Source organism: Nerophis ophidion, linkage group LG04 (genome assembly GCF_033978795.1).
Source record: "Nerophis ophidion isolate RoL-2023_Sa linkage group LG04, RoL_Noph_v1.0, whole genome shotgun sequence".
Taxonomy (NCBI): Eukaryota; Metazoa; Chordata; class Actinopteri; order Syngnathiformes; family Syngnathidae; genus Nerophis; species Nerophis ophidion.
This window is the reverse complement of record NC_084614.1, coordinates 52,430,917-52,491,864: the sequence shown is the minus strand read 5'-3', so window position 1 is coordinate 52,491,864 and position 60,948 is coordinate 52,430,917. Positions and strand designations below refer to the sequence as shown.

Sequence of the window (60,948 nt, the reverse complement as noted above, 5' to 3'; positions counted from 1 at the left end):
GTACATGCAGGTTTTGGAGCTACATATGTTGTCATCCAAGCAACGTTATCATGGACGCCCTTGCTTATTTCAGCAAGACAATACCAAGTCACTTGTTACAACAGCGTGGCTTCATAGTAAAAGAGTGTGGGTACTAGACTGGCCTGCCTGCAGTCCAGACCTATCTCCCATTGAAAATGTGTGGCGCATTATGAAACCTAAACGGAGTCCCCCGTACTGTTGAACAACTTAAGTTGTACATAAAACAAGAATGGGAAAGAATTCCAACTGAAAAGCTTCAAAAATGTGTCTCCTTAGTTCCCAAAGGTTTATTGAGTGTTGTTAAAAGAAAAGGTGATGTAACACAGTGGTGAACATGCCCTTTCCCAACTACTTTGGCACGTGTTGCAGCCATGAAATTCTAAGTTAATTATTAATTGCAAAAAAAAAATCAAGTTTATGAGTTTGAACATCAAATATCTTGTCTTCGTAGTGCATTCAATTGAATATTGGTTGAAAAGGATTTGCAAATCATTGTATTCTGTTTATATTTACATCTAACACAATTTCCCAACTCATATGGAAACAGGGTTTGTAAACCAAATGTCAAATATAATTTCAATCTTTTAATCATAAACTTAGATTACAGTAATAATGTAGATGTAAATCTAAATGTTGAATCTAAATCCACATGTTAAATCAAAACCTGAATGTGAGTGCTAAATGTTGAATTTAGACCTAAATGTTAAATATAGATATAAATGTTAAATGTAAATCTAAATGTTCAATCTAAACTAAAAGTTAAATCTTAATCTCAATCTTTAATACAAATTTGAGCACGAAATCTCTCGCCAAGTGTAAAGATGAATATTTATAGAAATGTCAAGTTTTCTCATCCACAAAGCCGTTCACACATCTCTGCCTCTCAGTGCACGGCACTCAAACATCTTTTTTACTGCGGAAGAAGGAAACATTACAGATAATTAATGACAAATGAACATCCATATTGTTAAAAATGATAGCTCCAAACGTTTGAGTATGCATGTTGTGTTGCATAAAGAGAAATTTGAAATCAAGACTTTCAAACAGCTGACCGCTTCACTTCCGAATTTGACAATGAATTGAAGTAATTTCAACACCGAGACAGTATGCATAAATACACCGACAGTATTTAAATTTGTATGTGTCGTTCATCATTACGCTGCGCTGTTACGTCATGATTGTGTCACATGTGAACATTACATTGCTGTAAAAAATGCAGTGGCGGGCTGTGCATTTCCCACCTAGGCCTTCAGTGATGTCCAACTTCAATGATTACCTCTCAAAATACCATAATTTAAAGTTAATTGAAGTTAAAGTATCAATGATTGTCACACACACACTAGGTGTGGTGAAATGTGTCCTCTGCATTTGACCCATCCCCTTGATCACCCCCTGCTAGGTGAGGGGAGCAGGGGGCAGCAGCTGTGCCGCGACCATTGCTGGAGAAATACTATACAGAAACACGTTTACACACTACAACAGTGTACAAAACGGGTTATTTTCTGGCGCATTTAAAAATCAATAAACATGCTTCAGCAATTACAACATATCTTATGTGGTACTGTAAAAACTAAAATTGCAAAAAACATATTAAACGTGAAAAAATAAAGAAATACAATATTGGTGGGGTTTTCCTCATTTCATCGCCAACCTCGTCTCACAAGATATAGTTTGTCTTAAGTATCCTTCCCGAAAATGGCCTTGCAAATATATATATGCCACATAATCAACATGTTGCTCTCCTTCTTTGTGAGCACCGGCGAGTTTTCTTTGGCTTTCTATGGCTCATATGGCTCCTGTGCCACTTCTTATTTTCGGCCTGTACAGTGGGGCAAAAAAGATTGTGCAAGTTCTCCCACTTAAAATGATGACAGAAGTCTGTAATTTTCATCATAGGTACACTTCAACTGTGAGAAACAGAATGTGAAAAAAAAAATCTGGGACTTCACATAGTGGGAATTTTAAATAATTTATTTGAAAATTATGGTGGAAAATAAAATAAGTATTTGGTCACTTCAAACAAGGAAGATCTCCGGCTCTCACAAACCTGTAACTTCTTTTTTAAGAAGCTCTTCTGTCCTCCACTCGTTACCTGTATTAATGGAACCTGTCATAGTCATCATTGTCACCGACGTCCCACTGGGTCATTATTGTCACCGATGTCCCACTGGGTGTGAGTTTTCCTTGCCCTTATGTGGGCCTACCGAGGATGTCGTAGTGGTTTGTGCAGCCCTTTGAGACACTAGTGATTTAGGGCTATATAAGTAAACATTGATTGATCGATTGATTGATTGACTGTTTGAACTCGATATCTGTATAAAAGACACCTGTCCACAGCCTCAATCAGTCAGACTCCAAACTCCACTATGGCCAAGACCAAAGAGCTGTCGAAGGACACCAGGAAAAGAATTGTAGACCTGCATCGGACTGGGAAGAGTGAATCTACAATAGGCAGGCAGCTTGGTGGGAAAAAATCTACTGTAGGAGCAATTATCAGAAAATGGAAGACATACAAGACCACTGATAATCTTCCTCGATCTGGGGCTCCACGCAAGATCTCATCCCGTGGGGTCAAAATGATTATGAGAACGGTTAACAAAAATCCCAGAACCACACAGGGGGACCTGGTGAATGACCTGCAGAGAGCTGGGACCAAAGTAACAAAGTTTACCATCAGTAAAACACTACGCCGACAGGGATTCAAATCCTGCAGTGCCAGACATGTCCCCCTACTTAAGCCAGTGCATGTCCAGGCCCGTCTGAAGTTTGCCAGAGAGCACATGGATGATACAGCAGGGGATTGGGAGAATGTCATGTGGTCAGATGAAACCAAAATAGAACTTTTCGGTATAAACTCAACTCGTTGTGTTTGGAGGAAGAAGAATACTGAGTTGCATCCCAAAAACACCATACCTACTGTGAAGCATGGGGGTGGAAACATCATGCTTTGGGGCTGTTTTTCTGCTAAGGGGACAGGACGACTGATCCGTGTTAAGGAAAGAATGAATGGGGCCTTGTATCGTGAGATTTTGAGCCAAAACCTCCTTCCATCAGTGAGAGCTTTGAAGATGAAACGTGGCTGGGTCTTCCAGCATGACAATGATCCCAAACACACCGCCCGGGCAACAAAGGAGTGGCTCCGTAAGAAGCATTTGAAAGTCCTGGAGTGGCCTAGCCAGTCTCCAGACCTCAACCCCATAGAAAATCTGTGGAGGGAGTTGAAAGTCCGTGTTGCTCGGCGAGAGCCCCAAAACATCACTGCTCTCGAGAAGTTCTGCATAGAAGAACGGGCCAAAATACCAGCTACTGTGTGTGTAAACCTGGTAAAGACCTATAGTAATCGTTTGACCTCTGTTATTGCCAACAAAGGTTATATCACAAAGTATTGAGTTGAATTTTTGTTATTGACCAAATACTTATTTTCCCCCATAATTTACAAATAAATTATTTAAAATTCTTACAATGTGAATTCCTGAATTATTTTTTCACGTTCTGTCTCTCACAGTTGAAGTGTACCTATGATGAAAATTACAGACCTCTGTCATGATTTTAAGTGGGAGAACTTGCACAATCGGTGGCTGACTACATACTTTTTTGCCCCACTGTACCTATTCAGATCACAACTTGTGATCTGATTGGCTATCTCAACTGTCTATCAACTCTATGTGTCCATTCACTTACAGTGCACAGACGACTGCATTGTTGATTGTGAAGATCCCAGGGCAGAATTATGTCGTACATCATGGCAACATAAGCAAGCTAAATTCTGATTGGATACAAACTCTAACATGAAACGACAGCACTGGAAAGAGCATAATGTGACATGAAGAGTCACGTGATCGATCATGAGCGGTTTTGGTCACGTGACTGATACGCAAACTGTGTCGCACTGACGTCTGCGCGCCTATCTGTGTTTATAAGGAAGCGCATCTGTCAACGAGATGCTGCTGACAACAGAATCACCACACTTCTGTCGTTGGTCATTTGTCATTTATCGTCATCGGAGATCATTTCCACCGTGATCATATATCGGGGAAAAAATGTATTTGTGTTAATTTCCTTGTCGTTTTATCCTGTTCTCTAAAAGTTTCTAGCATTGTCACACCCACAAAACATCCTATTGGTTACATTAAAAAGCGATAAACAATCTCTTCGATAGCTCAGTTAGTAGAGTGGAGGACTGTAGTTGTTCATGCTGAGTTCCTTAGGGCAGTGGTTCCCAAATGGGGGTACACGTACCGCTGGGGGTATTTGAAGCTGTGCCAAGGGGTACGTGAGATTTTTTTTTTAAATATTCTAAAAACAGCAACATTTCAAAAATCCTTTAAAAATATATTTATTGAATAATACTTCAACAAAGTATGAATGTAAGCTCATAAACTGCGAAAAAAGAAATGCAACAATGCAATATTCAGTGTTGACAGCTAGATTTTTTGTGGACATGTTCCATAAATATTAATGTTAAAGATTTATGTGAAGAAATGTTTAGAATTAAGTTCATGAATCCAGAAGGATCTCTATTACAATCCCCAAAGAGGGCACTTTAAGTTGATGATTACTTCTATGTGTAGAAATCTTTATTTATAATTGAATCACTTGTTTATTTTTCAACAAGTTTTTAGTTATTTTTATACCTTTTTCTCCAAATAGTTCAAGAAAGACCTCTACAAATGAGCAATATTTTTGCACTGTTGTACAATTTAATAAATCAGAAACTGATGACATAGTGCTGTATTTTACTTTTTTATCTCTTTTTTTCAACCAAAAATGCTTTGCTCTGATAAGGGGGTACTTGAATTAAAAACATGTTCACAGGGGGTACATCACTGAAAAAAGGTTGATAACCACTGCCTTAGGGCACTTGTTCAAATCCAGCTCGAACCCAATACCTTTTTTACCATGAATTGATTAACGTGGACCCCGATTTAAACACGCTAAAAAACTTATTCGGGTGTTACCATTTAGTGGTAAATTGTACGGAATATGTACTGTACTGTGCAATATACTAAGAAACGTTTCAATCAATCAATCAATCAACAATGCGTATTCAGAGCGCATGTAAAAAATAAAAAAAATAAAAAAATTCCCAGTCCACAAGTATCCTCATTCACAACACGTTCTCTTAAATTTCCATGTTATGATACATGTGCATACCATTTAGTGGTCAATTGTGCGGCATATGTACTGAACTGTGCAATCTACTAATAAAAGTTTCAATCATTCAATCATCTTCACATTATTTATTGACTGTGTCTAAAAAAGATAAAAATATATTTTTTTATTTAAATGAAAATATGAAATAATCCTAAATGAAATACAATGACTTGGTTTATATTATTGTATATACTAGGTCATAAAATCAGTGTCAGTTGACTTGGTCCATAGGTTGCCTGTAGGGATTTTTAATGTCCAGCAGATATCAGTATTTAGTGACACAGTATTGACACAGTATCAATACAGTTTTGCAATGTGTCGAAACGATACATGAAGCCTCATCAACCCATCACTAACGCCGACAGTTGACTTTCGAATATTTAGGAGCGAGAAAATTTCACGACTGGATATGTTGCACAGGCGGCATCCTCTGACAGTTCCACGCAGGAAATCACTGAGCGGCTGTGTGCGGCCCATTCTTTCACAAATATTTGTAGAAAGTCTTCATGCCTATAAGTGCTTGATTTTATACACCTGTGGCTGGTCCAAGTGATTAGGACACCTGATTCTGATCATTTGGATGAGCGGCCCAATTCTTTTGGCAATATAGTGTATATACATAGATAGATAGATATACTAATCCCCAGGTACATTTTTTTCTCTAAACGTGGCCCCCTGAGTCAAAATTATTGCCCAGCCCTTAGACTTAGACTTATACTTAGAAAATCTTTATTGTCCCCGAGGGGCAATTTGGTTTGCAGCAGTAGTCATTAAAAACAAGGTTCAACAGTAAAAATTAGGTACAGCAATAAAAACAAGGTACAAGAGTAAAAACGATGTACAACAGTAAAAAAACGAGGTACAACAGTAAAAACAAGGTACAACAGTAAAAACAAGGTACAAATACATAATATACATACAACATACAAACATCATAAAGCTAAAAACTAAAAACATTTGTAATACAATAAAAACTAATCCCACGTCGCATCCCACTAAAGTGACTACATAGCAGCTAAGCTTGTTTAAGGAGCTCATTTATAAAAACAACAGCTGAGGGAACAAAGGATCTTATGTATCGGTTGTTTTTGGCCTCTACATTACTAGGGACCTACCTACGTCCTGAGGGCAAGAGTCTAAACTCTAAGAAGAGAGGGTGCTGAGGGTTGGCCAGAATGGCCTTTGCCTTCTGGATGACTCTGACCTGATAAATCTGGCTCAGGGGTTTCAAGGTAGTGCCTATGGTCTTTTGGCACACCTTGATTATACCACCTAGTCTGTTTTTTTTTTGGCCACACTGAGGTTACCAAACCAGGAAGTGATAGAATATGTTAAAATAGACTCAATACAAGATGAATAGAACATCCTCATTAGTGTCCTATCAACCTGAAAACCCCTCAGTTTCCTCGAGAAAAAGAGCCTCTGATTGGCCTTCTTACAAATACGGACAGTGTAGGCATCAAAGGTCAATTTATTGTCTATAATTGTGCCTAGATACCTGTATTCACTGACTATCTCAACAGCAGAGCCATTAATGAGAATGGGTGCTTTGGGAAGGGGATCACAACGAAAGTCAATGTACATCTCCTTCGTTTTATTGCCCTGTAGCAGGGTTTTTCCTCGGTCCACACTCCATATCAGAAGGTGGCCGTAATGCCCACCACAAGGTTACTCGCCAACCGCCATAAAACCAAGGAAGGAGAAGAAGAAAAACACAGAGGACTGCAGTAAGTGATGGGATCAGCAGTTCTTTTGACTACTGAATCACTAGAATCAGTTCCTTAAATTGATTTGTTCAAAAGATTCGTTCACCAAAACACTTCTGCAGCAGCAGTTCTGTGTGCAGGTCGGCAAATCATGAGTCAGTCAGTAACAGCTTCCCCAGCGGCAGATCTCGGTGTGTGTCAGTTTGCGAACGACACATGACCTCAGCACCCAATGAACGACGCGCACAGTGACTGATCGACAGCCTCAATGTGACGTCCTCCTCCGCGACACAGTCAGTTCTCTGTGTCAGTAGGTTTGCGAATCTGGAGTCCTGATTCTGAATGAGTGAGTGAGTGTAGCACGAACGCGATTCACGCCCTCAGCGACAACCAGTCAGTTCTTGTAGGTTCGTGAAGCGAGCCTGAATCACTCAGCTACAGTTCTGTGGGCCAAAGGACAACAGACGTGAATCGCTCTCTGCAAAAACAAATATTAAATTAAGAAACCCTTAACAAATGCCAACATAAAAACTAAATGTTCTGTAGCAAAGAAAATGTAAACTTAAATATGCAAACAAAAAGAAAATAAATACTTTCAAAATAAAACAAATAAAATAAGAGCCAGAAATGCCAACATAAAAGCTAAATGTTCTGTAGCCTACGTTTAAAAATATAACAAAGAAAATATAAACTTAAATGTGCAAACAAAAAGAAAAAAAATAGGCTACCTTAAATAAAACAAAACAAATATTAAACCAAGTGCCAGAAATACCAACATAAAAACTAAAATTTCTGTAGCTTACATTTAAAAATATAAAAATGGAAATATCAACTTAAAGGCCTACTGAAATGAGATTTTCTTATTTAAATGGGGATAGCAGGTCCATTCTATGTGTCATACTTGATCATTTCGCGATATTGCCATATTTTGCTGAAAGGATTTAGTAGAGAACATCCACGATAAAGTTCGCAACTTTCGGTGCTAAGACAAAAGCCCTGCCTCTACCGGAAGTCGCAGACGATGACGTCACATATTGATGGCTCCACATATATTCACATTGATTTTAATGGGAGCCTCCAACAAAAACAGCTATTTGGACCGAGAAAATGACAATTTCCCCATTAATTTGAGCGAGGATGAAAGATTCGTGTTTGAGGATATTGAAAGCGACGGACTAGAAAAAAAAAAAAAAAAAAAAAAAAAGTTAAAAAAAAAACGCGATTGCAATCCCGTTGCATTGAGACAGATTCATATGTTTTTAGAGACATTTACTAGGATAATTCTGGGAATTTCCTTATCTTTCAATTGTGTAGTAAGTGTTTTCGTGAGTTTAACAGTACCTGATAGTTGGAACGGTACGTCCACGGCCGGGTGTAGACGCGCAGTGTCTCGGGGAAGTTGACGGCAGCTGCACAAGCTCAGCTGATATCCGGTAAGAGGCGACTTTTTAACCACAATTTTCTCACCGAAACCTGCTGGTTGACATGTAGTCGGGATCCATGTCCGCTGTGATCCATACTAAAGTTTCACCTCCGTGAATTTTAAACAGGGAATCACAGTGTGTTTGTGTGGCTAAAGGCTAAAGCTTCCCAACTCCGTCTTTCTACTTTGACTTCTCCAATATTAATTGAACAAATTGCAAAAGATTCAGCAACACAGATGTCAAAAATACTGTGTAATTATGCCGTTAAAGCAGACGACTTTTAGCTGTGTGTGTAGGCAGCGCTCATATTCATAACAGCCCGTGACGACACGTGTACACGTCATCATTACGCGACGTTTTCAAGAAAAAAGTACCGGGAAATTTAAAATTGTAATTTAGTAAACTAAAAAGGCCGTATTGGCATGTGTTGCAATGTTAATATTTCATCATTGATATATAAACTATCAGACTGTGTGGTGGGTAGTAGTGGGTTTCAGTAGGCCTTTAAATATGCAATAAAAATGATATGTGTAGTCCAGTGCCGGCCCAAGCCTCCATGGGGCCTTAAGCAAAATTTGATTTTGGGGCCCTCTATTTCCGCCAATAATATTGATTGTTGATCATTCACACACCCACTATAAACTCATTGCGGCTCTGGCAGTGTTGTTTACATTATCCTATTGTCAGCCTGGCAAGTCTTTACAAATGACATGTCATTTATAAAGATATGGGGGTGGCCCAGTTAAGAATATAAATAATACCAATAAATGAACGAATGATGTCCAGAGTGCCACATATGGTTCCTAATCTTAAAATGTAGAAAACATTCAGCTACAAGAGTGGCCTGGGGTTGAACAGTCCAAGTGATAAAGCTTTGTATTTTCAGTAAAAGTGTCATCTTGTCTCATCAGTCTTGTACATATTAGTCTTTGATTACTAGTTTATATTTTTAGTTAATTGTTCATATTTCATGTTTACTTTGTACAGAGAGAGCGCAGTCTACTGAAGTTAAATTCCATGTGTGTTAAACATAACTGGACAATAAAGCTGATTCTGATTCACTTTATTATTTTCGGTAACACAAAGCTGAAACAGCAATGTGCAAAAATAATTCATAGTGCAAGAAAAACAATAAAGTGCAACAATAAAATCACTTAATATATATAAAAAGGAATGTGAAGTGAATTATATTTATATAGCGCTTTTCTCAAGTGACTCAAAGCACTTTTACATAGTGAAACCCAATATCTAAGTTACATTTTAAAACCAGTGTGGGTGGCACTTGGAGCAGGTGGATAAAGTGTCTTGCCCAAGGACACAACGGCAGTGACTAGGATGTTACAAGCTGGGATCGAACCTGCAACCCTCAAGTTGCTGGCACGGCCGCTCTACCAACCGAGCTATACCGCAATTGTATAAAAACCAACATGATTAAATTACATATCAAGCAAATACTTAAACAATATTAATGAACAGAGTTACCAGAAACAAGGTAACATAACGGTTTATAAACAAATTTAAAGTTACTACATATTAAAACTATGTAAATGTACAAAACGATGTGCAAACATTTTTGGGGAAAAAATCTTAATAAACTACCTTAATTCACACATTTGACCATCACATCACAGTTTTATTCCTCTGTTCTTCCCCGCCCACACCACTCCACCCACTCCTTAAAACCTGTGCTTCCTGGCTTTTCTGGAAGCAAAGTCATTTATGACATCACTGTAAGAAATCTGGCCTTTAAATAGACTCCCTTTTTAGACCAGTTGATCTGCCGTTTCTTTTCTTTTTCTCCTATGTCCCACTCTCCCTTGTGGAGGGGGTCCGGTCCGATCCGGTGGCCATGGATGATGTACTGGCTGTCCAGAGTCGGGACCCAGGATGAACCGCTCGTCCAGAATCGGGACCCAGGATGGACCGCTTGCCTGAGTATCGGCTTGGGACATCCCTGCGCTGCTGATCCGTCTCCGCTTGGGATGGTTTCCTGCTGGCTCCGCTGTGAACGGGACTCTCGCTGCTGTGTTGGATCCTCTTTGGACTGGACTCTCGCGGCTTTGTTGGATCCATTATGGATTGAACTTTCACAGTATCATGTTAGACCCGCTCGACATCCATTGCTTTCGTCCTCTCCAAGGTTCTCATAGTCATCATTGTCACCGACGTCCCACTGGGTCATCATTGTCACCAAGATCCCACTGGGTGTGAGTTTTCCTTGCCCTTATGTGGGCCTACCGAGGATGTCGTAGTGGATTGTGTTGTGGTTTGTGCAGCCCTTTGAGACACTAGTGATTTAGGGCTATATAAGTAAACATTGATTTATTGATTGATTGATGAAGAATCACCAGGTGTAGATCAGCATTGGCACTCTGTTGACCTAAAATTGTGTTTTTGTTCAATAATATATCTTTGATCATTTAGAAATCATCGGTTAGACTCGTACATGCAAAAAAAAAATGTTTATGGTTAATTGCTTTTGGGGGCCCCCTGGTGGCCGCGGGGCCCTAAGCAAGCGTTTAGTTCGCTTAGGGCCGGCTCTGGTGTAGTCCCTCCACCTACCCCCATTAGAGTAGCTGGCTGCGTCGTTCGCCGACGTCGAGGAGTCAGTGAGTCACTGAATGCGCCAGTTCCACTCATACCGGCATGGTCGCGGCGGAGCTCAACTGAACTGAGAAAGGAACGAATCAGTTCATGAGGTGATTCGGTTCTGTACGTTCACTCAAAAGATTCGTTCGTTCGAACGAATCGTTCGCGAACGACACAACACTAGACTGCAGCAAAAACCGACGAAGAAGAATGAGGCGGCTGACGAACGGAAATTAGAGAAGACGGCAGACTGAGCAGTAAAGGAGAACATAACGTTTTTTATCTGGACGTATTACTGTTCACGAAGATAGATTATATTGTTAAAGTATGACAGAGCCTCAATCAGCGCTGCTACTCAGGAGACAGCTCGCAGGTAACTAACATTCAGCGTTAGCTAGCTGGAAATGTGTAGCTGTTACTCCAACGGTGGTTGAAAAAAAAATGCTCCTCAGCACCTTTTTTCTACATTAATGCCAATGTCCCATTTTTAATAAAATACTTCAGTACTAGTACTGCACCCTGACATAAAAGCGTCTTATTTGTATGGCAAGTGAAGTTGTCACAAGTCCTGGGAAGCTAGCATGTTTATTAGCACTAGCATGGCTTGTGTTTACATTTATTGTAGGCACAACACCAATGTGAGGATTTTGCAAATTTGTATAATGTGCAATCTTTTTGCAAATTGCTTCCAGCTATATATTTGAATAATGTTTGGTGCACATTTTGCAAATCAATGGGCGCAAAAACGTGTTTTTGAAGTCCAAATAATTTATGAAATACTAATGTAAATCTATTCATTTGTAGTCGGGACAATATAACTGAGTATTGCCCTTAAATCAGTCCAACATTAACCATAACCTTAACCACTATACAGTCTAAATCCACGACTAAACTACTGACTAAACTACTACCACAACTTGGTTTACTATTCATAAAATATAATAATGTAGGGTTACTGACTAAATCATCCACAAAATATCATCTTGCGATATGCAAATTGCTTGCGCACAATGGAAATGACGTATAATTTGCAAAGTGCGCAAGATTGGTGAAATGACTACAACACATTCACTTCATCCGATATATGCTGCGGGGAAATGAATGATCATTCACAGCGAGTGCAGCTGCTGTTCCTATATGGGACTCTGTGTTGGCGACTTGTCCAGGGTGTATACCGCCTTCCGCCCGAATGCAGCTGAGATAGGCTCCAGCACCCTCCGCGACCCTTGAAGGGACAAGCGGTAAAAAAAAAATGGATGGATGGACTTCTTCCCGTAAGGGAAGACCAGTGTTGGCCGACCAAGCTGTACAGCAGGGATCTCAAACATGCGGCCCGCGAGACGTTATTATGCGGCCCGTGCTTTGATATGACAATTTAATGTTGGTGCGGCACGCAAGTTTAATATAAACAGCGCTTGACAGCGTCATACTTGCCAACGTCCCCAATTTTCCCAGCAGACCCCTAAATATCAGGGCACCTATTCTCTCGAAGCCCCTGTCAATTTTTACCAGATCAACAATATTTAGAGAGTGCCATAATGGCACTGCCTTTAGCGCCCCCTACATCCTGAACTGCAAGCTTCTGGCCATGTGAGTCGCACATTGGTTATTGCAACATATATTTGATCAACAACTACACAAGTCACACTAAGGGTGGCCTTAAAAAAAACTTTTAACAATGTTACAAATATGTGCCACACTGTGAACCCACACCAAACAAGAATGACAAACTCTTTTGGGGAGATTTTCTGCACCTTAACACAACATAAACACACCAGAACAATTACCCAGTATCCCATGCAGCCCTAACTCTTCCGGGTTACAATCTACACACCCCTGCTACCACCAACCCCGCATTCCTCCACCCTCCCTACTTGCGTTGGTTGAGGTGTTGTATATTGTAGCCCTGCAAGGTGTCCTGGGTATTTGTTCTCTTGTGTTTAAGTTGTGTTAGGGTGCGGAAATTCTCCCAAAAAGGTTTTGTCATTCTTGTTTGGTGTGGGCTCTAAGTGTGGCGCATATTTGTAACGGTGTTAAGTTTTTTTTACGGCCACCCTTAGTGTGAGGTGTATGGCTGTTGAACAAGTACAACAAAACACACAACATGACACAGAGCCGGCACATTGGTTATGTGATGTGAAAACGTGCGCGATGACATGTAGTGAAACAGTAGTCCTCTTTAGAGGGTGTGCGGACCCCTGGAGTTACTTGAAGGTATGCCAAGGGACATGCGAGATTTATTAAAAACATTCTGTAGAACAGCAGCAATTGATAAATCCTGTATATACAGTATATGTTTATTGAATAATTATTCAACGAAGTATGAAAGTAAGTTCATAAACTGTGAAAAGAAATGCAACAATGCAATATTCAGTGTTGACAGCTAGACTTTTTGTGGACATGTTCCATAAATATTGATGTTAAAGATTTCTTATTTTTGTGAAGAAATGTTTAGAATGAAGTTGATGAAGCCAGATGGATCTCTATTACAATCCCCAAAGAGGGCACTTTAAGTTGATGATTACTTCTATGTGTAGAAATCTTTATTTATAATTGAATCACTTATTTATTTTTCAACAAGTTTTTTAGTTATTTTTATATCTTTTTTTCCAAATAGTTCAAGAAAGACCACTACAAATGAGCAATATTTTGCACTGTTATACAATTTAGTAAATCAGAAAGTGATGACATAGTGCTGTATATTACTTATTTATCTCTTTTTTTCAACCAAAAATTCTTTGCTCTGATTAGGGGTACTTGAATTAAAAAATGTTCACAGGGGGTACATAACTGAAAAAAGGTTGAGAACCACTGTTGTAGAAAATGTTAAAGGCAGTGCAGTCACGGCAGCCCTTAATAATGTCAGCCGGGTGAAAATTGGGACAAATTCGGGAGAATGGTTGCACCGGTAGATTGTTGGGAGGTGCACTGAAATTCAGGAGTCTCCTGGAAAAATCGTGAGGATTGGCAAGTATGTTGCTAGGGCAGGAAAGCCGGCGTGGCGCAGTGGAATAGTGGCCGTGCGCAACCCGAGGGTCCATGGTTCAATCCCCACCTAGTACCAACCTCGTCACCTCCCTTTGTGTCCTGAGCAAGACACTTCACCCTTGCTCCTGATGGGTGCTGGTTAGCGCCTTGCATGGCAGTTCCCTCCATCAGTGTGTGAATGTGTGTGTGAATGGGTAAATGTGGAAGTAGTGTCAAAGTGCTTTGAGTACATTTAAGGAAGAAAAGCGCTATATAAGTACAACCAAAGAAGGTGAATTCATTAAAAAGCGCATGTTGGATTTTTTAAGAAATATTTTTTTGCGGCCCAGCCTCACCCAGTTTCTGCATCAAGTGGCCCCCAGGTAAATTGAGTTTGAGACCCCAGCTGCACAGCAAGCAGCGCCGCAAACTATCTGGGCACAAAAGAGGCTTAAATCTTTCTGCAAAAAGCAGATACAAGAAAAAAAAAAATCAGACGATGCAATGGAAAAAATCCCTATACTTTATAATAAAAACATTTGTTGAGTGACATCAGGGCAGCACGGTTGAAGAGGGGTTAGTTCGTCTGCCTCACAATACGAATGTCCTGAGTAGTCCTGGGTTCAATCCCGGGCTCGGGATCTTTCTGTGTGGAGTTTGCATGTCCTCCCCGTGTCTGCATTGGTTCCCTCCGTGTACTCCGGCTTCATCCCACTTCCAAAGACATGCACCTGGGGATAGGGTGATTGGCAACACTAAATTGGCCCTAGTGTGTGAATGTGAGTGTGAATGTTGTCTGTTTATCTGTGTTGGCCCTGCTATGGTGGAAACTTGGTCAGGCTGTACACCGCCTTCCGCCCGATTGTAGCTAAGATAGGCACCAGCGCCCCGCGCGACTCCATGGGGCAGTAGTTCTCGACCTTTTTTCAGTGATTTACCCACTATGAAAATGTTTTTAATTCAAGTACCCCCTAATCAGAGCAAAGCATTTTTGGTTGAAAAAAGAGATAACGAAGTAAAATACAGCACTATGTCAGCAGTTTCCATCCATTCATCCATTTTCTACCGCTTATTCCCTTTTGGGGTCGTGGGGGGCGCTGGTGCCTATCTCTGCTACAATCGGGCGGAGGCGGGCTTTCTGATTTATTAAATTGTATAACAGTGCAAAATATTGCTCATTGGTAGTGGTCTTTCTTGAACTATTTGGAAAAAAAGATATAAAAATAACTAAAAAACTTGTTGAAAAATAAACAAGTGATTCAATTATAAATAAAGATTTCTACACATAGAAGTAATCATCAACTTAAAGTGCCCTCTTTGGGGATTGTAATAGAGATCCATCTAGATCCATGAACTTAATTCTAAACATTTCTTCACAAAAAAAGAAATCTTTAACATCAATATTTATGAAACATGACCACAAAAAATCTAGCTGTCAACACTGAATATTTCATTGTTGCATTTCTTTTCACAGTTTATGAACTTACATTCATATTTTGTTGAAGTATTATTCAATAAATATATTTATAAAGGATTTTTGAATTGTTGCTATTTTTAGAATATTTAAAAAAAATCTCATGTACCCCTTGGCATACTTTCAAGTACCTCCAGGGGTACGCGTACCCCCATTTGAAAACCATAGCCATAGGGAATAAAGCGGTAGAAAATGGATGGGTGGCTGGATGAGTGACATTAAGGGTTATACGTCGTTCACGTTCCCAGACATCAAACGATTGTAGTCCAGATGCCTTTGTCCACGACCAAACAAATGGAAACTTGGAAAAGCATGGAGGTCTACAACTTATTTCTGTGTGGCTGGGTCAAGGCCATTGTTATCAAGACTGTCCTGGATAAATATGCATCGTTTTTCCTCGTGTAAGGTTGCATTTCATAGTTTCGCATCTACAGCCGTGTTTGCCTTGTTGTTGCGCCTGCCGTTTACAAGTATGTGTGTTTTTCATTGTCTTTGTATTTCTAGAGTTAAATAAAAACCCAGTAGAAGGATTCTCAGCGGGTCTGATTGAGGATAATGATCTTTACAGATGGGAAGTACTGATCATCGGTCCACCAGACACACTTTAGTAAGTAACCAATATTGGATTGTTTTCTTCTTTGATTGCTCTCAATGTTTTTTGAAAGTGTTCGTAGTTTTGACAATGTTACAGTAATTTTTCTATTTGGCCCTTTTTAATGTTCACAGTGAAGGTGGTGTGTTTAAAGCTCATCTGACATTTCCCAAAGACTACCCTCTCAGGCCACCTAAAATGAAATTTATCACAGATATTTGGCATCCTAATGGTAGGTACAGACAGGAGATTGATCATGTTTGCAATAATACTGGATGACCTCGAGCTTGTTCATGTTTTCAAAAATACTTGATGACCTCAAATATGAAGCAGGCTTAATGTCGCATTATCAATCAATCAATCAATCAATCAATCAATCAATCAATGTTTACTTATATAGTCCTAAATCACTAGTGTCTCAAAGGGCTGCACAAACCACAACACAAACCACTACGACATCCTCGGTAGGCCCACATAAGGGCAAGGAAAACTCACACCCAGTGGGACGTCGGTGACAATGATGACTCTGAGAACCTTGGAGAGGAGGAAAGCAATGGATGTCGGGCGGGTCTAACGTGATACTGTGAAAGTTCAATCCATAATGGATCCAACACAGTCGCGAGAGTCGAGTCCAAAGCGGATCCAACACAGCAGCGAGAGTCCCGTTCACAGCGGAGCCAGCAGGAAAACATCCCAAGCGGAGGCGGATCAGCAGCGCAGAGATGTCCCCAGCCGATACACAGGCAAGCAGTACATGGCCACCGGATCGGACCGGACCCCCTCCACAAGGGAGAGTGGGACATAGGAGAAAAAGAAAAGAAACGGCAGATCAACTGGTCTAAAAAGGGAGTCTATTTAAAGGTTAGAGTATACAAATGAGTTTTAAGGTGAGACTTAAATGCTTCTACTGAGGTGTTATCTCAAACTTTTACCGGGAGGGCATTCCAGAGTACTGGAGCCCGAAATGAAAACGCTCTATAGCCCGCAGACTTTTTTGGGGCTTTGGGAATCACTAATAAGCCGGAGTCCTTTGAACGCAAATTTCTGGCCGGGACATATGGTACAATACAATTGGCAAGATAGGATGGAGCTAGACCGTGTAGTATTTTATAAGTAAGTAGTAAAACCTTAAAGTCACATCTTAAGTGCACAGGAAGCCAGTGCAGGTGAGCCAGTACAGGCGTAATGTGATCAAACTTTCTTGTTCTTGTCAAAAGTCTAGCAGCCGCATTTTGTACCAACTGTAATCTTTTAATGCTAGACATAGGGAGACCCGAAAATAATATGTTACAGTAATCGAGGCGAGACTTATTTAAAATGGATAGAAAGTGTCCGCGTATGTGTGTGCGTAATTGTGCACACCACAAAGTATGACTTTGTGAAATGACTGCATTAGTTTTATGTCTGAGCTCTGGCTGCTCGATTTTGGTCTGATCAGCACTCATCAAATTGCCTAACAAAAGCTATAAAAAGCATTATTATGTAATATATATGAAAGGCATTGAAAAAAAGGTTTGTGATACAGTAGAAAGTTGAGCTTGGTGAGTAAATTGACAACAAACTTCTTTCCCGAAGTGAAAACCAGTGGTGGTCGACCAAGCTGTACAGCAAGCAGCGCACAAAGTATCTGAGTACAAAACAGTTTTAAATTTTCCTGCAAAAAGCCAAGACAAAAGACAAATATCTCTAGACTGCAATGAGTCAATATGTATTATACTCAACACATTTAAAATGTATTTTCCTAAATGTTGCACATCATACAATATTTTAACAAAGTAGTTATTTTAAGGTGTGCACACTTGTGATACATTTTACTTTCTATACTTTTTCACTTGAATTCATTGTACAACTTACATTAGCTTCATTGTGTGGTTCACTCTTAATTTCTTGTTATGCCATCTTTTCATGTTGACCAAAGCTACCTGACATTCTTTCTCTTTATCACTTAAAACTTTTATTAAAATACTCCTGACTGTACTCCCACGAAATTCTAAAACATCAGGTGACTTAATACTTTATCTTTATAGATTTATTTTGATATCATGTTTCTTTATACTTAAACTTTGTACATTTATTTTAATATCATATTTTTTTATACTCTTAATTTTGTATTTTTTTTATATTATCACGTTTGTCCTTACTTTAACTTTGTACATGTATTAGAACAAAATATGACCTAATACTCTTTATAGAAGCAGTTTTGTACATTTATTTTGAAGATTGTGTTGTCAATGTATAAGTCGTTAGACAAAAGCCTAGTGATTGTGGTAAAATGTATTAAATATATTCCTCCTTGTTTTGTAGTCGACAAGAATGGAGATGTATGTATTTCTATTTTACACGAACCTGGGGAAGACAAGTACGGCTATGAAAAACCAGAAGAGCGTTGGCTTCCCATCCATACGGTTGAAACGATCATGATCAGTGTTATCTCCATGTTGGCAGACCCAAACGGTGACTCTCCTGCCAATGTGGATGCCGCTGTAAGTTTCTCATCATTTTCACTTCTACTAGTACTTGTATTTATACTAGTACTTGCACATGTACTTGTACTTCACAAAAGTCTCAGATATTTTCCCTCCTTTGCAGAAAGAGTGGCGGGAGGACAGGCACGGCGCGTTTAAAAGAAAAGTTGCCCGCTGTGTACGGAAAAGTCAAGAGACTGCGTTTGAGTGACTTTTAGCAATAATCTACATTCCATTTTCACAGTAAGTATGTTGCATTTTAAACTCATTCTTCTTGTTGAAAGTGTTGACTTATTTCAACAATCATTCCTGCTCTGCCATTAACTTTTAAAGGCACTTCACTGTTTCCCACAGATTGCCAATATACTAGTGGATGTGGGGGGTGGGGCGTGGTTGGGTTGTCAATAAGATGTCATTATATACAGTAATTTGCATAAATGATGACAAAGCATATATTTTCTTTTTAACAGCTAAAAAATGTTATATAAATATTGAAAAACAAACGTGTTATTAATAATTAGTATCAAAGGGGCTCAGTTAAATTTTTCAAAACAAACAATACAACAAGATCAACATTGGCTGCCTTATGCTATCGTTAGCAGTTTAACAGAACATATTGGTTTTAAAACTGTCTGTATTTTTCACAATTACTAAGTTTGTGTATACAAATTTTTACCGGCCCAAATAAAATGATTGGTGTTTACAGTGTTCACTCAGGGATGTGTGCACGCATACATTGTGCAGTCCAAGAGAAGCAATGAACAATTTGCAGTCTTGTTATTGTTGTTATTAGGATATAATATACAGTGGGGCAAAAAAGTATTTAGTCAGCCACCGATTATGCGAGTTCTCCTACTTAAAATGATGACAGAGGTCTGCAATTTTCATCACAAGTAGACTTCAACTGGGAGAGAAAGAATGTGAAAAAAAATCCAGGAATTCACATTGTAGTAATTTTAAAGAATTTATTTGTATATTATGGTGGAAAATAAGTATTTGGTCAACCAGTCAAATCTCTCACTGATGGAAGGAGGTTTTGGCTCAAAATCTCACGATACATGGCCCCATTCATTCTTTCCTTAACACGGATCAATTGTCCCCTTAGCAGAAAAACAGCCCCAAAGCATGATGTTTCCACCCCATGCTTCACAGTAGGTATTGTGTTCTTGGGATGCAACTCAGTATTCTTCTTCCTCCAAACACGACGAGTTGAGTTTATACCAAAAAGTTATATTTTGGTTTCATCTGACCACATTCTCCCAATCCTCTGCTGTATCATCCATGTATCCATTTACAGACCTCTGTCATCATTTTAAGTGGGAGAACATGCACAATCGGTGGCTGACTAAATACTTTTTTGCCCCACTGTACATTCAATGATAGCTAATGACAATTATCCAAATCGGTATAATTAGTCAACAACAACCAAAGCTACTGTGTGTTCGTTATGTACTTACGTAGTTATGTCATTGCGCCTTAGAAACAGTAAGACGGTGGGATATAACGTTGGAAAGAGGCTGCAGCGACCCCAAAAAGGCACAAGCGGTAGAAATGGATGGATGGATGGATGGAAGTTAGCGTCCTCTAGACATCTGTTTACATATTGCAAAAAGCCCCTTTAAAGCGGAACAGCACTTTTTGGGAATTTTGCCTATCATTCACAATCCTTTTGTAAGACAAGAACAAATGTTTTCCTTTTTTATGCATTTTAAATACTAAAGACATGATCAAATGTCTGCTTAAATGGAGTCTATTGGGAGCTGCTCTACTCTGCCTTTAAAGCCCTTAAAAGAACATTGAAACACTTTAAGGTTTTATATACATGTTATAAGTACATATGTAATGTAGTGACAGGCATATTCATAATAACATGTAATATTTACGTATTAAGATTATTTTAGGAATACGTGGCGTTTTAATTTAAAAACGCATCACGACAATGTCTTTTTTTTTTCCAACTTTACTGATTAAAACTCAATACAGAGTTCATGAGAGTTAACAAACGTAATAAAACATCACTCACCGCACAATGTCTGCTGTCATTAAGATGCCGACTGATAGAATGTTGTTCTTTTCCGTTTGGCTAAAAAATTACTCATAATCCTTTCAAGGAAAAGGGGGGTGCAACCAAGTGTCTTTTTTTGTCGTTTTTCATCATTTCTGGGTCTAAATTGATTTTCAAAGTGTACCAATTTGTTGGATTACATCCTCATCCTTCTACTATCCAGGTGAGAGGCATGATTTATGATCCACAACAAACTTCCACAAGCATGGAAGCGAGAAAGCAGCTGACCAGTCGATATTGTCTACATAGGCACACAAGCTTGTAATCACGGCGCCGCTATAGTTTGTGTCTGTTAGCGCTTATAATAACAATATTACTAATACTTGGTTAATTATTAAGTCATCATTGTGTATTTATACTTACTTATATGTTCACCAATGGAGTATTGTTGGCAGTTTTTGGATGGCTATTTATTTGGTTTTATGATCGTAATAGAGGACCTTCCATTGGCTCTGTTCTAAGCAGACTTTTTATTTACAAATTAGAATGCAATAAAAAAAATACATCCGTAGTCATGTTTTTCATAATTATTGTGAACGATAGGCACAATTCCCCAAAAAGCGCTGTTCCCCGTTAAATTGTATATATTTTTTATACTAATTCCTTTTGGTCTATTTGTGTTGCGTAGTGTACAATGCAACACTTTTTTTGTAATCACTCTTTTAAATCTGAGATGAAAAAAACTACTTGAGGTTGTCTATTGACTTTCTCCACAATGGAGTTACAGTAAAGGAAAGCACACAAAGGAAAGTACTAATATACACGAGAAGTGCACATGCATGTAGGAATCAAGTTAAATCAACAAAACAGTTAATTGTCAGTTGAAAAAAGCAATGCAATTATACAGGGTAAAGGTTGGCTCTAATGCTGATAACCTTAATGCCAGCGTACAATGGATTGGATTATTAACAAAATTAGCGGAGCGAACTTGTTGACATAAAACAGCAGGTGTATTTATACTTACAGGCATATGTTCCCCAAATTCTGTAGAAAAATGAACACCGACCGCTAACTTGATACTCAGTGAGTCTTCTTCTTTTGCCGTGTGTGTGTGTGTGTGTGTGTGTGTGTGTGGGTGTGTGTGTGTGTGTGTGTGTGTGTCATAAGGTGAAGTGTTACTGAGTCGCAAAATCTTTAAAAAAAAAACACATGAAACATGTATATTTTATTTTTTTACTTTGCGGCCTAAATTTACTCGTGGCAGCCCACCATTAATAAATGGATATAGTGGAAACACTGCACCTTTTTATCATCTGCAAAAACATGAAGATAGTTGATAGCACACACACACTCAAGTGTAGAAAGTTTTTTTTTTTTATATGAATACACCACTGAACATCTTCAGATCATGTCAACTGTTCACTTTTTATGTTGTATATTTAACCAGATTTTGAGAAGATAGTAGAGCATCAAAGATAGAAGTAGAACAAAATATCAAAGACAGATGTAATATAGAGTAGATGATAATAATAATTAATTAGCACTTTTTCTAGTGACTCAAAGTGTGTTACATTGAGAAACCATTTGTAGCCACTGCTGCTCTCGGGTAGACTGGGGGAATCGTGACAGGAATCCTCAAGTTTCTTGACGCCGTACCCTCTGTCACACCACCAGTCATACAAAAGTAGAACATAGTAGGTAGAAGTTGAACGGAGTATGTAGTACAACAGAAAAGTACAGTATAAAAGTAGAACTTAGTAGATAATAGAACAAAGTAGATAGAAGTACGGCATACAACCCCTGGCAAGAATTATGGAGTTAGCAGAATTGGAGGAAGGGAATTCAATCAATCAATCAATCAATGTTTACTTATATAGCCCTAAATCACTAGTGTCTCAAAGGGCTGCACAAACCACTACGACATCCTCGGTAGCCCCACATAAGGGCAAGGAAAACTCACACCCAGTGGGACATCGGTGACAATAATGACCCAGTGGGACGTCGGTGACAATGATGACTATGAGAACCTTGGAGAGGAGGAAAGCAATGGATGTCGAGCGGGTCTAACATGATACTGTGAAAGTTCAATCCATAATGGATCCAACACAGTCGCGAGAGTCCAATGGTCTAAACTTGTAGAAAAAAAATCAGTTAACAAACATGACTCAAAAATAAACATTGTTTCAAATGGCAAGTTTCTGGCTTTAAGAAGTACTAAAACAAATCAAAAATATCAATTGTGGTATTCTCAGGGCATTTAATCAATCGCAACTAGATTGTTTGGTTTGTCTTAGAAGATGTTTTTCCTCTCATTCAAGTAGGCTTCATCAGTTTGTGCTTGTAGACTTAGATTGGTCAGATCCAGGCTGGCGACTGGTGCCAAAACCCCAATTATTTATAATCCAAAACCAAGAGGTTGTGCCTGGACAAGGATGGTTTTGCCCTATCGTAGTGAGAAAAAACGGAACTGTACTGATGGAGCCTACTTGGATGAGAGGTGAAACGTCTTCTAAGACAAACCAAAAAGTCCAGTTGCGATCAAATGAATGCCCTGAGATTAAAATGACGTGGATGAATGAGAACATTCATAGACCTAAATTGTAGTAGTCCGTAACAGTTTGATTTTAAGATCAAGCTGAGTGAAGAAATTACCGAATAATTCAAATGTGAGAAAAAAGTTATGAAATCACCTTGCAAAATCAAATTTTCTAAACTAACATCTGCATCAGATTAAATTTGTTCATTAGTCAGCAGTTAAAAATGAGTGTTCACACCTCATAGAGCTGTTGCACCAGGTGACTTGACAGAATCATGGCTCCGAAACGAGACATACCAATTGAAACAAGAGACTATTATCAAACTTCTTCAAGAAGGTAAATCATCACACATTGTTGCAAAAGATGTTGATTGTTCACAGTCAGCTTTGTCCATAATCTGAACCAAGTACAAACAACATGGGAAGATTGTAAAAGGCAAGCATACTGGTAAACCAAGGAAAACATCAAAGCATCAAGACAGAAAACTTAAAACAATATATATGTCTTGAAACAGAAAATGCACAGCAAAACAAATGAAGAACTAATGGGCGGAAATTGGAGTCTGAGGTGTGATCGATCTATAAAAAAAACACCTGAAGGAAATGGGATTTAAAATACAGAAAAGCTCAACAAAAGCAGTCATTAACACAAGGTTCCAATGAGCTAAGGGAAAAGCAGTCTTGGACTATGGTTGAGAGGATGAAAGTAATACAGTATGTTGAATAAGTCAATGATGAATCACAAAACTCCATTGAGCAAGGTGATGACTGCCTAAAGAAAACATGCTCATTGATAATATGGGGTTGCATATCAGGTGAGGACACTGGGTCCTTAGATCTTTAATAAATGCACACGTTTACATTGACATTTTTGAAACTTTTCTTATTTTGTCAATTGAAAGGATGTTTGGGGATGATAACTTCATTTTTTAAGATAATTCATCTTGCCATAAAGCAAAAATATAACATTTAAATATGAGGTCAATGTCACAGCCTGCAAAAAGTATCAATCTCTGTTTTATTGAAAATGTGGAGTGTAAATTAAAGGAAATGATCCATGACAACACTCTATATAACCTGCAAAGCTGATATCTGACCACAGCAATCAGAGAAAGTTGGCGCAAGATTGATGAAGAGCAGTTCATGCCTCTTAGTCTGCAAGCTGTTATAAAAGCTGTGGGTGGTGAAACAAAGTACTAGTGGTGTGTTAGTTTTTTTTGTAAGACTATATTTTTCTTCCTCAGAATTGAGTGATTCAATAATTTGTTCACTCTATTTGATCTATAAATGAAGCTTATTGACTACCACACAATTTAAACAAACACAATTAAAGATCAAAATGATAATCCTCCAGTACTGGTGATTCCATCATTTCCAGGGGTTGTAGAAAATAGAAATTAGAGGTGTAAAACAAACTAAATAGATGTTGTCATATGGCAAAGCTTAAAAAACTTTGCCTTAGATTGTTGAAGGATTGTTGACCTGCACTGACACTGCAGTAAGAATGTCATTTGACTTTCTTTTTCAATTTAAAATTGTTTTTCTTTATCCTGTTCTTTTAGCATTTTCGTGCTGGTCTGTTGAAATTATTACTTTTGTTGCTGTGAAGGTTCTTGGACTGAAAGTCGATGTTTGCTGCACTCTTACACCATGTTGCCAGCATCTTCCTCTTATTTTGGCAGGAAGACGTCGCCTGGCTCCTCTCGGCTGCACCAGAACATTCATGTGATCACAGCTGACACAAGCATGTGCCAACTGACACTGACAAACATTACAAACAAGTCTATGAACTGCTTCAACATTCAGGAAGATTTGTAAATACATCATGTAAGTACTGTAGCACATATCCACTTCTGCTCAGACGTTTACATAATCAATGGCACTACATGATTTGTTTCTAGGATGCAATGACATAACTTTTCAATGATTTTAGAAACAAGAATTGGGAACAAAAACACTTGAAATTATAACACTTAGGAAGTTTCCCCTTTTTGTATCCACCAACAAGTTTCAGGCATAATATGTATGCTATATTTCATCATTCTTCATTCAAAACTGCTTGCTTTTCCAGCACGAATACGACTTCATCTGAAACCTCGTCAACAATCGAGTCCCTTGGTGTTTAAGTGGCGTTTAGGTTCATTTTCATCAAAACAATTAGCACATAGAAATGAGGAGCTCATTAGGGCATTATAGAATGTTAAACTAAACCTTATTTTTGATCCATAAGCAATTTTGTTGTGTGTCCATTTGGAGCCTCTAGATCAGGGTCCCCAAGCTTTTTCCACCAAGAGCCGCATAACTAAAATTCAAAGTAATGCAGAGGTCATTTCGATAGTCTTATAATTTTTTTTATGCTTAAAGTAGACATTACGTATGCAGTGGTTCTTAAATGTGTTTCACCAAGTACCACCTCAGAAAAAAATGTGGCTCACCTAGTACCTCCATTAGCAATATTCAAAACAAGGTAGAGGTTTTATTTAACAAGTATGTTTAATATTTTGACTTCTGTAACATTACACACAATTTGAACAGTAACACTGTATTTGAGTATAGTAAAAATAAAACACTGTACTTCAATAAGGTGATTCTTTGGCACGTACCACAGTTTGAAAATCACTGCATTTGACACTTAGTGTCAGCATTGTTATAGGTGACAAAGTTTATCATTCTTATCGTATTTTCCGGACTATAAGCTGCTACTTTTTTTCACCGCTTTGAATCCTGCGGTTTATAAAACGCCGCAGCTAATTTATGGATTTTCTTTGCTTGCGGCCATAATGTTTTGTATTCAACAAACATGTTTCCATATTACACCGACAGAGACACTGAATAGGTGTGTTATTGTTTGTGCTATGGCGCCATCTTTTGGATAGGTGCTGCGGGTTAATAATGTACTTCCTGTTTAGTGCCTTGAACTGGAAGTATAACCGGCTATAGCGTTTCTGCTCAAAAGGATTCTTTGTTCATCACTCCAAGCAACTTTTGTATGTTTTACAATACACTCAAATGTATATAATACGGCCCAATATAATATTATATTCTATACGACGCAGTCCTGCCATGGATTTAGAAATTGTCCCCTTTTTTATATCACGGCACGGTGGCTAGTAGACTGTGACTAGCTAACAAGCTAAATCGGTTATGTGTCTTAGCAGTCTCACTGTAGCTTGTAGGCCTTTAACGGCTGGTACAAACTGGGCTAATTAGCTCATTACGGCTAACGCTACTAAGGTTGTCCATGACACCTAAACTTATGATGTTACTCAGCTCCAAATGGTGGACACGTCCCTCTAGCAGGGATAATCTCTCCATGAAAAGCGGGCTTCAGACCAGGGCGAGCTTATTTCCCGTAGCTTTGCAGTTTGCTTTGTGAAAATGAAGTGGTGAAACAAAGAGAGCAAGTGCTCTTGTAAATTCAAAAAAACTACAAAATGTGTTGCAGAACGGCTAAAGAATGCTATAAAGAATTTAGAAGCACACAAAAGAGCACTTAGGTTTGACTAAAAAGCAGCACTAATGAGCACAGCCGAACCAACGGCAGCATGAACGGGCAACAGCGTGAACCATTTTCTTTCTTTGCCAGAATAAAACTAATTAAATATGTTACTAAATTAAAATAACAAAATATCAACACAGTGATAGAGCCCATCCCATTCGGTGACATAGGAGCACAATCCACAATTCACGTCAACGTCTGGTTTGGGTACCATGTCATTGTCTTCTTTAAAAAAAAAAAGGTAGGAAACAAGAATTTCTATATAACGCGATCCGTGTATTTTTTGGACCCAATGACCGCATTACATGGGCCTTTGAGTGTATAACTTAAACACATCCATCCATCGTCTTCAGCTTATCTGAAGTCAGGTCGCGGGAGCAGCAGCCTAAACAGAGAAGCCCAGAATTCCCACTCCCCAGCCACTGTGTCCAGGTCCTCCCGGGGGATCCTGAGGCTATCCCAGGCCAGCTCGGAGACATAGTCCCCCTCAACGTGTCCTGAGTCTTCCCCGTGGCTTTCTACCAGTCGGACATGCCCTATGAGATGGTTCGGGCATCCTGACCAGATACTCAAACCCTCTCATCTGGCTCCTCTATGGAGAAGCAGCGTTTTTACTCTGAGCTCCTTCCAAATGACAGAGCTTCTCACTCTATCTCTTGAGGGAGAGCCTAGCCAGCCAGTATCGGAGGAAACTCATTCTGGCTGCTTGTACTCGTATTCTTGTTCCTTTGGTCATAACCCAAAACTCATGACCGTAGGTGAGTTTAGGAACGTAGATCAACCGGTAAATTGTGAGCTTTGTTTTCCGGCTCAGCTCCTTCTTCCCCACGACGGACTGATACAGGGTCCCCATCACTGCAGACGCCACACCGATCCACCTGGCGATCTCACGATCCACTCTTCCCTCACTTGTAAACAAGACTTTGAGGTACTTGAACTCCTCCACTTGGGGCAAGATTTCCTCCCCAACCTGGAGATGGCACGCCACCCTTTTCTGGGCGAGAACCTTGGACTCGGACTTGAAGGTGTTGATTCTCATCCTAATTGTTTCACACTCAAACAATTCATACCTACAAAACCGTCCATCGCAACGTGTTTTGTCTGTCGCAGTGTTTTCATGCATATTTGTACATGTTATCGCAATGTAATCAAGCTACCTTTGTTAGCATTAGCAAATATGCTAACACGATTACAAATGTCTGTTAGTATTGTTAACTTACAAAGGCATTCTTTTTTAATTGTTTTAGTTTCATAGATTTGCCAAAACGTCACTATGGATTTATTTAGTCTGTTTAGCTGATAGGAGAGCTAGCTTTCACAGCTAGTGGGTCCTTGACTATGACCTAGGTTTTGTTTGATCAGCCCTTATACTATAAAGTGAACTGTATTTATATAGCGCTTTTCTCTAGTGACTCAAAGTGCTTTGCATAGTGAAACCCAATATCTAAGTTACATTTAAACCAGTGTGGGTGGAACTGGGAGCAGTTGGGTAAAATGTCTTACCCAAGGACACAACGGCAGTGACTAAGATGGCGGAAGCGGGGATCGAACCTGGAACCCTCAAGTTCCTGGTATGGCCGCTATACAAATCAATCTATTCTGCCCCACTGCTGTGTTATAGGTACCATTTGGAAACAATTAAGGTATGTAAATAAACTTTACAAAATATTTCATACCTTTTACCTGCGGCGTAAACTCTGTTGCAGCTAATATATGTACACAACCTAACGCATAAAAATGTAAGAAAAAAGAGCAAAAACACAATGTGATGAGAAAAAGATGTACATTTCATACTAATAATATTACAGTGTGTCACTTATAACACAGAGCTGGCACAACGTTTTGATACAAAATGTCTGTTAGTAGAATAAAAAAAAAAATCAAAATATGCCATGCATACTTAAACTTTTCAAATTGTGTATTACATTTTCAGCTTTTTTCTCATTACATATCTTGTTGCTCTTTTTTCTTTCTTTCTTTTTTTACTTTAACATTTTGCGGGCCAACAAAACTCAAGCTGCGGGCAACAAATGGCCACCATGCTCTAGATCTTGATTTGAGGTGAAGCTCAGTACTTCAACTCCTTGAAGCAGCACTGGCAACAAAACTTCTTCACAGCTTGACTGACAGTAGCATACAAACTACTCCATCTTGGTTTCTAATGACTATCAAACTTCCACAGTGTCCACGAGGACCTTTTAGTCGTGCTTGAAGGTTTTAAAGACATACAAGTACATTTAATTCAGTCTGCGGTGCTTAAAAGTGCTGGTTCAACAGTTGCCACTTTAAGATGTGATGGAGTCTTAACATTCTAACCTATTTCCTTTCATCTGAGTTATACTTGCAGTATGTAAAACTGTTCGAAGTGATGACGTTTACAAATGGAATTAACAAACATGGGTACATGGAATAAGCGGTAGAAAATGGATGGATGGGATGGGTACATTACAGTTTTTCTTATTTCTTCACTAACTTCCTTGCCTTTCACGTTCTTCTAATGTGTCAAATAATTTTATGCTGCCAAAGACAAACTACACTGCATCGGGAAAGTATTCAGAGCGCTTTCACTTTTCCACATTTTTTTTCTTACAGCCTTTTTTCCCAAAATGGAATACATTCATTTTTGTTTTTTAAATTATACTGACAATACCCCATAATGACAATGTGAAAATGTTTTTGTTTTTTTAATTTGTAAATGTATTAATAATAATAATAAAAACATCACCTAAACTGTACAGAAGTATTCATAGCTTTTGCTCAATACTTTGTTGATGCACCTTTGGCAGCAATTAAAGCAGGGATGTCAAACATGCAGCCCGTGAATCGGATCAGACCCGCAAACAGGTTAAATCCGGCCCGTGAGAGGAGTTTGCTAAGTGTAAAAATTTGCTGCCTTTTTAAATTAAAGAAACTGCTGTTCTAAATGTGTTTTCTGGATGTCGCAATATGAATTATGTTAGGCAAGCAAATAGTATGCCAAGCAAGAGGTAGAAGGTAAAGCAGGGCTACGACTACTTCCCCTCGACCCAACGTTAAAGAAACAGGAGTAAAATAAAATTGGTAACTCCACTTAAAATGCTGCATGAGACACTGCACATTGATATAGTTCCATGAAAATTATTGTCTTCTGTGCAAACTTAAAAGAAAGTGAACAGTGTGTGATTGACTGCAATGCTGTGAGTCTTTTCATTTTTGGTTTGTTGACATTGTTTGCACATTGCACAGCTTTTATTTTTCTATCAATTCACAGGAATGCCTATAAGGGAGGGAGTAACTAAACTCTCTTGAATAGTTTCTACCTCCGTTTGTATGGTTTGTTGAGTTAGCACAGGATTATGTGGAAATTACAAATGATACATAAAAAAGTTTGTATCTATGCTTTTTGTTTTTGTGCAATCCTGGATGGGCTGTGACTTAACATTTAATTGCTTTGTAGATACACTGAGATTAAGTCTGAGTTTATTCTGTTTTTCATGGTATTTTTGAAGTGTTTTGTCAAGAGGATTATTTGTGATATGTACATTTTCAGATTGTGCTTGTTCTATTTTGGGCCAAAGTAAAACAAAAAAGACAATCTGAAGTTGTTGTAGTTGTATGTTTAAACTATTATGCCATGATTTTACCCCGGCCCACATGGAAATATTTTTTCCTCCGTGCGGCCCCTGAGCTAAAATGGGTTTGACACTTCTGAATCACAGCCTCAAGTATTTTTTAATACGATTCCACAATCTTTGCACACCTATATTTGGGCAATTTCACCCATTCCTCTTTGCAGCACCTCTCAAGCTCTATCAGGTTGAATGTGAACTGTGAAGCATTGGTTTTCAACCAGGATTATTTGTACTTTGCTGCATTTATCTTGATCTAGTCAAGGAGGTGACCAAGAACCCAATGGTCACTCTGTTAGAGCCACAGCTTTCGTCTGTGGAGAGAGGAGAACCTTCCAGAAGGACAACCATCTCTGCAGCAAACCACCAATCAGGCGTGTATGATATAGTGGCCAGACAGAAGCCATTTCTTATTAAAACGTTTGCTAAAATGAGAAACACAATTCTCTGGGCTGATGAAGCAAAGATTGAACTCTTTGTTGTGAAAGGCAGGCGCCATGTTTGGAGGAAACCAGGCACCGCTAATCACCAAGCCAATATCATTCCTAGAGTGAGTCGTAGTGGTGGCATACTGTGGGGATGTTTTTCAGTGGCAGGAACTGGGAGACTAGTTAGGATAGAGAAAAAGATGAATGCAGCAATGTACAGGGACATTCTGGAATTCCGATGCTTCCCATTCCAACTGATGGAGCTTGAGAGGTACTGCAAAGAGGAATGGGTGAAATTGCCTTAAGATAGGTGGCATTGTATTCAAAAAGACTGTATTCTCCGCGAAAGGTAGATCAACAAAGTATTGAGCAAAGGTTGTAAATATTTATGTACATGTTTTTTTTTTATTACATTTGCAATGTGTTTAAAAACAACTTTTCACGTTGTCATTATGGGGTATTGTCTGTAGAATTTTGAGGACAAAAATGAATGTATCCATCCATACATCTATTTTCTACCGCTTGTCCGTTTTGGGATCTGCATTAGGGTAGAAATCGGAGTACACCCTGGACAAGTCGCCACCTCATCACAGGGCCAACACAGATAGACAACATTCACACTCACATTCACACATTTATTTCATTTTAAATTAAGGCTGTGGCAAATGAAAATGTGGAAAAAGTGAAGCGCTTAGAACGGACGCACCGCTGCAGTCAACCAGAAATGTTTAGTGCTTGGGACTTTAGCACTACCTATAATAACAATAATAATATGGTGAAATTAATGTATATGTATATATATATACATATATATATACATATAATGTATATGTATATATATATACACATAAACACATTTATGTCTAATGTATCATTCTGACCACGTGTAGAAGAAAGAAACCCTAAATCCTAAATTCTTGTTTTTAAAAAATTGTTTTATTGCATCCTAGAAAAAAATATTTCCCGAAAACAATCTTCAAAAAGACCCTCGAGCCATGATACGTGATTTGAGCAGAACTGTATCTGCTGTGCGATAAATAAATGCGTACATGAGTAATTATTACATTGTAGGGATGTAACGATAAACAGTATGAGGCTAAACCGCGGTAAAACTTCTCACCATTAGTATTACCCTTTTAAATCAAAATTATTTGAAAAACCATGTCTGGTAACGCTTCTAAACTCACGGACTGGTGACACTGCTCATTTACTGGAGAAGCAAGCTAGTTTCAATATGAATAGAAGAGACATTAACCTCTTTCCCCGTTAAACAGAATTCCCCATTCTAAATATATATAAACCCATTACTGCCTGAGCCATTATATTCAATTGTGTGCATTAAACCTACAGGCAGTGCCCACTTATACAGAGAGCTTCATCAATACTAGAAGGAATATCAAAACAGGAAATTAATTTGCATAACATGCCATAAACAAAACGTGACATATTTCTCCTGCCAATAGAGTATATTGTATGGCTATTTATTTATTGTATTTAATTTTTTAAATAAAACTTGATTATAAGTGCATATGAAACTTGATTATAAGTGCATATGAGTACTTTTGAGCACATTCAACTGTGATAACTGTGATATGAAATGTTCATATCGTTACATCCCTATCACATTGACTTGTTCTTACAACATGTTTTCCAAATGATTGATTGAATCATAATATGAACAATAAATCTTAGTATATTTGTTCCGCAATTATCTCCAGCAATTCAACTCCTATTTTGCTGTTGCAAAAGTGCCTCCAGATGAAAATAAATGCTGGAAAACATGAATAATTGCTGTATCAGCAATGTAGGAATTGTTTCTTTGTTATTGTTGCTCCCACTTCAATGTAGCAATAAAACCCATACTACTCGTAGAATATCAAATAGAATTTAAGCTACGCTTTTTTGTCAGTACTGTTCAAAGTAGAAATTATTTGCATGCAATGCTTTTGTTTTTATTGGATGTTTCATGTTAGTTTACCCATTTTCTTGTTCCCTTCCTTCCTCTCATCTGATTATTTTTCTTAGAATTATTATTCTGCCAAACCAGCTGCTGCAGTTTGGCTGATGTACAAAAGACTAAATACTGATATATATTTTCATGTTACAAACTATGGCACCTAGAAGTTATTTTCAAATATGTTTTTCCCAAATATATTTGTGTATTTCAATTGGAAATGTTCTGGAACTAGAATGGAAGTCATCATCAATAAGAAACACAGGTGTTATCATTATAAATAACTCATATAATTTGATGTATATTTTTTTCAACATTAAAGTGCTGCAACACTGCAAAACTCTGGAAATGAACAATGTTGAAATGATAATGAGCTTTTGCAACAATTTATGAACTTTATTTATGTAATCCTATGATAAATGCTGCAGTAATTACACTTTAGTTCTAAGTAAGAATTGATGATTGCTCGTCGAGTTTGAAGACATTCTGGAACCTTTGGCACCATGTATGATATGGTTTATGGTATTAGTTTATTTAAAACATGCATACAGTTACAATATGGCACGTCACATATTTACAGTTAATCAATGCAACATCTCTGGAATGGAGTAGTAGTGATAAGAAGATCTTATTTAATCCTACTCCTTTAACGGTCATAGCAATTTATATGTCGTTTGTATGACCTCAATGTCTATTTGTAACACAAACAAATTACAAACCCTGTTTCCATATGAGTTGGGAAACTGTGCTCGATGTAAATATAAACGGAATACGATGATTTGCAAATCATTTTCAACTCATATTCAGTTGAATATGCTACAAAGTCAACATATTTGATGTTGAAACTGATAAACTTTTTTTTTGTTGTAAATAATCATTAACTTTAGAATTTGATGCCAGCAGCACGTGACAAAGAAGTTGGGAAAGGTGGCAATAAATACTAATAAAGTTGAGAAATGCTCATCAAACACTTATTTTGGAACATCCCACGGGTATGCAGGCTAATTGGGAACAGGTGGGTGCTATGATCGGGTATTAAAGTAGCTTTCATGAAATGCTAAGTAATTCACAAACAAGGATGGGGCGAGGGTCACCAAATTGTAAGCAAATTGTCGAACAGTTTTAGAACAACATTTCTCAACGAGCTATTGCAATGAATTTAGGGATTTTATCATCTACGGTCCGTAAAATCATCAAAAGGTTCAGAGAATCTGGAGAAATCACTGCACGTAAGCGATGATATTGCGAACCTTTGATCCCTCAAACGGTACCGCATCAAAAACCGACATCAGTGTGGAAAGGATATCACCGCATGGGCTCAGGAACACTTCAGAAAACCACTGTCAGTAACTACAGTTAGTTGCTACATCTGTAAGTGCAAGTTAAAACTCTGCTATGCAAAGCAAAACCCATTTATCAACAACACCCAGGAATGCCGCTGGCTTCGCTGGGCCCAAGCTCATCTAAGATGGACTGATGCAAAGTGGAAATGGGTTCTGTGGTCTGACTAGTCTACATTTCAAATTATATTTGGAAACTGTGGATGTGGTGTCCTCCGGAACAAAGAGGAAAGTAACCATCCGGATTGTTATAGGCGCAAAGTTCAAAAGCCAGCATCTGTGATGGCATGGGGGTGCATTAGTGCCCAAGGCATGGGTAACTTACACACCTGTGAAGGCTATATTAATGCTGAATGGTCCATACAGGTTTTGGAGCAACATATGTTTTCATCCAAGCAACGTTATCATGGACGCCCCTGCTTATTTATGCAAAACAATGCCAAGCCACGTGTTACAACAGCGTGGCTTCGTAGTAAAAGAGTGCGGGTACTTTCCTGGCCCGCCTGCAGTCCAGACATGTCTTCCATCGAAAATGTGTGGCGCATTATGAAGCGTAAAATACGACAAGACCCCGGACTGTTGAACAACTTAAGCTGTACATCAAGCAAGAATGGTAAAGAATTCCACTTTCAAAGCTTCAACAAATTGTTTCCTCAGTTCCCAAACATTTATTGAGTGTTGTTAAAAGAAAATGTGATGTAACACAGTGGTGAAACATGCCCTTTCCTAACTACTTTGGCACGTGTTGCAGCAATGAAATTCTAAGTGAATTATTATTTGCAAAAAAAAATAAAGTTTGTGAGTTTGAACATCAAATATCTTGTCTTTGTAGTGCATTCAAATGAATATGGGTTGAAAAGGATTTGCAAATCATTGTATTCCGTTTATATTTACAGCTAACACAATTTCCCAACTCATATGGAAACGGGGTTTGTAGATACATGAATAGTAAAGTTTTCAAACAGCTGAGTAAGTTGTGATTCACATAAAGAAATGGATAAGATGATCTCATTTGTCAATAATGTTCAATATGTATCTGGATTATTCTTCATTGTACGTTGAGTTTGAACAGTTTCGTAAACTGGACCATAGTAGTATGTTATTTAGCTTATTTGCTTATTAATGGGTTCCATAATTTTGTTCCACACACTGATATACTAAACGTTTGGTAATCAACCATTGAATATGGTGTTGGTTTTACAACCTGGATCAATGTTAGTATTGTGACAATTCAGTTTATTATAATACGCCATGGGTGAGCTAATGTTGAAAGCCCAACTCCACCTATCAGCCTGTTTACTATATGTAACTATTTTGTCTCAAGCACAATTCAACCGTACTTTAAATACAATTTCAGCAATAAAACAAGTAGAAGAGGACAAAAATCAGAATACTAGCGACTTACCGTTCTTGACTTTTCTCTGCCTTTTGAGTGCCGGTACATCTGCAGAAATGCTTGCGTCCCTGCTGCAATATGAAGCTCCACTTCTGTGTTTATGTTTTAAATATTATTACTATCCATAATGTAGTCATTGGTGTGATCTGCTCTAACCCAAAGAGAAGCTGCAAAATCTCTGTGAAAGCACGGCATTCACGGAGGCGAAAAAGCTCAATTACGCACACCACTGGTACTTCAGCTTGAAGTTGTTCACTCCGAGAAGGAACTGCAAAGTCTGCTCCAAAGAGTGGTGAAAACTTGTACAACACGTAATCCATCCATTTTATACCGGTTGTCCCTCTCAGGGTAGCGGGGGGCCTGGAGCCTATCTCAGCTGCACTCGGGCAAAAGGCAGAGTACACCATGGACAAGTCGCCACCTCATCGCAGACAACACTCACACTCACAGAATATTTTTGAGCAGGTTCTGTCTCGGTCATTGTGCATATTTATTTAAGTTCTGTGTGTAAATAACATGATTCGGGATAAATATGCTACAAAAACACAATCTGCAATAAGAAATTGTTTGCAGTCTTATGTAGGTCATGACCGAAAGGATAAGATCACGGGTACAAGCGGCCGAAATGAGTTTCCTCCGCCGTGTGGCGGGGCTCTCCCTTAGAGATAGGGTGAGAAGCTCTGTCATCCGGGAGGAACTCAAAGTAAATCCGCTGCTCCTCCACATCGAGAGGAGCCAGATGAGGTGGTTCGGGCATCTGGTCAGGATGCCACCCGAACGCCTCCCGAGGGAGGTGTTTAGGTCACGTCCAACCGGTAGGAGGCCACGGGGAAGACCCAGGACACGTTGGGAAGACTATGTCTCCCGGCTGGCCTGGGAACGCCTCGGGATCCCCCGGGAAGAGCTAGACGAAGTGGCTGGGGAGAGGGAAGTCTGGGCTTCCCTGCTTAGGCTGCTGCCCCCGCGACCCGACCTCGGATAAGCGGAAGAAGATGGATGGATGGATGTAGGTGATGTATGCAGACTAATTAAAGCTGCCCACAGTTTGGAACCAAAAGTGAGTGTTCCAAAATGTGCTGAATCTCGTTACAAAATAATCCTAAAATAATTAACGTGTCTATTTGGCGAGAATTTTACTTATAGACATCTGTTTTAGTTTCAGGGCTATGAAATACTGTAGGCGCCAATGTTGTCAGCATTAGAGGAAACAGGCTAAGACACATCAACGTTGAAAAAGCTTTTGATAGGATGGAGTGTGGGTATTTGTTAGCAAGTCTTGGAAGGTTTGGATCTAGTCAGTCTTACTTCATGGATGAAACGCCTATCAACCTCACTAAAAGTCTCAGTAATTATGAACAGCAGGAACAAATACTTTATAACAAGATCATTATCTTGAAAAACAATGTCATCATCTCCAAACATCATTTTGATTGATGGAATAAGAAAAGTTTCCAAAATGCACAAAACTTGTGCATTTATTGAAGATGTAAGTACAGCCATCTCTCCAGAGCTTTTACCTGACATGCAACCCCATATTGTCAATGACTGTGGAAATGTGCATGTTTTCTTCAGGCAGTCCTCAAAAATCTCATTGGACTGACACAAAACAAAAGTTCCAGAATCATTACCATGCACAATGCAGATGTGGGATCACTGAATATGACTTTCATCCTGTCATCCATAGCCCACGATTGCTTTTCTTAGCTCATTGGAACCTGTTTTTTTTCTTTCTGTCGAGTTGTTAATGACAGCTTTCCTTTAGCTTTTCCACATTAAAGCTTATTTCCTTTAGGCAGTTTCTTACAGTTATTTTACAAATGGTGACATTTTTACATTTTCTGTTTTCAAAACATATATTGTTTTAAGTTTTCTGTCTAGACGTTTTGATGTTTTCCCTTCCTATGTTTGTGGTAAATGGTCCAGACTTTAGACAATAGTTGACTACGAGCAATGAAAATATTTTGCAACATTGCATTCTTGAACAAGTTTGATGATAATGTTCTCTCGTGTTGGAACCTTAGATTCATGTCAATCCACCTGGTGCAACAGCTCTCCAAAGTGTCAACACTCATTTTTTAAGTGCAGACTAATAAACAGATTTAATCTGATGAAAGTTTAAGATTTGAAAATGAACATTTACAACATTTACAAGGTGATTCCATATTTTTCCCCCCAGTAATGACTTATTCCACATGTTTCATTCTATTTGATCTGAAAATGAAACTCTTATTGACTACCACAATTTAAAATATTGATTTATTTTGGTGTCTCCTAAAGCCAGAACATTGCCATTTGAAATGACTATAGTTTTGTGTCATGTCTGTTATGTTTTTTCTAAAAGAATAAACAACTGTATGAACAAGTCTGCTTATTCCATACTTTTTTCTAGATCCAGATCCTCCCTAGATTCAGTTTATTTTTGGATTGCCAACATCTTAAATCGCAGTGACCCTAATTTTCCACATATAGTTTCAATGTCTGCTTTAGACCAGCTGTTGTAAAGCCCCTCAACACTAAGAAACTCATTTCGAGAGTTGAAGCTTCTCTTAAAAGTTAGTGTAGACTGGGAAAATGTGCAGAGAATAAATTTGAAGGAATATTTTTGAGTAATAAAGGGTGACTGCGCGAGATTAATACAATTTAACGTGTTATATCGCAGTCACGATTCAAACGCCAGACTGGCTAAAAAACTTGCCTAAATACAGACGCAAGCTGCATATTTGGTGAGATGGCAACCACCCCCATCAACAAATATCATACTTGGATTTACAACTCAAGACACACACAGAAGAATGTTCAAAAAAGATTCCAAGACACCACTAAAATTGTCTTTGTGGATTTGATGCACTTTATCCAGTTAGATAAAACAAAACACTCACTCAGGGGATCTACAGAAAAACTATTTTTCATCTGGAAACCCTTGCTAACATGGGCTCAAATCGATATTAGCGAGCAGTCAGTCTTGAACAATATAACTCAGTAGATATTACACAACCCCACCATACACGTGTTATTCACACAAAATATTGGTTATTTTATTAATATTATGACTTTGTACTAGTAATTCCACTGTAATAACACCTACTGAAACCCACTACTACTGACCACGCAGTCTGATAGTTTATATATCAATGATGAAATCTTAACATTGCAACACATGCCAATACGGCCTCTTTAGTTGACTAAATTGCCATTTTAAATTTCCCGCGAAGTATCCTGTTGAAAACGTCGCGGAATGATGACGCGTATGATGACGCGTGACGTCACCGGTTGTAACGGACATGTTCTTCCAGTCCACCAGTTGTAACGGACATGTTCTTCCAGTCCGATCCAAGCTATAAGTAGTCTTCTTTTTATCGCATAATTACACAGTTCTCTGGACATCTGTGTTGCTGAATCTTTTGCAATTTGTTCAATTAATAATAGAGACTACAAAGAAGAAAGATGTTGGTGGAAAGCGGTGTATTGCGGTCGGCTGTAGCAAAACAAACACAGCCGGTGTTTTTTTTTTTTACATTCCCTAAAGATGACTGTAGGTTTCGGTGAGAAAATTGTGGTAATAAATCGACTCTTACTGTAGACATGAGCGGAGCCTGTGTCGTTCTTCCTGCAGCTGTCAAAGAGGCAGCTGCGACTCTTTTGGCTCCTCCGTGGCTTCCCTCTGAGACACTGGTGGTCACCACACCCCTCCGACTTTCAGGTATGACCATATAATATCACTAAAACACTAGTAACACAATAAGCAGATAAGGGATTTTCCAGAATGATCCTAGTAAATGTGTCTAATAACATCTGAATCGCTCCCACTGCCCTTTTTTTTTTCTTCTTCTGGTCCTTTACTCTCACTATCCTCATCCACGAATCTTTCATCCTCGCTCAAATTAATGGGGAAATTGTCGCTTTCTTGGTCCAAATCGCTCTAGCTGCTGGTGGCCATGATTGTAAACAATGTTCAGATGTGAGGAGCTCTACAACCAGTGACGTCACGCACACATCGTCTGCCTCTTCCGGTACAGGCAAGGCTTTTTTATTAGCGACCAAAAGTTGCCAAATTTATCGTGGATGTTCTCTACTAAATCCTTTCAGCAAAAATATGGCAATATCGCGAAATGATCAAGTATGACATAGAATGGACCTGCTATCCCCGTTTAAATAAGAACATCTCATTTCAGTAGGCCTTTAATTGTTGTCTTTTACTTGATTATTATTGTTTTATTTTCCTGGCTTGGTGCCCTCTTTGGTTTTTGATTGATTGATTGAAACTTTTATTAGTAAATTGCACATTACAGTACATATTCCGTACAATTGACCACTAAATGGTAAGACCCGAATAAGTTTTTCAACTTGTCGGGGTCCACGTTAATCGATCAATTCATGGTGGTAGTTTATATTGTTTTCAATAAAAAACGAGCATTCTTTTTTGTATCTCTTTTCATTCATGTACTTGAATATATTATATGTATGTATGAATGCATGTTTGCCTAATAAATCCTCAACAAAAATGTATTTAAATAAACTGTAAATTGTTTTCTTGCCTATGGTACTTATGTTGAGTTTGAAGCCATGCAGGTATAATATCCCACACAGGAAGAGTAGCAGACATTTAGTCGTATTTTGAAAGGTAGAACTTTGGATTAGTTGATTACGGAAAATTCCCAAAACTATTTAAATGAATATCAGCGCGACACACGCCTTGTAGTTGTCACGTGACTGTTTTGCTAAATAACGTACAAGAACGCTGCCCTTCCGCCAATCTCGCTCCAAACTTGTGTTATCGCGAGAACAACAACCGCTCACGACGCAAGTAGGCAACGCTGAGCAACATGGCGGAAGGTATGGTATTGAATTTTTGAGGCGGTCTCGTCTATTCGCTCTCTTTTATTTACACAAGCTACGTGGTTCAGGTGCCCTTTAAGTTGTTTAAGGACGTGGTTATTGTCCGGGGTTCGAAACACCGCGACACTGTTGCATGTTAGGCGTGTAAGTTAGTGCGATCAGCATCGCCGTTGCTAGCAGAATTGAATAGCTGCTTCGGGATGACTTTTATTCTTATATTCCACTTTAATGTCGCTGGTTAATTTCCTCGCAGATGAAACAATTGTATTTTTTAAAGACGACATTAATGTTATAGTAAAAGCTTGCCATACATTATCATGTGTTGTAGCGATCATGGTCAACATGATTTGTAAGTACAAATGTTTCCTGTGTAAATGAGGGTGTATTTGTTTATTTACTACTTATGCATTTTATATCTCTATATTATTTGCCAGATGTCAGGGCCACAGAGATTACACTCGTCACAATGTTGTCTTTACTTGTAAAACATCTGATATACTTGTACCAACTGGTTAAAGAATGCTGTGTTTTCTATGTTGTTAACGACATGGGTACTTATAAATAGTTTTTATTGTGATTATTTTACAGCAGGGGTCACCAACCTTTTTGAAACCAAGAGCTGCTTCTTGGGTACTGATTAATGCGAAGGGCTACCAGTTTGATACACACTTAAATAACTTGCCAGAAATAGCCAATTTGCTCAATTTACCTTTAATATATATATGTATATGTATGTATGTGTATGTATATATATATATATATATATATATATATATATATATATATATATATATATATATATATATATATATATATATATATATATATCCATCCATCAATTTTCTACCGCTTATTCCCTTTATATAAAATTAAAAAATGGGTATTTCTGTCTCATTCCGTGGACATTTTTTTTCCTTTAATGGAAGGTTTTTTGTAGAGAATAATTGATGAAAAACAATTAATTGAACGGTTTAAAAGAGAAGAAAACACAAAAAAAATGAAAATAAAATTTTGAAACATAGTTTATCTTCAATTTCGACTCTTTAAAATTCAACGAAAAAAGAAGAGAAAAACTAGCTAATTCAAATATCTTTGAAAAAATGTAATAATTTATCGAATGTCATTAGTAATGTTTCCTGATAAAGATTAATTTTAGAATTTTGATGACATGTTTTAAATAGGTTAAAATCCAATCTGGGCTTCACGGTGACAGAGGGGTTAGTGCGTCCGCCTCACAATATGAAGGTCCTGCAGTCCTGGGTTCAATTCCAGGCTTGAGATCTTTGTTCCCTGCGGGTACTCTGGCTTCCTCCCACCTCCAAAGACATGCACCTGGGGATAGGTTGATTGGAAACACTAAATTGGCACTAGTGTGTGAATGTGGGTGTGAATGTTGTCTGTCTATGTGTGTTGGCCCTGCGATGAGGTGGCGACTTCTCCAGGGTGTAAACCGCCTTCCGCCCGATTGAAGCTGAGATAGGCGCCAGCACCCCCCGCGACCCCAAAAGGGAATAAGCGGTAGGAAATGGATGGATGGATGGATGCACTTTGTTAGAATATATAACAAATTGGACTATATTTCTAACAAAGACAAATCATTATTCCTTCTAGATTTTCCAGAACAAACATTTTAAAAGAAATTAAAAAGACTTTAAAATAAGATTTCAATTTGATACTACAGATTTTCTAGATATGCCAGAATATTTTTTTGATTTTAATCATAATAAGTTTGAAGACATTTTTCGCAAATATTCTTCTTCGAAAAAACAGAAGCTAAAATGAAGAATTAAATAAAAATGTATTTGTTATTCTTTACAATAAAAAAAATTAATTCACTTGAACATTGATTTAAATTGTCAGGAAAGAAGAGGAAGGAATTTAAAAGGTAAAAAGGTATATGTGTTCAAAAATCCTAAAATCAATATTAAGGTTGTACTTTTTCTCTAAAATTGTCTTTCTGAAAGTTATAAGAAGCAAAGTAAAAAAATAAATGAATATATTTAAACAAGTGAAGACCAAGTCTTTAAAATATTTTCTTGGATTTTCAAATTCTATTTGAGTTTTGTCTCTCTTAGAATTAAAAATGTCGAGCAAAGCGAGACCAGCTTGCTAGTAAATAAATACAATTTAAAAAAATAGAGGCAGCTCACTGGTAAGTGCTGCTATTTGAGCTACTTTTAGAACAGGCCAGCGGGCTACTCATCTGGTCCTTACGGGCTACCTGGTGCCCGCGGGCACCGCTTTGGTGACCCCTGTTTTACAGTAACAATTTTCGTTCACCAGTGGTTCCAAATTCTCTTTTGCATTTCTCCATTGCTCAAATACCAATTACTTTTCCATGGGACGAACTATTCAAAGTTTGCTTTCAAAATTGCATGCATGTATTATGCCTGCTAAAGTTTGCAATATAATCGTGCCGTTGTTGTTGAATTAGTGTTAGGATGCTGCTCCTTCCTTATCACATGTTTTTTTTTTTTTACAAACACTTTCCTTAAGCACATGACCAGCAGCTAAGTTAAACTGCAGCACAAAGTAATTGCCTTCTCAGCGCTTTTTTCTATACCAAACTTTAGTGTTGTAAAGGAAGGAAGTCTGACCCTGTGGACTTGGCTGAGTCATGAATTTGTGTTTCAACATGAAGACATCAGAATTGTTAGATGATGTTCACATGTAAAGTGTCTAAAATAATTCAATCATTTCATTTTTCAAACAGCAAAGGTACTCCTTAGATCAGTGGTTCTCAAATGGGGGTACGCGTACCCCTGGGGGTACTTGAAGGTATGCCAAAGGGTACGTGAGATTTTTAAAAAATATTCTAATGATAGCAACAATGCAAAAATCCTCTATAAATATATTTTTTGAATAATACTTCAACAACATATGAATGTAAGTTCATAAACTGTAAAAAGAACTGCAACAATGCAATATTCAGTGTTGACAGCTAGATTTTTTGTGGACATTTTCCATAAGTATTGATGTTAAAGATTTCTTTTTTTTGTGAAGAAATGCTTAGAATTAAGTTCATGAATCCAGATGGATCTCTATTACAATTCCCAAAGAGGGCACTTTAGGTTGATGATTACTTCTATGTGTAGAAATCTTTATTTATAATTGAATCTGTTGTTTGTTTTTCAACAAGTTTTTAGTTATTTTTATATATATTTTTCAAAATAGTTCAAGAAAGACCACTACAAATGTGCAATATTTTGCACTGCTATACAATTTAATAAATCAGAAACTGATGACATAGTGCTGTATTTTACTGCTCTATCTCTTTTTTTCAACCAAAAATGTTTTGCTCTGATTAGGGGGTACTTGAATTAAAAAAATGTTCACAGGGGGTACATCACTGAAAAAAGTTTGAGAACCACTGCCTTAGATGCATTTTCTGTTATTTGTTTAATTGTAGGTAATTATTCCCAGTTAGTCATCATTGACCACTCATTAGGTACACCTTCACAAGGTAATTAGCAATAGCTTGTTGTGTTCTGCGTTTATGTAGAATTGAACTGCATCATACTTATGACGATACTTGTTGAAAGTAGCTCTCTAATTGCAAGTCTACACCACTGAAAACTGAACCCACTACTGTGTCTGACAATGTCATTTCAAATTGGGCATTGTTTGTGGTTAATATCATGCATTGTTATGGGCTCCTGTGTTTAATGTCCCAGGTCTTTATTGTCCTTTGTGGAAATCCTGTAACTTTCATGGAAGAATTTTTGTATGAGTCCATCACTGATTTGTTTTTTAAAACTGATTCTTATCCATACATATTGTCTCCGGTGTGGCACAGAGGAGGTGGCCAAGCTGCAAAAGCATCTGGCGCTGCTCAGGCAGGAGTATGTGAAGATGCAGCAGAAGTTGGCGGACACCGAGAGACGCTGTGCCATGCTTGCTGCTCAGACGTCCTGCCAAGGCTCCAGCAGCCCTGCAGAGGCAGACACCTTCATTAACCGCCTGCTGGACATCGTGTCCGACCTGTTTCAGCAGGAACAATACAGGTGGAACCCAGTGTTTTTTTTAAATAACTTTTGCATATGCAGCTTGTTCCATAGTTTTGTGTCTTCAATTCTGATTATTGTCACTCTGCGAATACGTTCTTGAGGATTTTGTGTGTTTTTATTTGCAGTGATCTGAAAGTAAAAGTGGCTGGGTATGAGCTCAGAGCCCACAAGTTCGTCCTGGCTGCTCGCAGTGACGTCTGGAGTCTTAGCAATATGGCCACTACCTCTGAACTGGACCTATCTGGTAGGTACTCTTCTGAAATAAATGCTAACAATGCAATAAGCCTTAGTCGCTCTGCATTTTTAAATAGAGGAAGATATATATTTATTTTTAAGTTTGAGTCTGAACTTCTAGTATTGCACTTTGTTTACTTTAGTGACAAGATAACCTGATGTGTCTGTAGACTGCAAACCTGAAGTTGCCATGGCAATGTTGTGCTGGGCATACACTGACAAGTTGGAGCTTAGTGAAGATGACGCGTTTCTTATTGAGTTGATGAAGGTGGCCAACCGCTTCCAGCTCAATCTCCTCAGAGAAAGGTCAGTATGTCACCAATACTAACACTTTTTCTTATTAAATACTAACACACACTTCACAGGCTCTTACTAGTTTCCAATAAGCATTCACTAACCATGACGTTAAGTGCACCTTCACAGACTCATGCTCTAATACGAAAGCTGTATCAAAATGTGTGCCTTTTTAGGAAAACAATACTTTAAAAACATTCAAATGTATTCCATTGGACATATCTCAGGGCTTTCATTTTATTATACAAGTAAAGGAACTCACATTTAGTTGTTATTGTTTTGCTTGGCTCATAACAATTTTCTAAACATTTTTATTTACTGCTGAATTCATCCTTGGGTACACAACACCGTCCAACTCACATTCTTCAAAATTATGTGCTAAGAAAAATAGGGCAATAATTAAAGTAAAAATTTCAGGTTTTCCAGTTAAGGAAATTGATCCACAGCAAAATAAAACTAGATAGATGGATAGTACTTTATTGATTCATTCAAGAGTGTTCCTTCAGGAAAATATTAATAATAAAAAAAACTGCCAAACCTTAAAAATTAGGGTTTTATATATATGCATATGTATGTGCATATATGTATATGTGTGTATGTATATGTGTGCGTGTGTGTTTATATATCTATCTATCTATCTACAAACCCCGTTTCCATATGAGTTGGGAATTTGTGTCAGATGTAAATATAAACGGAATACAATGATTTGCAAATCATTTTCAACCTACTTTCAGTTGAATATACCACAAAGACAACATATCTGATGTTCAAACTGATAAACATTTTTTTTGTGCAAATAATTATTAACTTTAAAATTTGATGCCAGCAACACGTGACAAAGAAGTTGGGAAAGGTGGCAATAAATACTGATAAAGTTGAGAAATGCTCATCAAACACTTATTTGGAACATCCCACAGGTGTGCAGGCTAATTGGGAACAGGTGGGTGCCATGATTGGGTATAAAAACAGCTTCCCAAAAATGCTCAGTCTTTCAAAAGAAAGGATGAGGCGAGGTACACCCCTTTGTCCACAACTGCGTGAGCAAATAGTCAAAGAGTTCAAGAACAACGTTTCTCAAAGTGCAATTGGAAGAAATTTAGGGATTTCATCATCTGCGGTCCATAATATCACCAAAAGTTTCAGAGAATCTGGATAAATCACTCCACGTAAGCGGCATGGCCGGAAACCAACATTAAATGACCGTGACCTTCGATCCTCAGACGGCACTGTATCAAAAACCGACATCAATCTCTAAAGGATATCACCACATGGGCTAAGGAACACTTCAGAAAACCACTGTCACTAAATACAGTTGGTCGCTACATCTGTAAGTGCAAGTTAAAACTCCACTATGCCAAGGGAAAGCCATTTATCAACAAAATCGAGAAAGGCCGCCGGCTTCTCAGGGCCCGAGATCACCTAAGATGGACTGATGCAAAGTGGAAAAGTGTTCCATGATCTGACGAGTCCACATTTCAAATTGTTTTTGGAAATATTCGACATCGTGTCATCCGGACCAAAGGGGAAGCGAACCATCCAGACTGTTATCCACGCAAAGTTCAAAAGCCAGCATCTGTGATGGTATGGGGGTGCATTAGTGCCCAAGGCAAGGGTAACTTACACATCTGTGAAGGCACCATTAATGCTGAAAGGTACATACAGGTTTTGGAACAACATATACTGCCATCTAAGCCCCTGCTTATTTCAGCAAGACAATGCCAAGCCACATTCAGCACGTGTTACAACAGCATGGCTTCATAAAAAAAGAGTGTGGGTACTTTCTTGGCCGGCTTGCAGTCCAGACCAGTCTCCCATCGAAAATACGACAGCGGAGACCCGGACTGTTGAACGACTGAAGCTCTATATAGAACAAGAATGGGAACGAATTCCACTTTCAAAGCTTCAACAATTGGTCTCCTCAGTTCCCAAACGTTTATTGTGTTGTTAAAAGAAAAGGTGATTTAACACAGTGGTGAACATGCCCTTTCCGAACTACTTTGGCATGTGTTGCAGCCATGAAATTCTAAGTTAATTATTGTTTCCTCCCAAAAAATAAAGTTTATGAGTTTGAACATCAAATATCTTGTTTTTGTAGTGCATTCAATTGAATATGGGTTGAAAGGATTTGCAAATCATTTTATCTATTAAATTTAACACAATTTCCCAACTCATATGGAAACAGGGTTTGTATCTATCAATCTCTAGATCTATATATATATATATATATATATATGTATGCATGTGTGTGTGTATGTATGTATGTATATATGTATATATATATATATATATATATATATATATATATATATATATATATATATATATATATATATATATAATCTACCTATATCTCCTTTCCCAGCTGTAATCTGTGATATTTCTACCTGATTAAATGCTTCTGATATTCTGTCCATGTTGTACAAGTTATTGGTCTTCATAGTGCTGCATGGCAGTTTTAACCTTCTGTAAAAAATTAATAAAATGTATTATTCAGCCTGCTAATCATTCTGTAATTGAAGACTCGACCAGAACATGTTATAAAATAATTTACACAATATTTCAGCCAGCCAGAAAAAAATCCACTCACCCCCATATTCCTCAACTGATGTAGTAGCATTTTTTTAGGTGCAAATATCACAGATGACATTACAAAACATCTCTGAAAAAGCATGATCGTAATGTGAGATATTTTTATTTTGTTAGGTTTCCCCTAAATTTTTAAAATACCTGTGGTAGTCGGGGCATGGTCAATATGACATTTTCACATGATTTGCTATTATACATATATTCTTTAAAAAGGCCCAAAAATGTGACTATACATTTAAAACAAATCCTTTATCATTAATTATAGTATTAACATATATTTTTCTTATCGTTTTTTTTTAATTATAGATTTTAAAATGTTTTCTTTTTATAGAACATTGCAGTTTGTTGAGAATAAATATTATTATTTTTTTTTTTTAATTTGTCCAATCCGGCAGCACGGTGAAACGGGTTAGTGCGTGTGCCTCACAATAAGAAGGTCTTGGGTGCGATCTCCGGGCTCTGGGTTTTCTGTGTAGAGGTTGCATGTTCTCCCCATGACTGCGTGGGTTCCTTCCGGGTCCTTCGGCTTCCTCCCGCCTCCAAATACATGCACTCGGGGATAGGTTGATTGGCAACACTAAATTGGCCGTGGTGTGTGAACGTTGTCCGTCTATCTGTGTTAGCCCTGCCATGAGCTGGTGACTTGTCCAGGGTGTACCCCGCCTTCTGCCAAAATGCAGCTGGGATAAGCCCCAGCACCCTTTGCGACCCCGAGAGGGACAAGCAGATCCGCGATGAATGGATAGATTTTTCCAACCCTTTTTGTCCCTCTTACTTAAATAAAATCTACTGGCACCATATCTAGCATCTTTGTAGTGTTATTGGAGACCGTGCTCATGTTTAGAGAATCTGTTCAGATACTTCTGTCGCGTCTTCTCGGTGACGAAAAGCGAGGTTCAGAGATCCTGACGTCACACTTGGTTTGCGTTGCTGAAAGCCTTTCTCTCATTAAAAGCCACCAGTGACATCTTAAATTGTGTAGATGGCAGTGAGCGCATAGATCCCGAATGTATTAAAGTACGTCCACAGAGCAGACAGGATGCCTCCGCTCCAAACAACCCCGTGCGTAAAGATCCGCCACCATCAAATACATTAAGGGGAAACCCGGAGTGTAGTTAAACCGGATGTATAGCGTAGCGCGTTTATTTTGTGATTGGTTTAAGAAAGTGACTTGAAATGTTTTGATGTTGAATCGACTTTTTGAAAAAAAGTCTCCTTTCGACTTCCCGTCAACCGCCTCTTGTTTCTGTTGAGCTTTTATGTTGTCTTACTTACTAAATCAGTCACAGTAACAATCTTAAATGTTATGGTATCACTGCACCTTAAGCGTAATCTGAACATGGAAGTGAAGCCCCACCCACGCTGAACAAACCTCAAGTGCAGCGGGCATTTGAAGATGGACATCTGCAGGGAAGTCGTCTCTTCTCACTGTGATATAGTCCTTTCTTGTCAGGAGAACAACTTGTCATGTCTTTGAACCTGATATTTACATATGGTAGCCTTTCCTTTTATCCATTTCTGCCCGCTTGTGGCTCATCAATAGCAAGTGAACTGCAGCAGAGTTTCCCTCGCTACGGCACGGGCCTAGCATCGAGAAAGGGCACGTGTGCGGAATCAGCCATTAAAAAAACTGTTGTGCCATTATTGGAAATTTATAGTTAACGCGTTATATCGTTAACTTTGACAGCCATAGTTTGTGTGTTTGGGCTGTCAAACGATTGAAATATTTATTTGTGATTACTGTATTTCCTTGAATAGCCGCCGGGACGCTAATTAATTTAAAACCTCTTCTCACTCCTGTGCTTATTCTAGGCATGCGGTAAAAGTAAGCAGACGCTAATAATTTGAAAACCTCTTCTCACCCCTGCGCTTACCAATGGCATGCAGTAAAAAATTGAGTGTGATAAAAGAAAAAATTAATAAAAAATTATTCTGCGGCTGCGGCCCGGTGGTTAGGGACCACTGCTCTACAACATGTCATCGCTCCCACCTTTGCACCATGCTATCTGCATGCCGGCCTGACGCATGCATTTCGCTGCTTTTCATACGAGATTGCAATGCATACTTGGTCAACAGCCATACCTTTTACGCTGATGGTTGTGATATAAACAACTGTAACACGTACTAATATGCGCCACACTCTGTGAACCCACACCAAACACATTTCTGGAGCACATTGGCTCTGTAACACATTATAAACGCAACATAAGAATTACCTATAATGCCATGCATCCATGACTCTTGGCTATATTATACACGCGCCCCCAACCCCGCCCACCTCAACCAATGTACGGTGGGGTGGGGGGGGGGGGGTTTGGTCCTAGCGGGTGTATAATATAGCCAAGAGTCATGGATGCATTGCATTCTGGGTGAGTGTTATGTCGCGTTTATAATGTGTTGCAGAGCCCATGTTCTCCAGAAATGTGTTTGGTGTTGGTTCACAGAGTGTGGCGCATATTAGTAAGTGTTAAAGTTGTTTATATCACAACCATTAGTGTGATCTGTATGGCTGTGGAACAAGACCCCTGGTTTACACATAGTAAAAGCAAAAAAACCTCCTGCGCCCTTTTGGAAAAAGTCGACAGGGGAGGCGTCACTCGTGACGTCACGAAATTGCCCCGGCGGTAAAAGTAAGCATGTGCTTATTAATTTGGGGTGCGTGTTTGACCCGGCAGTAATTCAAGGCAGGCGCATATTACAGGCCTGCGGCGATTCAAGGAAATACGGTAATCGTATTAAATTAATCGCAGAAAGATATCAATTACGAAAAATTGTGTTTTTGGTTTTAAATACCATGACTGGACCATAATTTGCTTGAATGAAATGTTTTTAAACTGTATGCTTTTTGAAACGGCACATCACGCAAAGGATATAAACACGTTTTTAAAGAGAATTTAAAAGAATACTTGCATTGCCTTGGTGTCTTGCCAAATTTTCTTTTTTTTAGGAAAACAGAATTGTTATTTCTGCTTTAGGAGCAATTGCATTTAGAGGAGAGGAGCTATACGTCCATGTTTAGATAGCAGTTTCATGCAATAATAACCCGGTATGTGGATTGTTACAATCATGCCTTGATTGTTCAAGATGTTAAGTGATATTTTTTCTTAATGATTAAATGTTTCTGATATGTTGTACTTTACAGGTTGTACAAAATAGTAGTAGCTGTTTATTTTGGACATGTTAAAAACAAAGCAAAAGAGAAAATAATAGAAAAACGGAAATAATGTTGATAACAAGATTATTTAATTGTAATTAAATTATAATTAAGTTATTAGTTCATAATTTGAAGTAATTTATTCTGATGTAAAGAAATATAAACACATATTTCACAATGAAAACATAAAACAATTAAACAATAGGTGCCAGCACCCCCGCGACCCCAAAAGGGAATAAGCGGTAGAAATGGATGGATAATGGTTAGGTTTTTTTCAAATCCAAAAAGGAGTGGGAAGAGGTGAAAACATTTACTCATACGTCTTATAAATCATATAACTAGCTTTCTTATCATTATTAATATTGTTATATAAAATGATAAATTACCGGTCTTAATAAAATACATTATACATAATGTTTTACCCACTTTACTCGCTTGAGACTTTTTTTTGCTTTAAATGTAATTCGTACTGTTTTTAGTTACACAAGATCTTTTTAATGTCAATATTTTTCATTGTAAGAAAAAAAATATTTGTGTAATCCTTATGAATGACCCTTATTGCTTTCTGCTTATGTAATTATTGCCCCAAACCTCTGCACGGTATAGCAAGTTAATGGAATTCATATTGCTGAATGACAATGTTTTAAACTTCTTTACCTACTTATTAATAACATGTAATATTCAGCCTGTTAAACATTCTTCAATTGCTACTATCAATCAGAAGAGGTTATAAAAGAATATACCATAGTGATGGTAATATTTTGTAGTGAACTGAAATTACCCGATGTGGGCTCCAGAGGGCAGTGGCAGGCCTGCTCATAGTATTAAACCTAGTGCCGCTCACACTGGTGAATGAATGATAGGTGGTGGTCGAAGGGGCTGTATGCGCAGATTGGCAGCCACACTTCCGTCAGTTTACCTCACGGCAGCTATGGCTAAAAATGTAGCTTACCACCACCAAGTGTGAATGTGGAGTGAATGAATGATGGGTTCTCACTTCTCTGTGAGCACTTTGAGACTGTAGTTGATAGGAAAGTGCCATATAAATCTCATCCATCATAATTATTCCATCCATCCATCCATCATCTTCCGCTTATCCGAGGTCGGGTCGCGGGGGCAGCAGCCTAAGCAGGGAAGCCCAGACTTCCCTATCTCCAGCCACTTCGTCTAGCTCTTCCCGGGGGATCCCGAGGCGTTCCCAGGCCAGCCGGGAGACATAGTCTTTCCAACGTGTCCTGGGTCTTCCCCGTGGCCTCCTACCAGCTGGACGTGCCCTAAACACATCCCTAGGGAGGCGTTCGGGTGGCATCCTGACCAGATGCCCGAACCACCTCATCTGGCTCCTCTCGATGTGGAGGAGCAGCGGCTTTACGTTGAGCTCCTCCCGGATGGCAGAGCTTCTCACCCTATCTCTAAGGGAGAGACCCACCACCCGGCGGAGGAAACTCATTTCGGCCGCTTGTACCCGTGATCTTATCCTTTCGGTCATGACCCAAAGCTCATGACCATAGGTGAGGATGGGAACGTAGATCGACCGGTAAATTGAGAGCTTTGCCTTCCGGCTCAGCTCCTTCTTCACCACAACGGATCGATACAACGTCCGCATTACTGAAGACGCCGCACCGATCCGCCTGTCGATCTCACGATCCACTCTTCCCCCACTCGTGAACAAGACTCCTAGGTACTTGAACTCCTCCACTTGGGGCAGGGTCTCCTCCCCAACCCGGAGATGGCACTCCATATTATTTTTCATATTGTTTTCATCAGTAACTGGACGTCATTACTTTTTCCCCAAAATTATAGAGTGGGCCGATGTTCGAATACGTTAATCGAGCATGAAAACAATTATCTGCACAAGTGGTAGACATAGATAGAGATATGTATGTATGTATATATAATGTACACATATTAAAAGACAATTAAGGGTTTAAAGAGAGAAAATCCTACTGGAGCAGCATTGCACGCAAGGGTGACGTCAGGCTGGTGAAGCTCTCGCTATATGTCATGGACATCAAACGGCAGAAGTAAAGACTCTCTAACCACGGGTACAGTCTCCAGTAACATGCTAGATATGTTTCTAGTCGTTTTTAATTAAATAAATAAAAAAAGTCCCTAGAAGGATTAGAGAACTCCCTAGAAACATTCTCAACATAGTACATTGTAAAATAAACAGCAACAATTGAAAAAATTAGCAAAACCATGTAATATAAAAATCATTGTCACTAATAATTAATAAGACAGATTTTGTTAGGTATATATTCACATTTTTAATGCCTTTTTTAAAAAAAATATGCATCATCTCAATTTGCAACTTATTTGATGATCTCAAATAAGTTGTATAATTGCCCCTCCCTACCACACCTCTAGCCACGCACCCACAGGTATGTTGGCAATCTGGGGAAAACCTTTCCTTTTTTTCTCCCATGTTGATTCTCGTTATACTTTTTTTTAAAGTTGTTGACTATAACTTCCAGTATTCCCTGCTCACATCACAATAATACGATGTGTACAACTGCACTGTATCTTAAGAGTTACTTCAAATGTAAACAATAAGCTTCATGACAGGCAATGCAATTCTTCTGTTTCCAACTAAACTCAGTGTTGTCATTTGATGAGTCCAACATATGTAGGTGACTATGTGTGTGTTTAGGTGTGAAAAAGGTGTCATGTCCTCCGTAAATGTCAGGAACTGCATTAGCTTCTACCAAACAGCTGAGGAACTAAAAGCCACAACACTCATGAACTACTGTGGGGAGATAATAGCCAGTCACTGGGTGAGTTCCACACGCACAGTTCTACAGTACTCTTCCGTATTGCCAACATTCTATGTAGATGCATGCATGTACATTATGCATATACAGTATAGAAGGCACATTTACAACAGAAAAGTCATTTAAAGTAGTTTGCAATAAAAATGATCAATTTTCCAATGCATTACGATGAGCACGTAGACTGTCGTCCAAATATGAATTATTTACAAAGTTAAGTACGATAATGCAGACAGTTCTAAAATGCAGGTCTCGCATGGACACACACGAAAAAGGAGAGGAGAACATGCCAATCACAGCGCCAAGCTACTGTAGCTTGAACGTAAAGTAGTAAAACAAGAAAATAATAAATACTTTGTACACAAACTTTTGTGCGTGCGCATGGTAGATGTGGGTCATCGGGGTATTGTTTTTAAGTCTGTAAAGTACTTTGTGTTGTATTTCTTTTATGTGGGAAATAGGAATTTATAAATAAAGATTGATTGATTCATTAAAAAGCTATTGTGTGCAGCAGGTGCCTTCCCCTCGCCACGGTGCGCCTTGACAGTCTCAAGCGTTCCGGACTCAGACTCTTTATTACTTCCGCCACAGAAGTTATGTTTTCGCCAGGGTTGTTTGTCTGTTTGTTAGCAACATAACTAATCAGATATGGACAGATTTTGAAAAAAAAAAAAAAATCCTCTTATCAATTCTGAAACGGAACACACTTCACTTCCTTTTTCGTCTTTTTCTCCCCTTTACGGCGCTCCACACCCCCAAATTGCGGTCCCACAGGGGATTCCGTGAGACGTAGTTTATTTTCAGACCCGTCAAAGCAAAAAAGCCAGAAAAGGCTCCAGTTTTCATACCCTGTGCATACTTGTCTTTTTTAATAATTATTCATGCTCGCTGATGTGGCTTGGTTCGGTTAGTAGAGCGGCCGTGCCAACAACTTCGGGGGTTCCAGGTTCAATTCCCGCTTCCGCCATCCTAGTCACTGCTGTTGTGTCCGTGGGCAAGACACTACACACCTGCTCCCAGTGCCACCCACATTGGTTTAAATGTAGCTTTAACATGTAGATAACAGGTCTCTCTATAAACAGCACTTTAAATCTCTAGAGAAGAAAAAAACGCCATATAAATATAATCACCTTCACTTCTTTGAGCCATAACACAGATTTGATCATTAACACAGCTTCACAATTATATTTTTGCAAGCAGGTACAGTAATTGCTTATCTCTTGTCTGTGTCAGGATGATCTGAGAAAAGATGATTTCAGCACCATGAGTGCGCAGCTTTTGTACAAGATGATCAAGTCTAAAACGGACTACCCTCTCCACAAAGCCATCAACGTTGAGCGAGAAGATGTGGTTTTCCTCTTTCTCATTGAGATGGACTCTCAGGTAGGTCTGTTGCTAACAGTTACTAATTGTGTAATAAGTTTCCCATTGAGCTCTAATACATATTTTGTCTGTTCTTAGTTGCCTGGCAAGCTGAATGAAGTTGACAACAATGGCGACCTGGCTCTCGACCTGGCGCTCTCTCGGAAGTTGGAAAGTATCGCAACTACTCTAGTGAACAACAAAGCCGATGTTGATATGGTAGACCAAAGCGGATGGAGCCTTCTGCATAAGGCCATCCAAAGAGGTTAGAAGTTACTACTTCAATTTTGTATCACCAGACGTATTAAATCGGAAAATAAATGACCAACAGGATATCTTTTTTCTAAACTAATTGCTGCTGATAAACATCTTTTCTATCGTTTTTTTCCCCCAGGTGATGAATTTGCCTCCATCTTCTTAATTCGTCACTCAGCTCAGGTCAATGCTGCCACTGTGGGCGCGGTGGAAACTCCTCTTCACCTGGTTTGTTCTTTTAGCCCCAAGAAGCACTCTGCCGATGTGATGAGTGGCATGGCACACATTGCAGAAGCTCTGCTCAAAGCTGGAGCCAACCCCAACATGCAGAACAGCAAGGGCAGGTTAGTTGCATACTTTATTTTAGGGATGCACCCAAATGAAAATTCTTGGCCGGAGACTACTCGTGTTTTAAGACTCTTGATCTCTGCCGCTCTATGATGTTATCGATGAACAGCGAATGCTGCTGCTTCAGCTGCGCTTCCCGCTGATCAGCTGCGCTTCCCGCTGACAATGTCCACTTAATATTGCCTTGTAAATTGCTGTCCTGAGTTCTTTCTTGAATATATTGAATTTCGACCAAATGGCAGACACGTTGTACAAAACCCATTTCCATATGAGTTGGGAAATTGTGTTAGATGTAAATATTAACGGAATACAATGATTTGCAAATCCTTTTCAACCCATATTCAATTGAATGCACTACAAAGACAAGATATTTGATGTTCAAACTCACAAACTTTATTTTTTTTTTTGCAAATAATAATTAACTTAGAATTTCATGGCTGCCACACGTGCCAAAGTAGTTGGGAAAGGGCATGTTCACCACTGTGTTACATCACCTTTTCTTTTAACAACACTCAAACGTTTGGGAACTAAGGAAACTAATTGACTTTTGAAGTGGAATTCTTTCCCATTCTTGTTTTATGTAGAGCTTCAGTCGTTCAACAGTCCGGGGTCTCCGCTGTCGTATTTTACGCTTCATAATGCGCCACATATTTTCGATGGGAGACAGGTCTGGACTGCAGGCGGGCCAGGAAAGTACCCGCACTCTTTTTTTTTTTTTTTTTACGAAGCCACGTTGTTGTAACACGTGCTAAATGTGGCTTGGCAATGTCTTGCTGAAATAAGCAGGGGCGTCCATGAAAAAGATGGCGCTTAGATGGCAGCATATGTTGTTCCAAAACCTGTATGTACCTTTCAGCATTAATGGTGCCTTCACAAATGCCTTGGACACTAATGTACCCCCATACCATCACAGATGCTGGCTTTTGAACTTTGCGTCGATTACAGTCTGGATGGTTCGCTTCCCCTTTGGTCTGGATGACATGATGTCGAATCTTTCCAAAACACAATTTGAAATGTGGACTGGTCAGACCGCAGAACACTTTTCCACTTTGCATCAGTCCATCTTAGATGATCTCGGGCCCAGAGAAGCCGATGGCGTTTGTGGATGTTGTTCATAAATGGCTTTCGCTTTGCATAGTCGAGCTTTAACTTGCACTTACAGCTGTAGCGACGAACTGTATTTAGTTACAGTGGTTTTCTGAAATGGTCCTGAGCCTATGTGGTGATATCCTTTAGAGATTGATGTCGGTTTTTGATACAGTGCCGTCTGAGGGTTTGAAGGTCACGGTCATTCAATGTTGGTTTCGGGCCATGCCGCTTACGTGGAGTGATTCCTCCAGATTCTCTGAACCTTTTGATGATATTATGGACCGTAGATGTTGAAATCCCTAAATTTCTAACAATTGCATTTTGAGAAACGTTCTTAAACTGTTTGACTATTTGCTCACGCACTTTTGGACAAAGGGGTGTACCTCGCCCCATCCTTTGTTGTGAAAGACTGAGCATTTTTTGCGAAGCTGTTTTTATACCCAATCATTGCACCCACCTGTTCCCAATTAGCCTGCACACCTGTGGGATGTTTCAAATAAGTGTTTGATGAGCATTCCTCAATTTTATCAGTATTTATTGCCACTTTTACTAACTTCTTTGTCACGTGTTGCTGGCATCAAATTATAAAGTTAATGATTATTTGCAAAAAAAAATGTTTATCAGTTTGAACATCAAATATGTTGTCTTTGTAGCATATTCAACTAAATATGGGTTGAAAATGATTTGCAAATCATTGTATTCTGTTTATATTTACATCTATCACAATTTCCCAACTCATATGGAAACGGGGTTTGTATTTGCTCCAGACAAGTGCGTGCTTCTTGCTTTTGTCATCACAACATCCTGTTTTGGCCGTGCTGTTTTGCTGATGAAAGTATGTTATCCGAAAGTTGAAAAGGTAATTTTTGGCATTTTTTAGTGGTTGAAATTTTGGTGTATCACTTCTTTATTTATATCTAATTATTATCTTTATTCTTCAAGAAGTTTTGCATGTATGGTAAAATTGACAGTCAAGAATCTCTAAAGTTATAAACATGTGAATAGTACAGTCGGTAGAGTTTAATTTTAGTGTTTTCTTTCTTTTGTCAGAACTCCTTTGCATGAAGCAGTGGCTTCAGGGAATGAGCCGGTGTTCATGCAGCTACTACAGTGCAAACAGTAAGTTACATTTTTCGACACTAGCACATATCACATAAAAATGTTCATGCCATTATGACTAAGGAGCTCACGCATATTTTAGTTGATTTCTCACTCAGCATAAATGTCAAATGAATAAAAATGATCCTTTATCCAATCAATGTTCTCAGTCTGGACCTAGAACTTAAAGACCACGAGGGCAGCACAGCTCTGTGGCTGGCTTTGCAATACATCACCGTCTCTTCAGACACTTCTGTCAATCCATTCCACAATGACGGTCCAGTGGTCAACGGCACCTCATTTGATGAAAATAGCTTTGCATCACAGCTAATCCAAAGGGGGAGCAATGCTGATGCACCTGATATGTCAACAGGTGTGCATCACTTTCTAATACGTTATGGTTATATTGCGTTTTCATCAGCTGTTATATTCTTTTCATTTGCAGGAAACTGTCTAATGCAAAGAGCAGCTTGTGCAGCCAATGAGGAAGCTGCTCTATTCTTAGCCACTCATGGGGCAAAGGTCAATCATGTTAACAAATGGGTGCGTAAAACATAACTAAACACACACACATTGTCTGGTCGGTACCTCACTTTTTGGGCCACAGTTTTTCTGTATTTTTTTTCCTGCCTATCAAAATGATTGCTTTATTTTGTTTGTCAGTAAAATCAGAAACATTTTCAGTAAAAGTGTAACCCGTGTACTGGATACTATAGGACTTTTTTAAAGTTGGAAGTTACTAAATACAACACTTTTAAATGGTAAATTGTTTCTTATTCCTTGACGACTCGTAACACCAGTGATTCTCACCAGTGGTTTGCCTGCAGGACCCATCATCACACCATAATGGCAAGCAGTGACCTAAATTCCTGAATTTTTCAAGATCAAATAACGTGTATTTAATGAAAAGACATTAAAGTGCAGTTTGAATTTGAGGTGGTGTAAAATAACAAAGCACCACAAAACAAGTTCAATGATAATTTCAGGGAAAACAAAATACATTTGTAACCATAAATGTAGGATTAAACTTATTTTTGTACAACTTATTTCGTGGAAAAAAAGGTCAAAATTGTGTTCAGGTTTCAGTACATGGTAAATCTGAGTAGTTGAATCAGAGCAAACATGTACAGTAGATATAAGGTGTGATTCAAAATATTAATACAATAATATTTTTTCTGTTGAATAACTCGTCAGGTATATTTCAATTCCCTGTTAGGCCAAAAAGTTCAGTCAGCATAAATTAGCTCAGGCTGCACAACTTGAGGTGGATTGGGGGTTGTGGGATGCCTTTTCTCAGCAGGAGAATTCAACAGATTGGAATGTAGATTTAAATTGTTTCAACCTCTATGCTAGTGCTGAACATAAAATCAAATAATGTCCTCGTTGCATTTTTTTCTTCTGTGCAATGTGCAGACAAAAGGGGGTAGGCATTGCTAGAGGCGCAACGGTGTTTGGACTACATGTCACTTGGAGGGCTTTTTGCTACTCTGAACACACACCAGGGTTTCCCGCAGCGCTTTGTTGTTAACAACAAAGAGCCACTGCCTAAACTAACGTCTTAACAAGCTGCTACGCTTCGTTCTGCCTCTGTCAGTACGTCTCTGCAGCACCTAGGATTGTCTCACCCACAGAACCATCTGATTGGTTACACGCAGAGCGGTAACAGTCAATTAGCAGTGCGTATTCAGAGTGCATGTAATAGCCAATCAGCAGTGCATATTCAGAGCACAAGTAACAGCCAATCAGCTGTCAATCAGCGGTGTGGTGAGCAGATAGGTGTTTAGCGGGTGAGCATAAGGCACCGGACTCTCCCCAATTTATAATAAACACCTCTCCAACTCAACGTCACTATGAGCCCGTTGACCTTTTAGAATTATAAGCGGCAGCTCAGCTCGCTTGCGGTCCTTGAGGTAAGAGCTAATTAGCTTTTAGCGTAACGTTAGCTCACTGTGCGGTGTGTGCGCCCCACATTAAACGGACAGATGTAGTCCAATGTAAGGAGTTAAACAATATTATCACAGCAAAACGTAACATTTTGTGTGACACATGTCTCGGTAGACTAGAACAGTTTATTTGTTCCTAGAATAAAATGTGGAGTTATTGTAATCATGCTGTAAATGTGATTATGTAAATCATTTCAGGGTGAAAGCTCTCTTCATACAGCCTGCCGCAGTGGCTTGGCTAGCCTGACAGCAGAGCTGCTACAGCAGGGAGCGAACCCTAACCTGCAGACCCAAAAGTCTCTGCCTGACGACACCGTTGGTGTGGCTATGCAGACCCCCCTCCACATGGCAATTGCTCACAACCATTCAGATGTGGTCTCTGTCATCCTCGAGCAAAAAGGTATAGGCTTTTATTTACTTTTGATGTCTATGTATCAGTGAAACAACTTGTGTATTCTTCATATCTGTATTGCAGCAAATGCACTACATGCCTCAAACAATTTCCAGATCATTCCAGACTTTAGTCTCAAGGATTCTGTGGACCAGACAGTATTGGGCCTGGCTCTATGGACAGGTACATGGTAGCGTCCTTACAAGTAAATACTGTAGCACAGTTCTATGGTTTGTAAGTCTGCATTGTGAGGCCTCACTTTGCCATTCCGCTGTCAGGTATGCACACCATAGCAGCTCAGCTTCTGGGCTCAGGAGCTTCTATCAATGACACCATGTCCAATGGACAAACCCTGCTTCACATGGCCATACAGAGACAGGACAGCAAGGGTGCCCTTTTCCTTCTTGAGCACCAGGCAGACATCAACGTTCGGTAACAGTCTAAACATTCTGATGCATTCATCGAACTTTTCATTCTATCTACGTTTGGGTGTTTGTCTTTTAAATAGGTCTGTCAAAGCTAATGGGTTTATCATTGCGATTGATCTCAAAACATTATTGTTAATCCTGCATAAACACATATTAATTGTGACATTGTACGGATGCCACACAATGCAAATGTCTGTGCAAAGATTAGTAAGGAGACTCTGGATGTGCTCGCTGGCAAATTTCACTTCAAAATAAACCCAGATGAGACTGGATAAACTTTACAAGTTTTGAACAAAAAGCTGAAATGCTACTTTCAAGAGTCAGAAGAAAATTAGATTATTGGTCAAAAACAAGTTTATCCACTGTCTTTTATTTGACTTTGCAATATATTTGAAACAAACATTTATGTACATTTCCTTGTCAGTACTTTGGAGGGTCAAACTGCACTGCAGTTGGCCATCAGCAACCAGCTACCACTAGTAGTGGATGCCATTTGCACTCGAGGAGCTGATATGTCTGTGGTTGATGACAAAGGCGACACTCCTTTGTGGTTGGCTTTGGAGAGTGGCCTGGAAGATATTGCATCCACGCTGGTAAGATGCATGTACATCAGTGGTACAGTATAATGACGAAAATTCTGTCTCTTTGTGGAGAGCCAGCTCTTGACTCGGCTAACTGAAAAAAAATGTTCCGGCTCCTTAGATTTTTTGTTAGTAATAGTATTTATATGGTTTTATTAATAGACTTAACATGTACAATGTACATAAATACATTTTAGTTTTTGAAAAAACACAAATTTAACCAAACATCACTCAACGAAATAGAACTTATTATTTGCAACCTTGTACAGCGAAAAACAAAACGCAAAATCTTCCACAATGGAAAATGACTTGAAATCCTGCGCGATCATTTTAGCCAGTGTCTCATCAATTGAGGTTTGTTTTGCTGGGGTCATGGCCTTTTCCAAAAACAGGCTAATAGAGTTCTGGGATGTAGG

At 38.7% G+C, this 60,948-nt stretch overlaps 2 protein-coding genes across 4 annotated transcripts in view; both read left to right on the top strand.

Moving 5' to 3' along the window:
• Window positions 1-10,942: 10,942 nt before the first annotated feature.
• On the top strand, window positions 10,943-37,520 carry ube2g1a (ubiquitin-conjugating enzyme E2G 1a (UBC7 homolog, yeast)). 2 transcript variants are annotated; one of them, XM_061898353.1, is made up of 6 exons: window positions 10,943-11,267; window positions 15,840-15,942; window positions 16,062-16,159; window positions 18,232-18,410; window positions 18,517-18,635; window positions 24,543-37,520. In XM_061898353.1, the coding sequence occupies exons 1-5, from the start codon at window positions 11,222-11,224 to the stop codon at window positions 18,601-18,603; spliced, it is 513 nt and encodes a 170-aa protein (XP_061754337.1). In that variant the 5' UTR covers window positions 10,943-11,221; the 3' UTR covers window positions 18,604-18,635; window positions 24,543-37,520. The 2 variants fall into 2 exon arrangements, with proteins under 2 accessions (XP_061754337.1, XP_061754336.1); XM_061898352.1 differs by having other exon boundaries at window positions 10,946-11,267; window positions 24,616-37,520.
• A 2,344-nt stretch (window positions 37,521-39,864) lies between these two features.
• The window catches only part of ankfy1 (ankyrin repeat and FYVE domain containing 1), a 34,526-nt gene continuing 13,442 nt past the window's right edge, over window positions 39,865-60,948 (top strand). The window contains exons 1-15 of one of the 2 annotated variants that reach the window (XM_061898290.1): window positions 39,865-39,991; window positions 43,791-43,998; window positions 44,127-44,245; window positions 44,406-44,541; window positions 52,920-53,043; window positions 54,271-54,420; window positions 54,499-54,664; window positions 54,794-54,998; window positions 57,142-57,210; window positions 57,360-57,562; window positions 57,635-57,732; window positions 59,331-59,532; window positions 59,608-59,706; window positions 59,802-59,955; window positions 60,376-60,544. In XM_061898290.1, the coding sequence (XP_061754274.1) occupies window positions 39,982-39,991; window positions 43,791-43,998; window positions 44,127-44,245; window positions 44,406-44,541; window positions 52,920-53,043; window positions 54,271-54,420; window positions 54,499-54,664; window positions 54,794-54,998; window positions 57,142-57,210; window positions 57,360-57,562; window positions 57,635-57,732; window positions 59,331-59,532; window positions 59,608-59,706; window positions 59,802-59,955; window positions 60,376-60,544 (2,112 nt within the window). In that variant the 5' untranslated portion in view covers window positions 39,865-39,981. Of the gene's footprint in view, window positions 39,992-43,790; window positions 43,999-44,126; window positions 44,246-44,378; window positions 44,542-52,919; window positions 53,044-54,270; window positions 54,421-54,498; window positions 54,665-54,793; window positions 54,999-57,141; window positions 57,211-57,359; window positions 57,563-57,634; window positions 57,733-59,330; window positions 59,533-59,607; window positions 59,707-59,801; window positions 59,956-60,375; window positions 60,545-60,948 lie in introns of those variants that run through there. The other variant, XM_061898291.1, reaches the window with a different exon arrangement.

What these genes read in the sequence shown, in the direction of transcription:
- ube2g1a (XM_061898353.1), top strand. Translation starts at nt 11,222, where the DNA reads ATGACAGAGCCTCAATCAGCGCTGCTACTCAGGAGACAGCTCGCAG. An exon ending in ACTCAGGAGACAGCTCGCAG is followed by an intron (nt 11,268 to 15,839) that starts GTAACTAACATT and finishes TTGTATTTCTAG; the next exon opens with AGTTAAATAAAAACCCAGTA. An exon ending in GGTCCACCAGACACACTTTA is followed by an intron (nt 15,943 to 16,061) that starts GTAAGTAACCAA and finishes TAATGTTCACAG; the next exon opens with TGAAGGTGGTGTGTTTAAAG.